The 72,089-nt window shown below is 39.7% G+C and overlaps 5 protein-coding genes across 6 annotated transcripts; 2 read left to right on the plus strand and 3 right to left on the minus strand.

Moving 5' to 3' along the window:
• Nucleotides 1–4,135: 4,135 nt before the first annotated feature.
• Nucleotides 4,136–5,869, plus strand: igfals (insulin-like growth factor binding protein, acid labile subunit; the record flags this gene model as incomplete). The annotated part of the gene is made up of 1 exon (XM_083931608.1): nucleotides 4,136–5,869. The coding sequence occupies one exon, from the start codon at nucleotides 4,136–4,138 to the stop codon at nucleotides 5,867–5,869; it is 1,734 nt and encodes a 577-aa protein (XP_083787734.1).
• A 1,889-nt stretch (nucleotides 5,870–7,758) lies between these two features.
• LOC310959812 (dynein axonemal assembly factor 8) lies at nucleotides 7,759–19,030 on the plus strand (the record flags this gene model as incomplete). The annotated part of the gene is made up of 29 exons (XM_083931270.1): nucleotides 7,759–7,845; nucleotides 7,983–8,087; nucleotides 8,210–8,296; nucleotides 8,379–8,498; nucleotides 8,616–8,718; nucleotides 8,873–8,984; nucleotides 9,058–9,294; nucleotides 9,378–9,522; nucleotides 9,767–9,856; nucleotides 9,929–10,120; nucleotides 10,218–10,358; nucleotides 10,455–10,646; nucleotides 10,741–10,848; nucleotides 10,957–11,101; nucleotides 11,256–11,547; nucleotides 11,661–11,737; nucleotides 11,895–12,049; nucleotides 12,410–12,518; nucleotides 12,623–12,751; nucleotides 12,838–13,002; nucleotides 16,035–16,337; nucleotides 16,968–17,131; nucleotides 17,265–17,373; nucleotides 17,572–17,666; nucleotides 17,802–17,916; nucleotides 18,240–18,448; nucleotides 18,549–18,634; nucleotides 18,735–18,804; nucleotides 18,977–19,030. The coding sequence occupies 29 exons, from the start codon at nucleotides 7,759–7,761 to the stop codon at nucleotides 19,028–19,030; spliced, it is 3,996 nt and encodes a 1,331-aa protein (XP_083787396.1).
• Nucleotides 19,031–19,308: 278 nt separating this feature from the next.
• Nucleotides 19,309–34,181, minus strand: unkl (unk like zinc finger). Of its 2 annotated transcripts, XM_083931621.1 has the most exons (16): nucleotides 34,092–34,181; nucleotides 33,219–33,428; nucleotides 30,906–31,082; nucleotides 30,092–30,225; nucleotides 29,859–29,994; nucleotides 29,653–29,770; nucleotides 29,236–29,320; nucleotides 28,717–28,889; nucleotides 28,141–28,329; nucleotides 27,354–27,404; nucleotides 27,068–27,245; nucleotides 26,879–26,968; nucleotides 26,532–26,768; nucleotides 25,920–26,107; nucleotides 25,555–25,812; nucleotides 19,309–25,381 (listed from the first exon to the last, which is right to left on the minus strand). In XM_083931621.1, exons 1-16 carry the CDS (start codon nucleotides 34,154–34,156, stop codon nucleotides 25,226–25,228), a joined length of 2,445 nt encoding a protein of 814 aa, XP_083787747.1. In that variant the 5' UTR covers nucleotides 34,157–34,181; the 3' UTR covers nucleotides 19,309–25,225. The 2 variants fall into 2 exon arrangements, with proteins under 2 accessions (XP_083787747.1, XP_083787748.1); XM_083931622.1 differs by lacking the exon at nucleotides 28,141–28,329.
• A 6,139-nt stretch (nucleotides 34,182–40,320) lies between these two features.
• Nucleotides 40,321–41,491, minus strand: gper1 (G protein-coupled estrogen receptor 1; the record flags this gene model as incomplete). The annotated part of the gene is given in 2 exon segments (XM_083930780.1): nucleotides 40,321–41,424; nucleotides 41,426–41,491. Coding segments are annotated over 2 exon segments (1,170 nt in total).
• Nucleotides 41,492–50,813: 9,322 nt separating this feature from the next.
• gpr146 (G protein-coupled receptor 146) lies at nucleotides 50,814–59,163 on the minus strand. Its single transcript, XM_083931999.1, has 2 exons — nucleotides 58,976–59,163; nucleotides 50,814–53,499 (listed from the first exon to the last, which is right to left on the minus strand). Exon 2 carries the CDS (start codon nucleotides 53,457–53,459, stop codon nucleotides 52,458–52,460), a length of 1,002 nt encoding a protein of 333 aa, XP_083788125.1. The 5' UTR covers nucleotides 53,460–53,499; nucleotides 58,976–59,163; the 3' UTR covers nucleotides 50,814–52,457.
• Between the last annotated feature and the right edge of the window lie 12,926 nt (nucleotides 59,164–72,089).

Here is a 72,089-nt window from a genome sequence, read left to right on the forward strand (position 1 = left end):
TGAATCTGTGAATATTTTGGCATTGCTTGTGGTGTGTGTCCAGACTGTTCCATAGTTTCACACCTCGTACAGATACACAAAAGCTTTTACGAGTAGGATATAATGAGCCTTTTGAACATTATGATGTTTACAGGTCAGGATAATGTTTACACACAATACTGTATATTTTAGAACAAAGTTTTAACTATAGATGTTCATGTTTTAGTAGAAAACACCAAACGTTTTGTGGCTTACATTTCTAAGTGACATTCAAAAGGCCTAATTGGGTCATCATCTGCAATGATTTGCTCTGGTCACAATGTATCACCGTCAATTAAGAGACAGTGGCTGACTTCTAGCACTTTCCAGTTGTTGAGACAAAGCCGATGGATTTTCCAGCGAGTTGACTGTGAGCTTCAAGTGTTATTAATAGCCACTGCAGGGGTGTTGAGGGTCTCTGGCTGTCAAAGGGCTGAGGTAGCAGCAGGGTTCAAAGCAGCGCTGAACCACCGACACTTCGATGGGTGAAAGGCCACTGAACAATCCAGTATTAAAGCAGTCTTTCTTACCAAAGACATGTTGCTCTTTGTTCATTTTTTTTTTAATTACTGTGAAGGCGAAACAGTCCAGCAATCTGCCAGTGGATGGCAGTGTTGACTGAGCCTGCTGTCATCCAATACAAAGTACAGTTGGTTTATGTGTAACAATCAAATGTTCAGTTTTACCCAGTTTAACTTACCTTACTTCACATGGTTGGGGAAGCTGATAATGTTCCCACTTTAAGCCTATGTAGGGACAAAGGAAACAATTTAGTTCAAGTAAGCCTCTCCACTTGGTTAATAGCAGGGAATAAGAGAAAGAGCTCCATGCTTTCATAGGGCCCACACATATCATTAAGAAAGTGTTATAGTTAAAGCAACAGAGCAGGGAAAATAAAGTAATTCCTTTGGCTGTCCCCTGTGGCTATATGCACCACTATGCATCATGTCATGTGCCACAGATGAGAGCAACATTATGCATATCCAGGGGCCCATTACACCAGCACAGGAAGAGTCATTTGTTGCTTATGTTTTTGTTAATTATTGACCTACAGTAGTTCATCCCAAGGTGGTTCAGTTTACTGTGTTGAGCTGCTGGAAGCTGGAAAAGTTGTATGGTTTCAAAGAAGAACCAGTTCTGACCATTAGTTGTGTACTTGGAAAGCAGCCTCAACAACAACTCAAAACAAACAAAAAAAGGTGATAATGTCTGTAATTCATTCCCACTTTTAATGGGTCAACTGACAAATCTGAGCCTTGTTAATATGATATCTTAAACACTTGTTGCATTATATTTATTATTATTAGTAGTAGTAGTAGTAGTAGTGGTGATTGACAAGGAAATTAATCTTAAGTTACAGCCCAAGTGTGAGACAAATAAAGATGAGGCTGAAGCTAAAGATGGGATGGATGATTGACCCAATCTGTGGAACAAGACTCTATGTAATTTACAATGAAAACAATAAGTGCACCAAAGAATACCAAACTTCCTTGGTTTCTGTGCGGGGGGCTGACAGGCATTATTTAAACATGCCTAAGAAAAGAGATTCGTCCAGTTTAAGCTGTGGACCCATTATGTACAGTTTATGTACATAACAGGTGCTAAAGTTTGCGCTGGTCTTGGGTAAAGTTTGCACTGGGCTTCAATGTCAACAGTTCTTTGACATATATTTGCAGAGCTGTAGTGAAGGAGACATTATGATGGGTTTCTACGCTGATCAGCATGAATCCTTCCAATTTAGATTGACATCATGCCTTTGAGGCCTGTTCTCCGCTGCTGAGGAAGCATAAAATTTATCCAGAATTATTTGAGGAAATAATCCTTCCGGAAGCAAGGCACAGCCGAGTCAAACATTTACAGGCACAGCGGCAGGCTCTGCTGCTCACTATTAAGACTCTCCTCCTCTACTCAGGAAGCCTACAGCAACTGACAAACCTGGAAACCGTTTGTGTCTGATTGAGTGCCGGGAAAGAGCCAATTAGAGGTGTTTGTCAGGGGAGTAACAATCATGAAACAACTCACTATGGCAGCCATTCGGTATGGCAATTGTATGAATGAAACAGCAGTAAAAACGGAAGTCTTTTATTTCCCTGTTTGTAAATGACTTTATATTCATTGTTAAGCAAAAACAGCCGGACTCGCTCTCAATTGTTATTTTGCGGCCTACATTATATGCTTTGTCAAAAGGCATCAAGATATATGACAACAGCTGCTCAAAAATATTGAACTCAGTGTATGATCTTTGTTTAAGATAATCTACATTTCACTTCTGGTCTTCTACTCTATTTATCACTAAAAAAGCAGATTCCTATAGAAGGCTAAGAGAGCACTTTACAGACAAAGGCCTATCAAACTATTGGGCTTAGATGTGACAGCAGACCAGCAGTGCTCTCTACTGGCAAGAGAAATACAAATTAAAATTCATAATCTCCCCTATTTCCTCAGAAATTATCACCATTTTCTACAGGATCAGTTAAATGTAGTTTGATTGGTTGGTAAGACATACGTATATTTTCAGTGAGGACACATTGGTCTTTTCACATGCCATTAAAAATAAATGACATGCATTCCTTTTTTACTTTATACTCACAAATATTACTACTCTGTGCACTGTACCAATTGTGTGACACAAATATTATTCTATATAAATTTGTCACACATTTAAAAATATTGATTTAAAGCACCAATGTAATCCAGTTATACATCCCATATCGTCTGTGTAGGATTAGCCTTAATTAATAAATAAAAAACTTCTCACTTATAAAAATCAAAATAATTAGAAAAAATATTCGTCAGTTACTCTGCTGAGTGTAACCTTAGGTAACTACAGAGGGTAAGGTTGCATCTCATAACTTGCCTACGTGATAATATCTTGCCTACTAATATCTTGCCTATCTAGAAGAACTAGATTTGTGTGACATAACAAAGTAAGAGAATATATTTAACATAATAATTCTTCTTCATAGGGTTATGAATCGAAAAGTTAGCAAGTCAATCAATGAAAGGCATGTGCAGGCACACGGTGTTATCTGGATTTGGTTGTCCTTTAGAGCATGACCCGTTCATGGTTGTCTAAAAGAACCCAGATACCAAGAAAAAGGGTAAATAGAAAGTTAGTCATTACAATCATGGATGTGATTAGGAAATGGACTTCTGGAACTGACTTCATCCTGCACTGTCAAATAAGTGAAGGAAATTGAAATGGCACTGGCATTACGGAGTTTATGGAGTCCATTACATACAGCTGTTGTTATTGTGCACAGGTGCAAACAGTTGATTTTATTGAACTATAACAAGGCGGTAAAGCAAGGGGATGGATAAATCTAAATTTGATATAGGAAATATGCACTTTCAAGTTTGACACAAAAGGTGAATTACAAGTTTTCCTCATAAATCCCTGCCTTTGTGAAAATGTAAAGCATAAGAAAAAATAAAACGTGATAAATTCAGTCAAAGGTCTAGTGCAAGGGGTTCATTTTATCCCTTTGCCATATCTGTATATCAGTTCAAATCTACAGCAAATGCACTCTGTGACAGGGCCGTGGCTTTAGTAAACACTAAAGGCCATTTGGTTCGCAATATAGCAAAAGTGAGATATGTCAAGAATAACTGAGATGCATGCAGATATATTTCTTAGAATCTTAAAGAATAGTTAACACATTGGCAATGAAAAGTGCATGAAAGTATATTCTAATTTTACAGACTTTATAACAGTATTAAGGAGATAATGTTTTTTGCTTTGAATGATGATCAAAGTCAATGCTGGTAGAAAACATAATGACAAAACTCAAAGTGTCTGTACATGAAAAATTCAGCAAAAGTCTAATGGACATCAATGGGTTAATTGTACATATTCAGTGCAGCCAACTTTAAAAAAAAAAAAAAAAAGCTTTGGGGGCTTGGCGAGTTTTCCATTCAGCATACAAACAATTGCACAAAGTCCAGTCATTCAGTGTTTCACAGCCTGTCCACTTTAAATCAGGACGTCTCATATTTAAGGTAAGCCATGTAATGTAGGCGTTACAGAATCAAAACACTAAAAATGTGATCTGAATTCTATATTCTGTACTGAATTTAGTATTAATTTTTTGATGTTTATATTATATCCTCAGCTGGTATGCAAAACATTGTACTCTTGGTGTTGTGGGTACTGGGCATATCACTGGTGTTGCCAGACCCTGACACAGCTGGAGAAAAAGTGGCCGAAGATCCTATTCCATGTTCTAAGGGATGCACCTGTCTGCATGATGACTACAGCTTGGAGCTCAACATGTACTGCAGTGCTCGTAACTTCACCCATGTCCCATCTGACATGCCCCAATCCACTCATTCCCTCTGGCTGGATGACAACTTGTTCACCTCTCTCCCGGCATCGTCCTTTAAAGACCTTTCTAACCTGGACTTTTTGAATCTGCAGAGTGGTGAGTTGGTGACACTTGACCCTCAGGCTTTCAAAGGACTTAGGTCGCTAGCACACATTCACCTTGAGCGAAATCGTCTTCGGGGGTTACCAGGTACGATCTTCCAGAATACACCTAACCTCGCTTCACTTAGTCTGCATAACAACCAACTCAATCGTATTGAAGAAAGACTGTTTGCAGGGCTCTCACACATGTGGCTACTCAACCTAGGATGGAACTCATTAGCAGTTTTACCTGAGACAGCCTTCCATGAACTGCAAGGTCTACGGGAGCTTATTCTCGCAGGGAATAGACTCGCTTACTTGCAGCCACAGCTCTTCCAAAATCTTGCTGAGCTTAAAGAGTTGGATCTGACTGGAAATCACATCAAGGTCATCAAAGCTAATGTGTTTGTTAAACTCACTAAATTGCAAAAGCTTTACCTGGCCCAGAATCAGATTGTGACAGTGGTGCCAAGAGCCTTTGTAGGAATGAAGTCACTTAGATGGATGGATCTCACAAACAACAAACTGACTACTCTCCACGAAGATACTTTCTTGGGCCTGCACAGTCTTCATGTACTGCGTCTTTCCAACAACTCTATCACTGGAATTAGGCCTAGGACTTTCCGTGATCTGCAGTACTTAGAAGAACTACGACTCAGCTACAACAGGATCCGAGCCCTAGGGGAAAGAATCTTTGAAGGGCTTGGGCATCTCGAAGTCCTAGAGTTAGAGCACAACCAAGTGCAGGAGGCACAAGTGGGTAGTTTCACTGGGCTCTCCCATGTGGCTGTCATCAACCTGTCTGGTAGCTGCTTTCTCAGTCTGTCGGACCAAGTGTTCAAAGGTCTGTCAAAGCTTCACAGCCTTCATCTGGACAGAGGTTGCCTGGCAAGGGTCACAACTCAAGCTTTCACTGGACTCTCTGGTTTACGGAGGCTTTTCTTGCAGCACAACAACATCTCTGTGGTGGAACGCCAGAGCTTTGTGGACCTGGTGGGCCTCTCGGGACTGGACTTGAGTTTCAACAAGCTGGAAGTTCTTACAAGCCATACATTCTCTGGCCTAAAGAATTTGGAGTATTTGCTGTTGTCCAACAATGAATGTCGACAATTTTTGCAGAATGGTACAAAGCAGCTACTCCCAAAGCTGCGCTATCTGGACCTGAGAGCTAACACCTTGACAAACATGGTCCCTGATTTTCCAGAGGGTATGGAAAAACTTTTGCTGTCTGGGAACCGGTGGAAATGTGACTGCAGTGCCCTCCCACTCAGAAACTACAGCTTGAGGAATCCATTGGTGATACCTCGGCAAGTGGAGACCCATGCAGAGGGTGAAGAGCCTGACACAACTATCACCATATACAACAACATTACATGCACCAGCCCACCACGTCTAGCTGGTCAGGACCTGCGGGATATTGACAGTGAACTCTTCCAAAGCTGCTAGACAAACATGCACCGATCAGTTTAGGGAATTTGTCTGTTGCATGATTTAGGTTCTTGTTTCAAATGTACTACTTATAGATACATGGTTATCAGCTGTAGCCTTTAGATAAATGGCTTCAAAATGTTTTAGGGGTGAAATAAATGAACAAAAGAAAAACTAACAATGTATTTTGCTTCAACTTTACAGAGTTCTATGTTAGTAGTGAATGTCTAGATGTGGTAAAAAAAAAACTGAATTGTTGAGATCATTCATATTGACATTGGAGAGTAAAATGTGTAGTGTATAGGCTTAGATCTGAGTTCTACCACTTTGGGATCTTTTGGGACTTTTGGATGCATTTTGATGTATTTTTAAGATATTTCAATATATTTCTAATATATCTTGGACCTCTTTTCATGCCATTTAACATATCTTGGTCATGCATATTTCGGAACAATAAAAATGGGTATGACTGCAGGTCAATAACTGTTGAAAAACCATGCCTCTTTAATTTTATGCAAAACTGAGAGCAACACAACTGAAATGGTATTTCAATACATTCTAAGTTTAACACATTAAGCAACAGTATAAATCCCAATTTAGTTGATCGTTTATGTGACTGGAGTGGTTGAACAAACGTTTGGCAATTATTACAGACAGGAATTAAAATCTGTACAGCTTAGACACTAAATGGTCTTCAAGATGTATGTATTACTTGGTGTAGTAAAGGTCCCTGTTTGTCACTGTAAAAATAAACTGTTGGGAAATAGCCTTATTAGTGCAATAAATGTTTTCAAACTTGTGTGACTGCATGTTCTTAGATTTGTTTATGTTTTTTTCATGTACCCACATTAGCTTACCACATCCAGGGGACATAGTAAACCATGTAGGCTACACCAGGGGTCTTCAATGGTTTTTAGGCCAAGGACCCCTTAGCTGAAAGAGAGATGAAGCAGGGACCCCTTACTACAAATATTAAGTTAAATGGAGTTGCATATTAAATTCGGCTAAACAGCTAGGGTGGCCTAAAGCCTATACACACGGATTTTATGGTGCATACAATACTGAGATATTACAGTGGTTATTATTAACATATTCATATTTTTATACATCATATGTTAATTTTAAACATACACACATTGAATCCTTAAGCTCAATTGTATCTGTGCATGGCCACCTTAGTGGCTACCTAGGTAAGCCTCCAATCAAGGTTGTGTACATTTATTTATTTATTAATTTATTTGTGTTGCTATTTATATAAATGTATATTTTCAGACATATTATTGAAAAAAACGTTGTAAAGCTTATCAAAAAATTTGTCCGGACCCCCTGTAGTATCTCTGACGACCCCCTGGGGGTCCCAGACCCCCCTGTTGAAGACCCTCGGGTCTACAGAATAATATATATCAAACACAATGCCCTGAAAATATATACCTGGATAGGAACATAATATGTGCAACGTTACCTTTCAGTTAGATTGCAGCACCTGCAACATTTAGCGCAAAAGTTAGCCAGCTAGCTTGAAGAGTGCACTATTCCTTTTAGCAATACGATAATTCAAGTTGCATTTCAACAACCCATGGGTTATTTGGTCAGACTACTGGGCCTAATCTACATCCACCAACATGTCTCTTTATCTGTCTCATGAACAGTTCCAGCAGAAGTGTACGAAGCATGTACGTTCTTGCGTTGTGCGTCGTGTTGTGTGTTTTTTTTTTTAACGAGGCTGAAGTTAGTTAATTAGTTTCGATATTTCTGACAGCACCTGAAGGCAACATTATTGACGAAGCTCACGTGCACAGAGAAAGCGTTCCGTTGCCAGTGGTAACCGTGGTTGTAACTAAGGAGCTTGAACTGCGGCACATACACAGTAACGTAAACGTGAAAGCTCCTTTATTTTACCGCTAGTCATGGACCTGAATCATTCGTCGTGTTGGGATTCGATTGTGGAGAAGGTGAAACCACAAATACCGACCATCGACTTTGATTCTTCACCAGTATGTTGTTGTTTTTTTTTCTATCTAAAAATGTGCTCACGTCTGCTCGCTGTCAAAAACACAATTTATTTCTTTATTCACAGCTGCAAATAACAACAAAATGGTTCCTATTAACCTCTATGCTCTTAACGTTACAGTCAGACAATGAAGAGCTTGTCACCATATATGAAAGACCAGCTGGTCTTTCCCTGAAGGTCCCTAAAGATTTTGACCTTTTTTCAATGGACGATGATGAGCTGGAGGTTAGTTTTAAACTAACTAGTTTCATGAGTGTTCATGAATGGTTATAATGTCAGGACCCCCAGGCAAACATAACCGGTAACATTGATCACTGATGTTTGTGTGCATGCTATTTCCCAACCAGGAGCTGTTGAAACCTGATGCTCAGACATGTTGGTCAGAGGAGAGTGTGGAGTTGGAGGATGAAATAGTTGCTGATGCTGATGCCGAGGTGGGTTATATTGAACTACACAGACACTGTTCACATTTAGTAGCATACACTAAATATGAAGCGTTTCCTGTTCCCATCAAAGGCAGATGTGTGCGTGAGAGGTATTGTGGAGTTGAACAGAGCCAAGGTGGATGTCCCTGTAAAACCACATGTGGACAACAACACAAAATGTGATGAGGGGTTTCCGGTTCTCTCATTTGCGGTGAGTTTGGGAAAATAAAAAAAGCTTAGGGATAATCTTATGGTTATGGTAAATTCAGTTAAGTATTCCCTTCATGTTAACAAAATAAAAAAATACTGTTTTTGTTTCAACATTCAGAAGCTTGACCAGTGGGATTTAGATGATGTCCTCCAAAATCTGAAAGAGGATGGGCTGCTTCAGCGACAATGTGTGTCAGTTGAACCTTTGAAAGCACACGCAGGTAAGTAATTATCTACTTATTTACATTAACACACACACCTGTAGCTATAGTGAACAATTAAGGGCTAATGGATAATTACGGGGGATTATGTATTTCATTTTCATTATAAATTTACTGTCTTGTGTGAGATCCATTCATCCATGTTTGTTCATAGATGGTGACAAGGACAGGTCCCAGGGGAATGTAATGGAGAGACTAGTTGCTTTTTGTAAGAGCCAGTCATCTAAGTCTGTGTCAGATCTTGTGAAACGTCCAAACCATCTTAGGTAAGTCATATCACTGTTACAGTTTTGTTACCAAATTTGTAAGACAATGATAATAATCACCTGTTTCATGCAGACAGGATAATGTACCCAACGGAACATCACAGAGGATGGAAGCAGAGCTGAACCTGAGCCACAAGGAATGCCCCACTGTTTATATTGACCTGCGTTGCCCCGATCCTTCAATAAAACCACCAAGAACATCCCAAAATCTTTCATCGGAGTCACGGTCCAAACAAAACATTCCCCAGGAAACACCACCTGCAAAGAAACCCAATCTTAAAGCGTGTTCTGGATCACGGAAGGGGGACAGGTAGAATATCTCCTGCATTAGAAACATTTGTCATGCTTCAGTCCAGCACATTGTTTCATTTTGTGTCATTTCTCTGCTTCCAGGGAAATGACTGGCAAGAGTACGTTGCTTCAGAAAATCAGGGAGATGAATCAAAATGGAAATACATATCCCAAAGATTATAAAGATCCTCCATATTCAGTAGCAGGGAATGAAGCAGAAGAACTGAAAGAGAAGCTACTCCAGCAAGTACAGACTACATGTAGCAATGAGTCAGGGCATCTGTGGGAAGATAAACAATCTAAAAACCCTAAAATGGAAAGCCCTCAGCAAAGTACAATCAAAGAACCAAACCATCAGAGGTATGTATTTTTTTCTTTATTCATTTGGCACATCTTCGAGAATAAACATATTTAACCATGACAATGCTTTTCTTAGTGACAAACAGAGACAACAAGTTAAGCTGACATTACAACATGAACAACACCAGCAGATTCTTAAGCAACTGGAAGTACGACGTCCAACCAAATCTGTCAATCACATGCAGCCAGCTGCTGAAAGCACTGGTGTTCTTTATGACGTTGTAAGTGCCACAAAATGTAAAATTTACAGTACTTAAAAAAATGGCCTACATTTATTCTGACCTGTTTTTCAGGAAGCATCTCACCTAGAGCCAATCAGTACACTACCAGCAGATATTGAGAGTAAGGGGCGTATGCTACTGATCGTCGAACTCTCCAGTCCCGGCGTAGTTGGAGTCAGAACTCACAGGAGGAGAAAACATGTGAATCCTGCTGCAACCAAATCAGACATCTACAACACTTTGGTGGCTTGGTTTCTGTCTTTGGTGAGTGGGCAGTGGCTTATCTCTCCTAATGAGTGCCAACGTTTGTTATTTGCAAAGCCGAGTTCATGCTTCAGGATCACTTGCTTATGTGTTTTAGGTTGGCCCAGACCCACGCCATGATGAAGATGAGGTCGGTGCAAAGGTCCCGTTCTGGGTCGCGGGACTTCAGCAGCTGTGGACAGAAGATGGTCTGGCGTTGCATGTTTTAGCTGTGGCTCGTCACTCTTATACACCAAGGGTGAATAGTGAAAAGGCAACAACAAGAACAAAAACTTACTCTTTAGGCTTTTACAATGTCTGTGCTGATGCTTTTCTTCTTCTTTTTTTTTTGTAGAAAAAGGACAAAGACATCCATAGACCTTTCTATGACCATGTCTGCAGATTCCTCTCTGAGACCTCGCTCCCTCTAATCGCCCACTGGCTACCTCAGCTCAAAACCCTGCTGGACCAACAAGCCTACGCCTCACCCATCCATCTGCCCTCTTCCTGTTTAAATTGTTTCATCTCCACCACCTCCAACAAAAAGGTTATTTGCTTCAGAGAGTGTGATTTCATATATTGTCAAACACTGGTTTTGCATTCTGTTGACTGCATTTTGTTCCCATGGCTTTGTATTTTAGGTTATAGACAGCATATTTGGTCTGAGTCCAGAGTTTTACTGGCAGACAGTGGAAACTGAGGAGCGTGTGTGTAAGGGGAGAGAGACCGCAAAAGAGCTGCACACAGAGGTGAGCATGCTGTCCTTCAAAAGTGTGTGTCTTTTGATCCTAAGAAGCACTAAAATCGAGGCGTAGCAGTACTAACCGAATATACTTTTCCTCTCATTTTTGTTGCAGGTATCAGTTGCTCTGGGGTGCAAAGCTTTCCTCCTACATCCCCTCTTAACACACTTCACCCTCCAGCTAGTTCTCAACTCAGGACTTGATGTGTGTGGTCTGCGGCTCCTTTATCCACCACAGGGGTTCCTGAGTGACAGTGCTGGTAGGACATAACTGAAGCCATCTGGTCTTAAAATCACTATCTCTCCTTCTGGCTTATTCATCTGGTGTGCGTGCTGGCTCCAACTGTGGCCTAAGGCCTCTGTTAGTGTCCTCATTCAATAAAAATAGTAGTAAACTCTCCCTCTGATTCACAGGTGCTGTACCAGTTTTCCAGAGAACTGATGAGACCTGCCAGCCTGTTCTTGTCCTTGCTGTTCGGGGTCGTCATGCTCACTCAGTGCTGAAAGATTTAACTAGTTCCTTAGATCATCTGTTGCCCAGAAAGACAGATCCAACTTCTGTCAATTCTTTCCACTACGGAGGTCAAGAACCTCCACTGTTTTACTCCCCCCAACTGGTCAGTCAGGTCCACAGGGAGCTGTGCTTGTGGTTTTCAGGAAGAGTTCAAGGAGGAAGTGCACAGAATCACAACCAGCTTCTGAATAGGTTTGTTGCTAAAATGTCATTCTATAATGTGCAACTCATGAAATTGAGGGCCATTCTATAACTGAACTTACTTATTTGAGTCCCTTATCAGTCCCCCTCACTTTTATTTATAGAGTTGTACCTTCAAGTGACAAAGTTGGAGGCCCCCTGTTAAACAGATCACCCTCCTTTCTGTTTGCTACAACAAAAGGTACCGTAACTCACCAAAGAGCCCAAACTGTCACAGGTGGGGAAACTGACTGCTGTCCACTGTCATCTTTACTTTCCTGAGAGAAATTTAGTTTCCAGCAAGGGTCAAAGATTTTTACATGAGTGGAGCCGCTAATGCTTCTCCCCTCCTTGTATAGCTGACTTACTCCTCGTGGTGTCGCCTGCTGTGCCCCAATGTTGCTACAGCCAAGTGCTGGCTGTCTGTGCGTGCAGAGGCTTCAGTCTGTGGGGGCTGCAAAGGCTGCAGCTTCAGAGCGATGGAGCTGCAGTCCTTGGACTCTCCAACCGGCAGGTACAACTACAAGACACAAGCTCATTATGAGTTTAGAATAGAAGGATAAGATGCTATTGAACCTCGCGAACGGAGTAAATAAATTGATTAATATATTTTATATTGTACAGTATTTGCTTTTTAGGGAATTTCACTATTTACTAGAGATATTTGTAGAGGTGGACCTTGGAGCTGGTGTTGAAATCCAGGAAAGACTCTTATTAAGACATTTCTGTCATAATGGAACATTTAGATGTAATTGTGCAACCTCTAATGGTGGGCCTACTTTCCAGTTGTAGGGTCTAAGAAAATACACATCTCATTGCACTTCTGTATTATTATTATTATCACAGTCTTGAAGCCTGTGTTTGTTTGCTCTAGGCACTTGTGTTCTGTAGTCCACTGGATCACAGAGAGCTGCCCGCTCACTGTCTGGTGTTGTCACTGAGGAAAGAAAATGCAGTGCACCACAGTGTTAGTCTGCCAGCAGGTCAGAATTCCATCTCTAGTTATATCTTAAGCATAATTTGTCTACATAAATTATTCTGCATTTTCTTTGTTAATAAAATAATAGCAATTGCTATATTGTTTCAGCACTAATGCGAGAATTTCAGACACACAACCTTCTGAGTTGCATCCACTCCAGACTTGATGTTCAAACAGTAGAGCCAAGCTTCTGTTTCCACACTGTGCCTTACAACAGTAACCTGTTCCATATCTTTGGTAAGAACTATGTGTTCAGTGTCGGTTGATTAGTAGATGCTCCTCTGCTGTTTCCCTTCATGTTTCTTATGTTTCTTTTCTTTTAGTGAGGTGCATGTGGTCAGTTCCAGATCCTTCCAGTGTCATCCTGTCCCATCAGAAGTGTTCATCCAACTCTGACACAGAGCAGGTGGTGATTTTGACCTTGTGTGGGAAGGACATGAGCCAAGGCCTCAGCCTCCTACACAGAGTGCTGGCAGAAGCGCCAGAAGGTGGGTGAAGTTCAACTGTATTTGTTAGAACACAGTCTGTCCTGGGTTTTGGAACTGGAGGTAGCAGTAAACAATTGAAGTACACTGTCAAATACACGTAGCAGCCTACACATTCACTACACTTAATGAATGGATTGATGAGTAAGTGAGTGAATTATTTCATCATCAAAAGAAGATAATAAAACAGAGGAAGTTAGCTCCGTGGTATAACTCACAAACCCGTGAATTAAAACAAATATCGCGAAAGTTGGAAAGTAAATGGCGCTCCACTAAACTGGAGGAATCTCACTTAGTTTGGCAAGAAAGTCTTAAAACCTATAGGAAGGACCTCCGTAATGCCAGAGCAGCCTATTACTCATCTTTAATAGAGGAGAATAAGAACAATCCTAGATTTCTTTTTAGCACTGTAGCCAGGCTGACAGAGAGCCACAGCTCTATTGAGCCATGTATTCCTATAACCCTCAGTAGTAACGACTTCATGACCTTCTTTAATGACAAAATTATAACTATTAGAGACAAAATCAACTCGCTTGGCACTATTTGTTCATCAAACCCAGGAACCTTACAAACTGTACGACCTGAAATATTCTTGGACTGCTTTTCTACAGTCGACCTTAACAAATTAACATCTACTATTTCAGCATCAAAACCTTCTACTTGTCTTCTAGACTCTATTCCAACTAGGTTACTTAAAGAAGTGTTACCTTTAATTAGCACTCCTGTATTAGATATGATTAACATGTCTTTGTCAGCAGGTTATGTACCACAGTCTTTTAAAGTAGCTGTAATTAAACCTCTTCTTAAAAAGCCCAGTCTTGATCCTGAGGTACTAGCCAACTATAGACCTATATCTAACCTTCCTTTTCTCTCTAAGATCCTCGAGAAATTAGTTGCCAATCAGTTGTGCGACTTTTTACATAATAATGAGTTATTTGAGGATTTCCAGTCAGGATTTAGAGCAAATCATAGCACTGAGACAGCACTGGTGAAAATTACTAACGACCTTCTAATAGCTTCAGACAAAGGACTTGTCTCTGTACTTGTCTTACTAGATCTTAGTGCTGCCTTCGACACTATTGACCATCACATCCTGCTACACAGACTAGAGCATCTGATCGGCATTAAAGGAACCGCACTGAGCTGGTTTAAGTCATATCTATCAGATAGATCTCAGTTTGTACATGTTAATGACAAATCCTCCATGCACACTAAAGTTAGTCACGGAGTCCCACAGGGTTCTGTCCTTGGACCGATTCTTTTCACCTTATATATGCTTCCCTTAGGAATTATTATAAGGAAGCACTCCATACATTTTCATTGTTATGCTGATGATACACAATTATATTTGTCGATCAAACCAGAAGAAACCCATCAGTTAGATAAACTTCAAATGTGCATTAAGGAAATAAAAAGCTGGATGACCTGCAATTTCCTGATGTTAAACTCAGACAAAACTGAAATTATTGTACTTGGCCCCAAAGGCCTCCGAAACTCAATAGCTAAAGACATTGTTACTCTGGATGATGTTGTGTTGTCCTCCAGCACCACAGTAAGGAATCTGGGTGTTATTTTTGATCAGGATATGTCCTTCGATTCTCACATAAAACTAACAACAAGGACTGCATATTTTCACCTGCGTAATATTGCAAAAATTAGGAACATTGTGTCTCAGAAAGATGCAGAGAAACTTGTTCATGCATTTGTTACTTCTAGGCTGGACTATTGCAATTCCTTATTATCAGGCTGCTCCAATAAGTCTGTTAAGAGTCTCCAGTTAGTCCAAAATGCTGCAGCTCGTGTACTAACTAAAACAAATAGAAGAGAACATATTTCTCCTGTATTAGCTTCTCTGCACTGGCTACCTGTAAAATCTAGAATAGAATTTAAAATCCTTCTCCTTACGTACAAAGCTCTTATTGGTCAGGCTCCGTCGTATCTTAAAGAGCTCATAGTACCGTATTACCCGACTAGATCACTGCGCTCTGAGAATGCAGGGCTACTCGTCGTTCCTAGAGTCTCCAAAAGTAGAATGGGAGGCAGAGCCTTCAGCTACCAAGCTCCTCTCCTGTGGAACCAACTCCCAAATGTTATTCGGGAGGCAGACACTGTCCCCTTATTTAAGAGTAAACTTAAAACTTTCCTTTTTGATAAAGCTTACAGCTAGGGCTTACGATGAGACTTTATTCTGCTTAATTATGCTGCTATAGGCCTAGTCTGCCGGGGGATAATACTTTTCCTGATACTCTGAGCTTCTCTCCTCTCTGTCTGAATCATTCATGTCCCATCAATGCATGTTACTGATTCAGCTTCTTCCCCGGAGCTGTTTGTGCTTTGTCGTCTCGCAGGTCTCTGCTGATCGTGGTGGTGCTTGCTGCCGTGGTCCTACATGACGCTTCCTGCTGCTATTGTCACTGTTACTCATATATACTATCACTAGTTTAATAAACTATAAAATTTGTAGCTGTATTGTAGCTGCTATTGCCACTACTCATCATTGATCATGTTTGCCACCATAATTATTATCATTTTCATATTCTGTCACTTTAGCTGTGCTTGTTTCTACTATTCTGTTGTATTAACTGCCTTAACATATACGTCATATTCACATTACTATAAATATTATAGTTACTGTTAGGCTTTGCTTGCATCTCTGGAAGTGTGTCTGTCTGTCTCTCCCTGTCCATCTGTGTGTCTTTTCTCTCTTTCTCTCTCCTTTTCTTCCTCCCCAACCGGTCAAGACAGATGGCCGTCCTCCACAGAGCTGGGTCTGTCTGACGTTCCTGCCTGTTATAGGGAAGGTTTTCGTTGCCACTGTACTCTACAGAGGAATTGTTGGGTCTATGTAAATCATAAATAAGTCATTGAGTGTGGTCTTTACCTACTCTGTAAAGTGTCCTGAGATAACTTTTGTTATGATTTGACACTATAAATAAAATTGAATTGAATTGAATTGAATCATTATACCCTTAATTTGCTTCAATAGTTGCAATGTTTTTATTCATATATATCTATATATATACTGTATATTAAAGGTGATGGACGAGATGCCGGATTCAGGCTGCTTGGCTTGAAGTGGCTACCTGTGTTGACTCGACTTCAGACCCAGGAACTGAGTCCATACGAGGTGGGAGAGAAGCTATGTCAAGACAGTCTTGACAATCTGATGTCCTCGCCTGCCCTAGTGTGTGCTCTTAGTCGAGCGGATGCTGTTGCTTCACTGAGGAAGCTCCTACCACACGATTACCCTGGTGACCTCAGTGTCCTGATGTCACCAACACCCGAAGTGGCTTTAAGACAAGCCTCTCTCTTCTTCTTTAAACATGAATTAATGCCTGGTAAGTTGGTTGAGTGCTATATAAAACATTATAAATAATAAGCAGATAGTCTTGTGTGTATTAACTGGGAAAAGACATATCACCTGTTTTCTATCCTCTACAGACCACAGCTTACACCCAGTTCTAGAGTTTCCTCAAACCTGCAGTGCAAAAGGTTTGTTTAAAAAAGGAAACCGACCCCATATTGAATAATAGTTACAATAACCAAAATTGCATTTTTATATTGTAATTTACCAAGGTGAATTTTTTTCATTGTATAAATCTGAGGAATTAAACTGATAAACTCGCTTTGACTCAGTGTGCACAGTTTTCTCTCTCATAGGCTCAAGTCAGCACACACAGGATTGTAGAAGATCTGTATGTCTTCATATCACAAATCAGATCTCAAATACTCAACATAATGCGAGGGACTACTATATTTCATGCAGCTCAGGCTTGTGTATGATAGTAGCAAACCCATATTGACATGTTACCATGATCTAAGTCAGAGTTTTTGTGCATTCTGCTGCAAGGTTGATGTTATAAACATTTTTTATTATTTAAAAAATTCAATTACAGAGTTGTTATTTATAATATGTAAATATGGCAAGCCATTAATATATTTTTTTGAACATTCAACTTCCTGCTCAGATCCACAGATGCTGCTCACTGTGTGCCTGCTCAAGCCAAGAATCTGGAATCAATCCCTTGCTAAAATAGTCCACAAACTCCAGCTGAGTGGTCTCACATTGGTGGGCCTGCGTGTAGTGACCCTGGACAAAAGCAATGCTACCTCACTACTCTCTGCAGAAAGTGTAACTGATAATGATCGTCTATCTGAAAAATAAGCTTTCCTTTCATGCAAAAATGCAAGTCTTGATAAATCATACAGTATTAACTGTGAACTGTTGTGTGCAGGACCTTTCAGACTTGGAGGCCCATGTGGAGTACCTGTGTTCTGGCTCCTCATTGGCGCTCTGCCTCCAGGGGGAGAATGCTGTGCGGAGGCTGCTGGATGTGCTGGGCCAAGAGGCCCTATCTCAGTGGAACCATTATGGTATGGCTCATTCATGCAATGTCATCTGTGGTCTGTGCCCCGTACTGCATACTGGTACACATTCAAGAACTGGATTGCTATGTATGCTACACTACTAGTGCATTATGTAAAACTATTTCAATTGCTTTGTGAATTAAATGCACACACACACACTTGCCTTTCTGTATTTTTAAAAAACGTCTGTAACCAATGTTATAGGATCAGGATCATATCAGAAGGCAATTCAGGATGTGAAGAGTCTTTTTCCAGTGGGGCTCTGCTGTACTGAGAACAGTACACTGAGACAGGAGCAGGTATGTCTATGTCTCTCTCTCTCTCTCCCACACACACACACACACATACACGCATACACACAGGACCTGGTACTTGGGCTGCACTTTTGATTGATAAAAGACAGACATTTTGTGTTTGTGCTTGGTCTCTTGTAGATACTCAGCATGCACTCAGACCCTTTAGCCTCTTTGGAACGTGAGCAGAGCTTCACACTGGACCCTGTGGACCAGGAAACGCTGTCACCTTTAATAGTATCAGGACCAAATGGAGGTTTGGACTCCTTGTCTGGTTTTATTGAGATAAACATAGTTATTTACATATATAGAGCAATACTGTAAACTCAGGTTGCATTAGTGGTGTACTCAGGTATGCAAGTTTTCCTGACTGTCATTATGCATAATTTACGTTAAGGTCAAAGCATTGAACATTGCATGGTTCAATCATTTATTAAAGCAAAATGGGTCCCTTTAATTCATTTAATCATTTATTGTGACTTTGGCTGGGACTTCTCTGGAATGGATGTTGAAATATGACTCTCAGATAACCTTTGTAAAGAAAACAAATGTCCTGTTTTGCTTGTTTATTGGTACCAGCGATACACTGCACTCTCTGGGAGACAACCTGTCTGCTGATACCCTTGAATGCTCCACCTCTCAGTGATGTGCCATGTCAGCTCGACATGCTGGAGCAGCTGCTGAAGTCAGGCTGCCATCTGGTGGCAGGGAGGATGAGCGTACTGGATAATGAGCAGAGGAGGCACATCACTGAGACACTCAAAGTGTCATCAATTGGAGATGAGAGGGTGAGACGAATTTCTTTGAAACATGTTGCTTCAGAGTTTACTTTCATATTAACGGAGCAATCAGCAGTTGATTTATCCTCATGTCTTGGTTCCTTATAAGATGGCTCTTCTTTGCACGGCACCCTGTCTCATCATGGCACTGCAAGGGAAAGCGATTGTGACTCGCTTTGACTTAATCCTTAAAAGGTAAAGAAAAAGCAAACTCAAACCTACTGTTCATGCATGTGCAATATTTATATATGAATAACCTTTCTCATCGTCCCTGTGCCTTATTTTGTTACACTAGCATTTACAAGGAGAGGTCAGACCTAGAGAAATTGGGGGAAATGATTATCTACCCAGAGAGTCTGACAGAGGTAAATTATTAATACAACTAATCGTTTTATTTGACATAAATTACTGTATGTTACACTGTATTTCACCGCTTTATGTCAAGTGTAATGCTGTAAGAATTTGTTGTATTGTCAAGAAATATTTTGTTTATCATCATGTCTCCTTTTAACTTATTCGTTTTGTTCTCTCCTCCAGGCCAAGCATCTGATATGCTATCTATTTGATGCCTTATCTCACGAGAGCTGTTAAACCATTGTGCCATAAAGTTCAAACGGGTACAGAATGCCAAAGGTAGTGCTACATCAATTGGCATTTGCATATGTCTGTTCTGAAAAAAATAATTTATGTTCCAATTGTTCAGAAAAAACTAGGATTTAGATATTAGTTAATAAAAGGATTTTTTCCAAGTCACTGTAATGTAATAAATGCACCCCTCCCCTTCTCCAAGGTCCACTTCACTCTTAAGGCACAAGCAGTATCAGAATTGTATTCTCCAAGTTGTGTTTGAGACAAAAAGTATTCACACATCAGATGAAAATTATTTTAATTCTCAAGATGATAAAAATAACTGTGAACTCTGTAAACCATTGCATAACTGTAGTGTAACAACTTAACAAGTGTTAACAAACTAGTAACACACTACAGAAAATATGCTGTACACAATCCTCAATGTAGAAAAGAAAAAATCTAGTATTCTAAGACTTGCACCTATATTCTGTGTTCACAACACAAAAAATATCAATATACCAACAGAAACATTTCTACGATTATCAGTAGAGAATTTCCTACATATCCATAAAGCTTGTCACAAAATAAGGGACATATTGTTTGATCTATAAATAATGTCCTAACCCACTGACATTAAGTAAATAAATCCATGAAATGCAGTTTCCTCAGATTTAACATTCTCTATTAAATCACTATATTACCTGAGAAAAATACATTTCTTTACTTATACTTCCTCATTATTCTGATAAATAGAAACTTGAAAACTTGCATTTGTTTTAGTTCTAATAAATTTTATTGAATAGCAGTTCACAACTAGATGCTACATCATAATGAATTAACTGCGCTCCATAATATCCAGTGACCTATTCAATGAATATCTAATTTAGAACGATACATTCAATATTTCAGGGCTTCAATGTTAAAATAACATTTCTACTGAAAGTTTCTTAAGTATATGGAACAACTGGTTCCACATTCAGATCATTTACTTTTGACTTTTGTACAGGTATTTTACTTAATTTGAACAGCTCCATACATCATACTCATATACACGTACAAGATTGCATAAATCTTCAGGCTCCATTTTCATAATATTTAAAACAAAAAGACAACACAACTAACAATAATGCAAAATTAAACTATCCCAATGCAGAGCATAATGAAACATCTAGTACAGTTCACTTACAAGATTCTTCCTATTTGGTGCTTTTCATTCAAGAACTGAGTTTTAGTGCCAAATGATTCATTTGAGATCAAAATTGTGTATTCAATGGTTAAGTATTGCTGTTTTATTTTATTTTTTATAAATTGTATGGCAAATACAGACCGAGACCGATGATTTTCAGTCAGCTATAGACTGCTTCATCCTGTGGAACTGGTGAAGCAAATCTCATTGGATCAGCTGTTTCCCTTTCAGCTCATGTGGCCTGAATCCAGAGGATCATTTAGCAATCCCACTGTGATTGTGTCCACATCAATATTGTAAGGCACTAGAATTTTGATTCTAATTAAGCATTTCATATTTTGTCATCTGAGAGCAAACACTCTCCGAGGCATCTTCTCTCGATACCAATCAATATTATGTAACTATTAAAAGGCACAGATGTAGTTGAAGAGGAATTGGTCCGTTGGAGATAAATTTAACAAATCTAAAGAAATGTAAGCTGTGCTTATCAAGTGAATGTTTGTTTCATTTCTTTTTAGAAAACTTGAATCAGGGAAAATAGACCACTAAAGAGACCCACAACAGATCACCATAACAACAACAATAACAACTACTCATACTCCGCTTATTTATGTCTGTATCTGCCATTAATGTTTCTCACAATCATCATCTGTCCCATCATTTTACAACAACTAATTTGGACCACGGCTTTAAGAAATAGAAAACAAAGTCAGATAGAAAGAAAGCACCTTACAGTCAATGTAGGCCTATCATAACAGCATATAATGCATAACCGTCAATTTCCAAAGTGATTGAGATTATGTAGTTAAGCAAAATCAACAAACAAATGTTTATATGGCCACTTCAGAAGCACAAAGGTCATTCACCTTTGACATTCCTTCATTGAAGACAACACTTAAACTGACACTGGGTCCTCACTTAAGGTCGGCATGTGCTAGCCAGTATTACACAAACCTGCCGTAGAACGTCGATGTATACTTAACACAAAATCAAATATACAAATACACATTTTGTAAGGAACTGACTCATGCATTTTTGATCATTTCTGTATCATCTCACTATAGCCAACTTTAGATAGAAAAAGATGCCATTAATTAACATTAATGAACATTAACTATTTAAGGTACTAGGTGATTACTCTTTAAAATCAATTTAGATGTCTAATTGAAATAAAACCAATGATGAAATGTAGTACAAAAGAAATAACAACAGCTTAGGTCTTTGGTAAAACTGCAAAGAATGGGCTCAAGTCCATTAATGTTGTAAGCAAAAGCCATTGGCATAGTCCTATGGTTAACTCGCTATGAGGATATATGTCCTACTGAATGAAGTATTAAAGCAAAAATCCATCCAAAAACAGAATTCCTGCCACTCACAATGCTTTCTCAGCTTCATCTGGATGCCCCTGGTGCTCTAACCTCCATTTATAACTTTCAGCCAGACCCAGCCCTGTTCACAACAAGCTGATCTGGCCAATGCCTTAGAAATTACTTGAATTCTGTTTAAGGGTAAAATTTCCATTTAGAATACATATTTGGACAGCTACTAGAACACCACTTTGGTTGATTTTTAAGATTTCCACACTAGACCTTATTAATTTAGTTGGCTTCACAGGCAAAACAAAATAGACCTAATGACCCTGTGAAATTAGCTGCACCGTACACTGCTATCCAGTGTATGGGAGGAAAAGAAATCCAACAAATACACATTTAACTTCCATCGATTCAAAAAAAAAAGGGGGACAATCTACAGCAGTACAGGTCTGTGACATCAATCTCAGTGTTATACAAAAGTACTGAAACCTTGACTCAAATGGATTTACAAATCAATAATTCAATCAAATACAATTTAGTCAAATTGCAAATGCAAAAGACAGATTATTTCATAGTTTCTGAAATCTGAGCTGTGGACAACATACAAACACCTAAATGTATAATAATAAAGTACATTAATACATTTTCCAGTAGCAGCAAAGCTTGCAGAAGTTATTAAGCCGTTACTACATTAAAATAAGTCCATACAAATATTCTGGCAGTGTGACAGTGCAAACTTTCTCTCTTTTTTTTTTGTAGCTGGTTAATATACCGCATAACATGCAATACTAGAAATGTTTAGCCTGCCTTTTATGCTGTAGTATAATGTAATCAAGAATCATGAAAATGCTAAAATACCATAACCTTTCTAGATATTTTCCTCTGAGTTGCTTAATTGTCATTTATGTGAATGTAAACAATGCATTTCCCATATTTAGAAGTAGCAAAAGGTGTACCTGGAGATACATGATTTTCTCTTGAATTTAACACAAGAATAAAAAGCTTTTTCTGTTGTCGTTTTTTAAAACACAGTAGAAGGTCATTTTAATTAGAGGAACCCAAGCACAAGTCCTTTTCAACTTACAGGTGAACTATGGAATTCTTCATTCACTGCAGAGTCATTACAATAAAACTAATTTAAGTTACTGACTGTTTAAAAAGCATTTTTATGTGTTGCTATACAAATTCATGTGTCATGTTTGCATACTCCCAAATGTTGAATTGAAAAACCTAATTTCATAAACTTAAGCTGCACCAAAAGAGCACCACGACCGAGGAATGAGCGAGTGGGTAGTTGGGAATTTCATTTCTAAAGGTTGAAGTCAGGTCAAAGGCATCGACAATGTTTGTTTTCAATTATTGTCTGAAGAAATACTTAATGGGATTGGGTCAAATACACTGGCATATATTTATATATACACATATAGTCATAGATCAATGTCAATGATTCTGTAAAGTTAAACAAGACACAGTATGCAGGAACCTGTGCACAAGCTTCAACTACTTGTTTTTCTCTGACAATTCTACACAACCTTTTTAACTAAGGCAAGGCACTTGAGAGTTAGAGGCCGATATGTTCTACACAAGATCAAGAGTCTAGATTCCTTAAAATAAAAAAAATCACCATCTCAGGCTTTAAGCAAATACAATACATGCTTCTCTAATACGCTAGGCTATATACACAACTCTACTTAACAAAACTAACTGATTGAATAACAGCCTAAACATTTAGCATGTGCCTTACTGATATTACAGCTGCTGGTTATGCCTAAAATGCATTTTAAATTTGCACTTATTTGATTGAAATTTGTATAAATCTAACTACGAAAGTAGAAACTATTAAGTACTTTTCTATGAAATCTTAATATGTTGAACCATGCCATGATTTAACAATAGGAAACATGACATATCCTAATTATGTTTCACAGTACACAAAAGCTTCAGACATTAGCTTATATAGAAAAACAACAAATTATAAATCTAAAAAAAGACACAAAAGAATACCTACAAAGCAGCTTAAAGCAAAAGAAAAGAAAAAAAATATATATATCTATATAGCATTTAATAAAGTCCCAGGTCAACAAAGTGCTTTAATAACAAATCAAACTTCTTCAGAATTGGTCAAAATAATGATGCTTGACTGGTTGCATTAAAATGTTAATGGAAATGTGGCTTTACTTAAAGAGGAACACAATGTCATGTTTTGTTGTTTCCTTAGTCTGATTTACTGCAGCTGGTTCAGCATTAATACCTCATTGGACGTGAAACAGACAAAAAAACCTGCAAATTCAGTCTCTATCATTGGACAATACTTTGACCAAAGATTATTAGTGTTGAATGCAATAATGCAAGCGTGTATTAAATCCTCAGAGCATGAAGCTTCTCAATGTTAAAGCACTAACTGGTACAATGAAACTGATCAGCGACGCATTTCACTCATGTCAGTTTTTTAGCAACTTCTACTCTGTAGATGCTATGAGCACACATTCTTTTTTTCCCCTTGAATTTCAGACTAATTAGGATAAATCACAAATAGGATTTCCTAATAAAGTATCAGTCACAATCAGGTTCAGGTTCTTGGATGTCTGGTTTCTTGAGTTACTTCCAAAAGCTCCCAGGTGAATTTGTTGATGCATGTGTATTCCTCTTTAATAAAGAAAAATCTGCTTTAAGTTTTGCCCATTTTATGTTCAACATCCTTAGACCTGACAAGTGTGAATGAACTGAATATTTCCTGGCAGTACATATCAAACATTTACACAGTGATTTCTTTGCATTTGAAAACCTGGAATGCCTATGACACTAAATATAATGGTAGCTGTATAAATATACTGTATTGTGTGGGATTGTTTTCACTTTCAATCCCCATATCAGTGGGCTACAGGGGAACTCCCCTGGACTTTATTACAAAGGATACTTTGTTCATCAAACTTTCTCTACCATCAGAATGACTGAAAAATTACCTAAAGGCATACAGTATGAGGACATAGGAGTTTTTTTAATGTCATTTAAAACTAGAACTTTTCAGATAAGATATTATATTAAAGTTACAGTGAGTATGTTTTCTTTCTTCAAATACAGGAATCTGCGATGTAACAGATTTACTAAAAGCTTGAGACTTTTCACACATTTCAAATTTTTTTTCTGAAAAGTTGCTTTGCGTGGACTTTAAGTGCATTAAGTAAAGAGATCGAAGATTTATCCACAATAATTCCAAAGTGCAGTGACGTATTTCCAATCCATAAACAGCAAAACATTAGGGCAGAAATACAAACTCACACTCATTAATGTCTGTGTGTATACAGCCTTTAACCGAGTGTGTTGGCCCCGTTGGCAATTTTTTTTAAATCTGTAATTTTGTATTTACTGTAAGAACAATGTCATGTTGGCAATGCGTATTGACATTTTTTGGGGAAAGCACGCCTGCATTTTGGGTTTAGTGTATTGCAAAGTCATTTTAAATTTAAGAGTTTGGCTTTTCATACAGAATGCTATCTGGTTGAGCAAGGTAATGTGTACACAAAATGAGCAAAAACTATCATGATTGAATTACCTGTACACAATCTGATTCATAATACTATTTGCTTTGTCAGTCAAACATCATTGTGTTCTAAATGAATTCAATCACTGTATGAAACAGACATTGCTATTTAGAAAATGTAATAGTAGTTTTTCAAAAGGGATAATTCTTTAAATAGTACCTTGAGTAATTGTACATCACCACTTCAGTATTTTTGTTCTACAGTAGGGACATTCTGTTTTACTAGGTGCACAGTTCTCACATAGTACATAATGTTGGCAAGGCTGCAGAACAATGCAACGATCATGCTTTTGGCAAACTATACATTTCTTTGACTGAAGCTGATATATTACCTGTTGGGAAAGAAAAGAATGAATATCAGCGGCAACTTCGGAAATTACAGTTCATGCAGACTTTTCAAATAAGCATGCTTGATGACAAAACGTAGATCTGAATGATAGCCTGATAAAGCGGTTTAAAACTAGTTGCTACAACGAAATTCTGTGTGTGATCTAGTCTTTCTTACCCCGTCTATAAGGTCTAGGTCATTACGCAGCTGACTCTGGAGGGAGTGAAGCTTTGACAAGGGGAGTTTGTCCAGCTCTCCATAGCTACGTAGAAGAGGGGTTCCAGGGGTGCGACAAAGCACGTCAAAGTTCCCTTGGAGCTCTTTCAGCTTGCGCTCTGTTTCCTCCCATTTCTGTTCTGCCAGCTGCCGCTCTGTCTCGGCCGCTTTCGCTTGTTCCTTTGCTTCATGAGCATCTTTCTGGCAAGCTTCACAAGCCTGCAAAAAAAGTTGAATCTTGTGGTTAAAAAAAAATGGCAATCTGTGAAAGATTATTCTGATACTGTAGGACATTATTGCATTGAGAGTTCATTTATAACACTGACCTGTTTGACCTGATGCCAGGCCTCCTCCCATTGTTTGATTTTCCTCTTGGCCTCGTCAAGATCTCTAAAAAGGCGGGCCAGGTCAGCACTGCTGGTTGCGGAGGCTAGGCTGCTGAAAACTGGAGATGGACTTGGTGAAAAGCTGCCACTTACAAAGTCCCAAATGCTGCTAGCCCCTCCATTCAAGCCTAGGTGAGTTGTGTGTTAAAATCACAAGACCAAGCAAAAAAGTCAAAAGTTAGTTGGGACTGGAAAGTTTCAATTCATTTAGAGCTGTCTGATGATTCAAACTATTTTAGTAGTATGTAGTAAGCAGTGATTTTGCTTTGACAAATTAAGAACGGCTTCTTTCTTGTTGCTTCAGTGGGAAAAATATTGTTCTACAAAGACAGCCAGCTTAACTTCCGCACATGGAACTAGAATAAACATTTATGTTAAACTAAAGTTTTTAATACTTACGTGCACTAAAACATGAATATTACTGAACATATGAGTAGAGGTGTAGTACTGTAAGTCTAGAAGAAGCTTAAGCTATTCAGTATCATATAGGACTCTGAGATTAAAATCTGAAGTCAAATGCTTTCCAGCTCACTTCTGATGCAATCAGCTTACCCAAAGAATTCTGGGAAGAGGAGGTGGGTGTTCCCAGGAGGCCATGCTCTTGCTTGGCTAACATGTTTGAAGGTTGATTTTGTTGCGATACCGTCCCAGACAGCAGAGACTGCGACAGAGACTGGGAGAGGGAGCTTAGTGGGGATGTGGAGAGCGATGACGAGGAATTAAAAGAGGACGATCGTGCCAGGGAGCCAGGAATGTTAACTGGAGCAGATCCACCTAGCACCCTTTGACCTGTGGGGACAAAGTAAATACTGTTGTTGCTTTTAAAATAATTTACAAATTATGATAAGAGAAATTGTGATCAACTACTCAAACAACTGAAAGTATGTTAAACTCCTTACATGCCAAGCCTATACTGTTGTCTTGCTCCTCAAACTCCTTATCAAGAGATGCAACATTAATGTCACTGAAGTTGAGGTCCAGAGCGGATCCTGAGAGAAATTATTTTTTTTTTTAAATCTGACATTTGACAATAAAATACAGTGGCAATAGTCAGCTCAATCAGTTTACAGTTGACTTTACACACGTACCTATAACAGACTCCACTGTGTTGCTCCCTGGATAGAAAGGAGTGGCCTTTGCATTCATTGTTGATAAGGTGGTAGGTGAAGAACTATCTGAGCCAATACTAGAGGCCAAGCTGGATGTTATACTGGAGGTAAAGCTTGATGCCAAAGGGTTCACCGCAGAGAATACAGTATTTTGTGTCTAAAAGGCAAGCACAGAACGCATTTGTTTAACTCTCAATGCTGTTAATTAAATTCATATATTAGATCAACTAGTAATCACCACAAAGTGAGCAATTTAAACACAAACCTGTTTTTCTTGGTCCATCAATTTCTGATCCACCTGCCCCTTGTTCTTTATCTAATGACACAGAAACGGCACATTTCAGTAACAAAACGCAAAATTTTACATTCAGAAAGCTAATATCAAATAAAGGCATGCTTAATTAAACAGACTTTTTGCCCTTAACCATTCATTACTCTCCCCAATGGAGCTATCTGTGATTTGATGACATGCTCTGGAGCTGCATTTAGCCGATTCTCAGTATTTCTTTTTTTTTTTTTCATGATTTATGTAGAAACTGTCTACTGTTGAACATCTGATTATAATCCCGGGTGTGTAAACTAAGTGTATCCTGACTCTGTCTGCGACTTGTAGCTCTGGAAATGATTCAGTCATATTGCCTTTAATTACAGTATGTTCCCAACGATAGAAACAGAGACATTTTACTGTGAGTGGGTGACATTATTTCTTTTTCTGTAATTACATCAGAGATCAGTGGAATTTCTTGCGTAGAGTTAAAAATAATCCCTGCTGTGTATGCAGTGTGGAAACATTATCAGGCAGTCTGATTGCAAGTTTGTTGTCAAATCACACAGGTATAAACTAGACAATACTCTCATCAAGTGATAAGATATCAACCAACACATGAAATGATCTAACAACTAAAAGAAATGATAAAGAAAAATGAAACAACTTAAAATGACATGAATGAGAAATAAATCAAAATCAAAATGAATGACTGTGATAAATTAAGTGAAAAGACCTAAGTTGCGTGTTTTATTCTTCCTAAAGCTGAAGAGAGCAGTCTGTATACCTGATCCTCACGTTCAAAGCCCGGAGCTCTAGGATAGTTAGACGTCAGAGATGAGACACTGGATGTGGTGGACTCTGAACATAAACTACTATTAGTTAAGGATTTAGGCCTGCTGATGGATCCCACTGGGGATAACAAACTGTCGTTTCCTGAGCTTGTGGTTACAGGTGAGCTATTAGAACATGAAACCTGAGAAAGAGAAGTGCACATGATCTTAATAAAATGATGATCAAAAGTTGCATAAATAAATAAAACCATTATTCTGAATCGACTATGAAGGTGATGACTGCTGCACATAATCTATCTTAGACTGATAAGGTATCAATAAATGAAGACTAACTCTGTACTGAATTATCGTCTTAAAAAAGACAATCAAGGACAATGTAGTAATGAAATATAAAACAGCAAAGAAAATAGCAATAATGATAAATCAATGTATAATCAAACGAAAAATGAAAAGTAAACAATATCTCAACAAGTAAATGGCTTAGTTGCGACTTGTTTACTTTATAAATCCAACAACCTGGACAAATTTATTCTGATGAATTTCCTATTGAGAAACAGAGAAAAACATACACTTCCTAGTTGTCCGTTGCTACTGGGTAGATTTGCGCTGGTGGTGGAGTTGCCTCCACTGTTCCACTCACTGACTGGACACTCTGAATACTGCTGAGAGCCCAGCTGAGACTGTGAACTTGACTGTATCACTGTTAGCAAAGAGCTCATGGTCTCCTCTGTAGAAGGAATTCCTGAAAGAATTCAAATAAATATGACATTCATATACTATGTAAACATGCAGTTTGCCAACAACCAACATCGAAAAAATGTTTTCATGTGGTTATGTCAGAAGGTTAATGGTGCATATTTTTCAATTTTGGAAAAACAAGACAATGTCCCAACATGTGTGTATATAAAATACTAAAATATTTTATGAATTACATTATCAGAGAGTTACATTGTAACTGATTCCATTGTACAGGACATTTTATATTCAATCCATTTCATCATATATTTTCCTCTCTTCCTCCCAAATGTCATAGATTTATAACTCTCCACCTCACTACTGAGACAGTATTCAGACAAACGTTTACTTACTTTCTACGTGTGCAAATGCACAAAACGGTCCTCTGGGACAGTATCCAGTTTGCCGCATATCATTGCATTTGGTAGATTTGTAGATCTTAAAGAAAGAAAAACAAATCACAAACCAATTAGATACAAAGTTAAGATGTCTGCTCCTAGACAAACTGGTCAGACACAATGTTACATCAGTGAAGCTCTAATGATACTGTATAAACAAAACAATAAAACCTAATAAATACAATATCTTGAACTTGCAGCAGGATTACTCAGTCAAAAACTAGTTTCTCACTCCACATATTATCTTTATTACGGCTGTTTTGGTGACTTGTAAGATTTAGGCTCGAGTATTCTACTTATACTTCACTACAGTGAAGAGGAAGGCTATGACTTATCCACCTATTCATTTTCAGAAAAACAAAATTAACTCACCTCTGGGTGAAACTGCTGTTCAGTGCGAGAGTGACAATACTGGCAACTGTCTCCACTGTCACACTTTGACGGTTCGCCCCATTCATCCCCATGTTTCACATTAGGGCAAGGAGTTGACCTGCATTCATAGTCCGAAAATTTAACCCATTACAATTACACAACCTAATACTACTTGTCGTTCCAACTTAAACTGAGTCATATCTTACCTATACTTGAACTTTCTAGGATTCCGTCTTCGATCTCTACTGTTGTGGTAGTGAGGGCAAGCGTAGCCTTGTCTGCATAGTCTTGGGGGCTTTGTACACTGATCGGTTTTATAATTGGCTAAAACAAAGTTGGTATCTACAAAAAGAAAATAAATAAATTAGCCTTTCATTTTGCAGGAAACTGTTATTTGGCATTACACGAGACAATTATCATCAGAGTGGGGAGTACTCACCTTGCCACCGGGGGTCTTCTGTCAGAGTTTTCTCAATCATAGCTTGGCTGGCTAATACCCCAGGCTGCAGATCAGGAATACCTTCCCCAGATCCCAACTGTCCATTTTGAAGGGCTTCTTGTGCTTGAATCTCTCTGTGCACATAAATACAATTATTAGTTATTTTTATCGTCACCCCAAAAGGGAAAAAATATATTTCGGCTGAACACCCTTAAGCTTGTTTTTTTTTTTTGTTAAACATAGTATAAAGCTAACTGGCCTTGCAAGCAATCACCATCAAAGTTCATCTTTAAACTGAAAATGTTATTACAAATGATATCTGTTGAATCTAAATCTCAAAATGCCGTACAGACACAAAGACAAGTAACACCTTATACTAGACCATCTGAAATATAAGGTGCCTTAACATTAATTATAGGCAGGTGTAACTGCATGATATAATACATAAAATACATCTTAAAACATTCAAAATACCTAATTATTTATACAGAGATTTATCGATTTAATCATTTGCAATTTTCACCACATTTTCATCAGGAAATCATAACCAGTACTGGTTTCAGCTAACCTCCCTCTGACTCTTTCAGCAGAACGTTCAATAAAACATGTTCATTTAGTATCAGGTTTTTGTATTTTTATTTTAGAAACCGAGTTACAATCCAAAATGTAAGTCTCGCAATCCGTTTAACTCTTTCAATACAAGTATTATAACTGATTATGTCTAAATTGGCTGATTTGTCCATTCCATTTTGAGGCTTGTGAGTGAAATGTTTGGCACGGAAAAGAAAGGGCTACTATTTGCTTTGTATGTCACCTGATATCATAGACTGGAGGTCGGAGATCATGTGGCCCGTGAGCAAAAGCACAATGGAGGCCATTCTTCACACAATGCCCTCGAGCGTCCGTCTCATGGATACATGTGCCAGTCTTGTAATAGCGTAGATGGTACTTGCGCTCTGTGTCACCAGTGGTCCGGTGTAAATAAGGACAGCTAAGGAAGCAAAAATACAACATTGAAATATGTCATCAGTTGAAAAAGAAATGAATGAAACGATTGGGCATGGCACATAAGTGCAAAGCAAACCTCATATCCTTCCAAAATAAACATACCACATGATCCTCCTTCAAATACTAGGTATAATTGTAGAGTACAACTCTTAAATGCCCTGCAGGCAGCGTGTTTCATGTGACAACATAGTAGCCAAATGCTGCACTGACATTTAAAACATAGTACAAAAAAGGATTAGAAATTTTAATTAAAAAAGAGGGAATTATTTTAGTTGCACAAAATTTTGATCAGGAATAAGATTCTACTGTGAGTGCAGGGCTGACAGACCAGCAATGCCTCAAGTAAGATATGGCCAATAAGCCCCTTGAATAAACCAATTTTTCCTTTCTTGAGTAGCAACAGTTGCTATGGCAACACATAAGGTCATACAAAAATAGCTGCCATTGGCAGAGGAGGAGTTGTAAGGATCACAGCAGTTCATTTTCCATTAGGTCAATAAACGTATTTCTTTTTTATTTCTGTGGGGATCAATTACATGCTGTGCCATTTTTAATTCTCAGTCCCATAGAGAGGCGGCCACATATCTAGTTTCTGTGCGACTTTACAGTTTAGTCAATAATTATGATGATGCTTTACTTCTCTAATGCCACAAGTCTGTCACAAAATGTTTAGAAAACATTTTTCCTTTGATGACGAATTACGTTACGAGCAAAACAATGAAGACTATCTGGTAATATATAAGAATAACTTTTACACGCACACACACTCCACAATTGGTATCCGTGCGTAAGCATGATTGTCCCACCCCCTCCCTCTTCCCCCGCAGCCAATGCCCACCTTCACTCACATTATTTGAAATGATCCGAGCCTTGGCTCGATTGCTTCTTGCTTACACATCATCACTCCTCTGAGATTTTGTTTTGTCCAGCTGTTTTGAGTATTTTCATCTGACCAAACCTGCAGTAAACACTCTGCATCAAACCACCATGAGCCCCTCTGCGGCATCTTTTTAAATGTCCGTCGCAGGGAACAGTTGTATATAAACAGACATCAGACACCTTGTAGGGACACTATAGGGAACTGACATTTTTGGAAAATATGAAGCAAGGGACAGACATGTTTATATTTAATTGCCATTAGCTGAAAATAAGAATAGTGCCAGTGGATATTTCCCTGGAGGGCACCCAGAGACAACCTGTCAAGTAGCTTTATATCGAAGACAAAGAGGTGTGGTAATGTCACATGATAGGGTGAATTTAATAAAAAATGTTACGTTTGTACACACTCTACATAGAGAATGCATGCAGCAACACAAAGTGCAAATATGTTTCCCTTGCAATATTACATCTATACCATGTTGCAGCAACATCACATCTGTTAGAAAGGGGACAGTAAACTGCAACACATCATATCTTTCATATTGCACTCCTCACCTGTGTAAAGAAGACACACGGTTTTATACCTTAGCACTAGATCACTCTTTACAGCGCTAGAAATGTTTGATTGCAAAAGGACACAGTCCTTTCTTGGTGGTCTTTTTTTTTTTAAACACAGGGCTTCTGCGTTTATAACCAGACTGACAGTTTTTAATCTCAGATCAAGCCCAGCTGAGCTGATGTGCACATATGCCATTAAACAAAGAGCTTTATCCTACACATTTGTGTCAACGTAGCCAGAGTAAACTGGTCAAATAAAGTTAATCATCTGTAGGAATTTCCCTCAAAACGCACAAACATAATAAAAAAGAGCACACCCCCACCCCAATACAAATATCACTTCCACAGTTAGCAAAAAAGCAGTTCCTCCATGGTCTACAGACACCCTTTCAGTCACTGTAAAAGTCACTATATTAAGCAATCAAGTACTACTTTAACGAATATACTTTTATCATCCCAGTGCATACACACCAACGCCCAAAGTCTATTAAGGGACACGTTTCTCAACCAGTGATGAAATGTCCCGATGAACTGTATTCAATGATTCCGCGGTACTAGCTTCATTCAAGTGTGGATTTATATCATAAAGCTGCAACAAAAACATCTGTCATCCGTTTGCAGCTGCATCATGACACTGCGTGAAGCTACGAGGATGGCAACAATGACTGAAGCAGGGACTTACTCATCTCCATCTGGGCAAATCCCTGTGGTCTCGTCGTATTTGGTGCAGTACACGTCGGGACTGTAGTTAAAAGTTCCGTCTCGTCTTCTGATGGGTCGTCTTCGCCGCTGGTTGAGAAAATGCCAATGAAAGCACGTAAAGGGTCTATGTTGCGTACACTTGTGCTGGAGGAACAGCGGGCACTGCTCCGTCCTGAACTCCTTCAAGTATCTGAAACAAGGGAAAACAAAAAAAGGTAGTGTCGGGAACCCACGTTTTAAAAATGACCTTTAACTAAGAAAAGAGTCGAAAGCAAGAAGAGAGTTTGGAGACGGTGAGGTGTCGTGTTATGCTGCTAGTGTTGTAGCATACTATGTAATTTTGGGTCACTAACGTTAGCTCGCTATTCAGAGAGCGAACTACGTCGGTATTTCGACCTAACGCTAGTTGAAAGTCCCTGAGCGTACGTCTATAAATGTGCGTAGCAAAGGGGGAACTCAAAATAAGGCCGAGCTATTTACAAGCATACTGGTTAGCGAGTTCCTGGCTAATCATTTAGCAGAGCAAGTTGACGGTATAACATTCAACGGATTACTCAAAACAATTACCCAACTCGGTGAAACAACTGCAAACGATTCCGTCAACGTGTGGCTCGTCTATTAAGTGATTTAAGAGGCCCCGTGTTTCCTACATTAGGGCTGATGTCGTTAGCGTGCAGTCGCTGTTTGCTATGTGACGTTAGGTTAGTCACAAAGCCTGGAAAAGCACCATGTTTTGAACGCGCACACACAAGAGTTGAGGAATGCAAGAAATGCAAACGCGCATAGGTGCACGTGCAAATAACGTTTTCTACAACGAGCGCTTCTGTTGTTTCTTCGCAGCAGCTTTACTCACGTATAGTGTGTAGGTTTCTCGGTTTGAGGAGACGCATTGGCCGCCGTTTTCGAAACCGACGGCATTTTCAGTCAAAACAATGAATTGCGCATGCGCTCGGATCTGTTGCTCGCGTGCATGCACGTCCGCCTGCACAGCAAACAGTGATGCAGGGGCCGCTGCGAAGATGAGCCACTGTTTATGTCGTCTGGTGTTGTAACCTCTATTAGTACACCTTCTCCTTAAATTCAAGTATAATAATTATACAAATTCAATGAGCCAACAGAACAAAAAAAAGTCTGTTCTTTTGAAGGTCGAATATGGTCTATTAAAAGCTAAACTTTAAAAAGAAGAAGAAGAATTACTTTATTGATCCCGCAACGGGGAAATTGAATTTTTTCACTCTTATTATTAATCATGTTACACACAGGCCCGAAATACACACATGACCAGACAGGACCTATACATGCAATTAAGGAGAGTTGTTAGAGCAAGGGGGCTGCCAGTGACCGGCGTCCCGAGCAGTTGGGGGTTCGGTGCTTTGCTCAACAGCACCTCGGCAGTGCCCAGGAGATGAACTGGCATCTCTCCAGCCACCAGTCCACGCTCCATACATGGTCCACACCGGGACTTGAACCAGTGACCCTACGGTTCCCAGCCAAGTCACCTATGGACAGAGCTATTGCCGCCCCCCAAAATTAAAAAAATAATAATAATAATACACCCACGGGGCGTTTTGGGGGGTACAGAACGAAGTATTGGTTTTCCATAAAAAATATATTTATTCTGAATAAGCCTGTGAATATTCTAATTTGTCCAGGCCATCGTTATCCTCAAAGCAATTTCGGTCAAAAGCAACTTGACCTGGTTATTTGTCTAGGAAGACGTTTCACCTCTCATCCAAGAGGCTTCATCAGTTCATGTACGCATCTGACCAGACTGGGACTGGGACTTTATTCTGAATGAATATTAAAACTTTTTCTAGGGGGTTATGGACTTTCTGTCATGTTCTGTTTACATTGTACCAGCCAATAGCGTTGGTTGACTGTTGTTCAGTGCAGCTAAATGGTAAATGGACTTATATAGAGCCTTTCTAGTCTTCCGACTACTCAAGGCACTTTCCCACTACTTGTCACATTCACACAGATGGCAGTAGACAATTACATACCATCTAATCTAACCATTCACACCACATTTACACACCCATGTGCAGCACAAGGAGCAATTCGGGGTTCAGTGTCTTGCCCAAGGACACTTCGACATGTGGGGGAGCTGGGGATAGAACCACCGATCTCTCGAATGGAGGACGACCCACTCTACTGCTGATCCACAGCTGCCCTCAGCTACTGTACGGAAATGTGTTTTGTCAAGCCTGCAGCTGCATTATTTGTCCCACTAGTGATTGGAGACGAGAAAAACGAGAGTCAATATAGGCCAAGCATTCACTCGATTGACTAAATATAATGTATTCAAATATTGACTGAGATAAAGGAGTTCGACGGCATTAGAACACACACCGAAATGGCTACGTTTCTCCTTGATGTGTAAGCTAACTTTCATGTTTACTTAGCTGTAATGGCTAATGGTAACTGTCAGTTAAACTCCTCTGATACTCGTTTTTATGGCGCGATTTGCAGGAGGGACTGGGTTCAAACAGGCTCAAACAGACTCCAGTCTCCTGTAGGCTACTGGGCCGGTTCTGACCAATCTGGCAATGTGACTGCTTTTAATTATTTCTTGTTGTTGCGACTACGATCTTAAGACACTAGATGGCGGTGTTCTGCTCATTTTCCATATTCCACCTTTAATCTTCTGCAAATGATTGTCTAATTATCTACAGTATACACCTTGAGTATAAAATTCCTAATTATTTCATATTTTTGGTAGTCATATTTAACATTTCAGTAAAATGCTTACAATTATGAAATGCCTTACCTTCTGAATTAAAAAAAAGTTAAAATTTAAAAGTTTTCAATACACAAGACAGTGGCATAAACAACAACAAATATGTGAATACTGAATGAAGAAGAATACATTTCTTCTCTTAAGACTTCCTCAAAACATGAAACAGCTTTCACATGTTGCATTATAATGTAGATACTGAGTCATCATGTGAGAATCTCTGACTTTTAGATTTGAACTCCTCACTTGTGAAGATCACAGCTCTAATAAAGGTGGGTTTGTGTGTAGTGGGATAGATGTGCAAAGCCTCGTGTTTTCTCTATATGAAGCTTTTCTATGTAGCTCAGAAATACTGTGATACAAGCTACTCCTCTTTTTGTTCATTTGTTTTATTTGTTTTCATCTCAGTGATCTAACATTAGACCAAAATTACTACATTTAGCAAATAGGTGTGTATAACTGATGTCACAACAGTTATATTAATTTCACAGTATTTTTACAATGCATGTGTTGTTCATAAAATTCTAAATTATATTCTGCAGAATATCTGATAATGTAAGTTTTCTATTTGGGGAAAATATGAAGCAAGTATTAGGAGTCTTTCTGTTGTTGGAGGACTCAGACACTACAATAAATTTGGTTTATTCTACTCCATAATCTGCCTCCAGTGTGAATTTTCAAATTTCAGTTTTCGTGCTAACAATATTTTTTTGTTTTTTCATTGCTTTAATATACATGTACAATATATTATTGGCAATACGCAATTTAATGGGGTCTGCCTAGAGCATTTCAAACTCCAATCCCTCTCTTCCCTTTTGTATCTGGTAAGCTAATCTTCTCTATGCAGATCTTTTTTTTCTTGCAAAGGATTTTAATTTACAAATGCAATTATACGTCTAATCCATTATTCAGCTGCTAAGGTCCACCGAGTGCGCTGCCTTGTAATTATGCATGAACTCTGGATTGCCCTGTTGTAATTACTTTGACATGCCCCACCCAATGTCCAGTACCTTTCTTATGTAAGAAACTATTTGAAAGGTGCTTACCTTATTGTTGAATTATATTTTGCATTCTTTGTTTTTTTTAAATAGCTCAAAGTGCAGATTGTCATTCATTTCATAAACCAGATTGGACCTGGATTTGTTCAGTTGATAAAGGATTGGAAGCTGAATTTAGGTACAAGTTCTGCAGCCTCTGTACAATAATCCAATGCAGCAGCTCTGCAATGAAATCGTTTTTGAAGATGTTGATTCAACTGAGACTTGCTTTATTGAGAAGATGTTTCTAATGTTTTACACATCCTCATTCGCATGCATGAGTGCGACAAAATATTAGAAGCATGTTTCAAAAATAATGCTAATATTAATTAATATTAATAATAACACCAACCCTACCTACAGCCTCCAAAATCGTCATAGAGTTTAAACAACACCTGAACTTACTTTAACTTTTGTGCATTATAATATCGAATATCACCTAATAAATCGGTCACTCTGTTTATATATGGACTTTGAAGTCTTTGAGCAACAGTAGCTGTGATACAATGAGGAAAATGTGCCCATATGCCTGAAAAAGTATATACCTTTTTTTTATGATTTTACCATCAACTTTTTCATCCAATTTGGTCAGTAAAAAGCTCTCTGGTTTACATTATCATCATCTCATTGACAATCTTCTCAATATTATAAATGAATAGTGTATTGCATTATTTTACCAGATGGCTTTGTTCCTCACAGAATTATTGTTTAATCCAGCATCATCCAGAGGAAGTATTGCATGAAAGCAAGGGGAAAAGTCACACCCTTGTTCCTTTCTGTGACGTCAGTCACTACAAACCTTTAACCTTACTCAGTAGTCTCAGCTGTACACACAGTCCACTGTCAACCTCTTCTCACAGCATCTCGAATGTGTGTGGTTGCATGTGTGTGTATGTGATGTCAAGCTCTTTCAGGTACTGAAAGTCGTGCTCTCATTGGAATATTACTTTCCTGTCTTTGTGCCTTCTGTAGCTCTGATACAACCATGAGCCATTTACAGAAGATTCTACCCTTCACACATTCACATACAAAATACAAATATATAAACTATACCTAACCGGTCCAACCATACCGACTTCTTGCTTGAGCGTTAAGGATATGGGACATCAAATTGTGTAATGGAAACAACATGCGAAAGAATCTTCAGTATCATGTACCACAACAAGTTGTGCATTTTTGCAGACCTCTCATAAACAATCACTAAAACAATCCTCAGTGCTGCTTTCCCAGGCTGCCTGGACTGTTACAGCTGGAATAACAGTTTGTGGTTTGGACTCCTGTTTTTCCCAGTCACGCCATTATCTGTAGCTGCCTCATGCACAAACACAGCTCAGGCCCACCACAGGCTGGCAATACACAGATTTTATATTTTGATGTACAATCCTCAACTTACGCGTGATAGTTTCCTGAACTCTTTTGTTTTAGCATTCCCAATGCACAGAACCTGTTGTGCATGCTGTTTGCTTTTGCACAAATGTAAAAAGGAAATTTCTGTAAACCCTGTATATTTCATACGATGCAGAGAATTGTGAACACTATTGAATTTTGGAATGCAGCGCAATATTACAGAACAAGATTTTATAATGTTTGCTCTGACGGATCAACAAACGGCAGGTTTCATTGGAACCTCCATCATCGAGCCAATGATGGGAAACTATGTAAAATGCGTAAACTGCACCCGTGTAGCCTGGTAATGAGCCTTACATTAACCTGTGGTCAATGTGTTGATGAGCTCCTTTGTTCTGTCAATAGCAGTTTATCAAATTGTAAGTGATGATGTTTAGAGAATCCACACTTACATTAATGGCTTTTGGTATCAAAATATGTTTGATTTAAGTGTTTGCGTTAATTGAATGAAAAAAATGAGTTGAATCAGTTTACAGAGACAAATTCAAGCCACAAACGTGCAGATGAACTATGCTTTACGTGTATTTTTCCCCCTAGGTCTAGTGTTGGCTATTGCTGTTTATCAGTGTTAAATGTGTTAAAGATGGGTAAGAACAAAAGATTGCAGTAGCTTCAGGATGTCAACATTGAATGATGTGTTTACCCCGTCTCATCCGCTCCTGGCAAAACAACACCTGCCTTTTTGCTTTACCATCATGCTAACAGGGGCTGACAAGATGGGTAATAACTCAGCCATCTTTGAAATGAGCATTCACTGACTCCTGCATTAACCACAATATTTACATATGTGTGTGTGTGTGTGTGTGTGTGTGTGTGTGTGTGCTCAGACAGCAGATTTTTTACATCAATCCCAGGAAAAGTATATTTATGTGTTCTTAATTCACCTCACTGTGAAAAAAAACTTCATTATAACAAGTAATAAATGAATGAAAGACGTACTAGCTATATTCCCCTGTATACTGTATATTCCATGTAATACTCTTATACATGTACTGTTCACAACTAGCTAGGTTCATCTTTAATGTTGTTTGGTCTTTTGGAAATCTAAAAAACACAACATCCACTTTATATTCCTGGAAAAGTGGGAGATTTTCTTTATTTTTAAAAATAAGAAAACACTTTGTGAACATTTGTTTGCATTGTCCAATGAATGTTTAACCATACAAAAGGCCATTTTCTTTCAACAGAATGAAAATAATGCAAGCCACGGCTCCTTCCGTTTTTTTTCTGTGTCAAATTGTGATGTCCCGGACAGTTAAGAGCAGTCATTTTGTCAGGCTTTTCTTTTGACATTATGCAGGTGAAAATACAGGTGGGTTTTAACTGAAATTATCCTTCTCTTGCTAATGAAGCGGATAGCCTGATTAGATTTGAGGTGACGTATTATTTCCTCTATGCATGCTGTGATGCAGCCTTTTCTATTCCTGCAGATTAGCCCACAGATTTAGATCATACAGTACAATGTAAAACGTTTCATTATTGACTGGTTTCCTCTGACACTCATCTATCCATTTGTTATCTTAGCCCACTGGCTATAGACTTATGTAAAGGGTGGATGCTGACATTTTGCTAACTTTCTGAAGAAAGAACACACCAAATACACTTCAAAGCAATCCAATGTGCATATACACACAGAAATAGCATTAAGTACTGTATGCGCACTGTTATTTTCTTAAAGTGATGCACTCATCAAGTCATTTCCACCCTTCTTTGAGTGTGCATTCTCTTGTTCAGAAAGTGAGCAGGTTCACTGAGACGCTGGTACAACTATGAGGGAAAGCTAAAAAGCAGATGAAGAAAGCTGAGGTCATATTTCACACTTGGTGACATATCACTTTGATATAAAGAACTTTTAGCATATTCTGTGGAATCAGTTTCATAACAATTGTCTCTCTACCTAACAGTCACACCACTGACACTTCGCTCCTGACAGGGAGGTGTAAATCGAGGCCGTGGTGGCAGAAGCGGTTCACTACTGACCAGCTGGCCTTCTGTTTAACGAAGAGACGCAGCTTGTCCCTGAAGGTTTCTCCTAGAAAGCTGTAGATGATGGGGTTGAGGCAGCTGTTGGAGAAAGCTGCCAGGTTAACAATGTGGCCTGTGAGAGGGTAGTCATGCCACAGAGTGGTAACAGTTCTCTGCGATGGGTCAGCTGTGCCCTGCAGCAGCTGAATGCTGATGAAGACGTTCTCTGGCAGCCAGCAGATGAAGAACACCAGAACCACCACCACAATCATGCGCAGGGCCTTCTGCCGACGTGGCCACAATCCACGGTGCTTCTGGGCCCTCATGAGGATTCGCACAATCAGAGAGTAGCATAGACCAATGATGGAGAAGGGCACCAAAAAGCCAATGGTAACCTCCAGCCACTGAATCTCAAAGACGTTGGCGAAGCAGAAGTGTACCTCACCCCTGTGTTGGGTCTGCACAATAGTGAAGGGTAGAAGAGTAGCCAGGATGGAAGCCATCCAGATGAGGCCACAGCTGAGCTTGGCGTGCTGCATCGTCCTCAGCGGGCGGCTGCTAATGGAGCTAGCAAGGGCAATGTATCGGTCAAAACTCATCCATGTGAGAAAGAAGATGCTGCTGTACATGTTGACCTGCAGGAACAGGGACATGAAAGTGCAGAGGACAGCGTAGTCATAATATTTCTCATTCAGATTGAAGACCTCGATAAGGGAATCTGCCACCAGGATGAGGTCAGCTACAGCCAGGTTAACAAAGTAAAGGTCAGGGATGGTCATCTTCTCTCTGTGGTTCAGGTTCACCACCAGGATTAAGATGTTACCAATAAATCCAATAGGAAAGAGGAGGATGGTGTACAGGCAGGACAGGAAGAGACCAATGATGTAAGATTGGTATTTGTCAGAGTTATCAATCAAATCTGTTGTGTTGTCATATGAAGTGTTCAGTTGCTCTGTACTGTTAACATATATCCAGGCCAGAGAGGTTGTCTGCACTTCCATACTGACTGTGAACGGACTGTCTTGAATCATAGGCCACATGTAAGTCACCTGTAGCTACATCATTAGACCCTGTTAGTTCCCAGTTGTGTCTCTTTAACGGGTGAATCATCTATGCAGGTGAGTGGAACGAAAGGGTTACGGTGTCAAGCGTCTCCATGTCTTAAAATTGTCTTTGGCATTTGTAACCTGATGACTCACATCATCACAAACTGTGGTCCTGAGAGCAGAGAGGGGTCTATCCCCTCTTTTGAGTCATCTGATTTGTCTCTCCAAATGCATGTGCATCTTTATTCAGCGAGCCTCGGCCAGGGACGCTATTGCTGTGACACCCGATCTGTGGAGAGGAGGGTAGGAAAAATAAATCAGAACAGGAAAGACAATAAGGTGCACAGACTAAAAAAAAGCAGCAAGCTTGTGTGCGGTTCAATGAGCATTACTATGAGATAAAGAACGCTTTTACAAAAAAAACACAAAAATCTTAAGATTATTTATGAAAATGACATGCGTCTGCTTTGGAGGGAGAAGTTTAAAGGGGTCTAAAATGGATGGCTGACAACTAAGTAAGCACATTAACATTCAAGCTTCAGACTTAAACAGATGCATTGAAATCCTCCTTAGAAATCCTCAGCCAATCCCAGCTCACTCAGAACGGCTTGTCTAGACTTGACTATTAATTGACAAGATGAAAACATATTTGTCATTAACATTTAACAAACCTCTGTGTGAACATGTTTGGATGGCTCCACTGGACATACATCACCCTCTTTTGAGTTTTGAACTCATTTAACACAAAAATCTATGTTTTAAATTCATTGAAAGCTTGTACGTTACTAACTATACTTTCTTTTTCAGGCTCAAAATCTCTGATCGTCTCCCGTGATAGAAATACTGTATTCGGTTTGGAAAACATGACCTTTAGCAAACACTCACAGCCCTTAGGGTTTTATTTCCTCCAGAGGAAACCTTCTGCAATATTAATGCATTCGTATTAAAAGTAGTCTTCACTGCAGTAGTTCGGCACATGCATGCACATAGGATAGGATAAATGAATGTACTGTATAGGCTGTTAATATTACAAGGAACATTTCTGCTGTAGTTTTTAAATCCTCCAATAAATAAATAATCACTATCACAGCATGAGCAGCATGCCACCATCCATTTTCAGTTCAAAATCCAACTAAAAGCTAGTGCTTTATCATTTAATGTAAAGTCAATTATTCCTGTAACTGAACAAGTTACTTGTCTACAAAATGTAGTTTACTCTGAATCCTAAGTTATCATTTTTTAATACCAGGATAGAATAATTCAAAACAAACTGAAATCATTTTTTAAACATTTTTTCTGTTCTGAGCTCTTTTTGATTTGCATATTTTCCAATTCAAATACGTGCAGTGTAGTTAGTGTATCACCTACTTATTATTTTGTTATTTATTTTACACTTGAAAATGACATGAAACCACATACAACTAATCCATAACCACAAACAGTAGCACAAATCTCAAAAGTAGGACTTACTTTTTAAATTTTGGGATTTGTTGCTCCTCCATGATTGTCCTGTGCAGATGTCTGAGAGCCAGAGATTTGTAAATCCCATGTCTGGGCTTCTCTTCTGCACCACCTGCTGTTTGGCCCAACCCTGTCTGGAGAGGAGAGGAGGGTGGGAGAGACAAAAAGGCAAGAGATGATCTGTCGCCCATGGTTTGTCCCCATGCTTCATCAGATTCCCTTTTTAGTTTTAACCCAGTTGTGATTCCAGGTGTCCGCTGAGCATCTGAGCTGATTTTGACACAATGGAAAGTTTGGGCAGATAAGTACTGCAGAGTGTACCTCGACCAGGTTGTGTTGTTATGGAAACCACTTATATTTTTTGCAGTATTTGTTCACTGGGGTTGTCTAGCTCTTAGCATTAAGGGCCGTGCAAACACACCACACGTGACCTTCCTTTAATCACTGATCTTTATTGATTATTGATTTCCACACACAACAAAATACATTGGCCCCATTGGTTTATTTACTGTTCATTCTCAATACTGCAATTACATTCAGATAAGGTTTGAAAAAACTGTGAACCTTCACTCCCAATAAGGGGGAAAGAGAACAGACTCTTTGCTCCTGGGCAAGGAGTAACGTTAACATCATTTTAACTAATCTGTGTCCAAACTGTGGCTATGGAGACCTATTTGATATGGTGTTTGCTAGTGTGTCTCTTTGACTGGGTGGCATTAACTGCAGATGCGTGCCGTAATTGCAGACATACAATAACCATCTGCTATGACAGAGCTATACATATTGATATTGAGCAGACTGCAACATATCAAAGCATAGTTGTAAAACCAAATCACCTTGGACAATGCTGTTGATTTAATGAACTGATATCATAGATATATTCCCAGATGATCAGCAAGAAGATGCAAACACAGCAGTGGGTAGGAGGAATGACTTTAGAAAAAGAACGAATAAGGATTAAAGAAAACCAGAGGAGAAAAAAGTCCATGACAACAATAATTCTCAGTTTGCCTCCAAAAGACAGAATGTGACTCTGGTGGGAATGTCACTTCATCTAGAGACAGCCAGAGGGGGGAGAGAAGTCAAGGCCAAGGCTGGATCATTGCCCGGATGTTTGGGTTGGTTTAGGTTGTAGCTCCTTTGGCAGTGCTGTGCACCCGCTCCAGGACAACAGAGAGACAGTGGAGTAGAGTTTGAGGGTCACATCCCCCCCGGTGTCCACACCTCCAGCTTGGACATGGTGGACAGAGTTATTGGTGGGTACAATTTATGATTTACAGAGGCAAAGTGATGCCTGCCAGCCAGTTCAAAAGGACAACTCCAATGCACTGCTACATACATGACATCCTCTAATTGATTCTGTATATATCCAATGCACTTTAAGGTGGTATATCTGAGCTGTCTATACCCTGTCTCATCTGTCTTCTCTGCTGCAGCTCTTGTAACATTTTCTGCATGAAAGTCTGCAACAGTCCAATCAAGTTGATTTTTGATGAAGGAAAAAATATGTTTTAAAAATGTGGTTTAATGCAGAGACCCTACTGTAGGTGTCACTGCCTCACTTCAGCATGCTTCAAGCCCATTCAATGCTACCCTGCATACCATGAGCTGATGTCATGGCTCTGTACAGTCCTGTTTGTGGCAGTTTTACTTCCCTTAATGCTATCGGTTTCTCACAGGTAGTCAGGTAACACAAGAATATATACGGTCCTGTGTCTCCAGACCTGCAAGGACAAGAAACATTTGAGGACTGATTGTGCTGTAGATAGGACAAAGTAATGCGAGGAGTGAGAAAAGTCATGCGTGGAGTTATTCAGTGGCATAATAGTCACAGTCCCTGCCTTGAACCCAAAATAGTTGGGGGCTCATAGTTGGAATCAGTATGTTTTAGTGTGGAAAAAATGGAGTCGGCATCTGAGTCAAGCGCTAGCTTCATCTTGGACAAGAAAAGTGCCTTTTGCTAATTTGAGTGCAGATGGTACCGCCTCATGTCTTGGAGAAGATTTTGGTTATCGAGAAATGGCGCAGCAGAGCAGCAGTGATAGTCTGAAGGAGTTGACAGGGTCAATACGGCAGCTGGTAGCCCTGCTGGCACAAACAAGTTTGTTTTTTTTTGGAAAAGAGAGGAAGAGTTTAGAAAGCCGATTCATTGGCTGAGATAAAGAATGAAGAGAGCAGAGGTCATACTGCAAGCCAGCTTTGTGTGATCTTCTCTCATGTACCTGAAATCTCAGTTATTCAGTCCGCATGACTTCACCCAGATAAGGGGAAAGTGGGGATGTGGAGGTCAGTCTAGTGGAAAGCTGCTAGAGACTTTCAAAGAGAGGAGGGAAGGGCAGAAGAAAGGAAGACAAGTGTGCATATTTCCCTGAATAGTGATAACCTGAAATGAGAAAAAAATGAAGTGAGCATTTTAACGCAGCACTCAAGCTGAGCCAGTAACATTGGTAATATTTGGTCTAATTGTTAGTGAAAATGGATCGAAGACAGTCAAACCATTCTTGGCGCAGATGTCGTAACACTAACTAGACACAAACAAGTTGTGACATTGATTCTAGGATTTCTTCAGACAATAAAGCTCTCCCAAATACCTGATCAAGTGAGGTAACACAAGGTTAACTAAACAATGAACCTCATCTGGAAAATGTACTCAGAAAAAGGATATTGCATGTACCAACAATGGCTGAAATGATGTGTGATCGGAAAGGCTGATATAAACCATTTGAAATAATAGCGAGATGTGTTGCAGCAAAACTATTTATAGCGACAGGTTGTTCTGTTTAATGTCTTTTTCTGTCAGTTACATGGTTGTAAAATGTAAGCCTACCGTCTCCTTCCTTCTAGACTGGCCTCCTTTTTGTAATCTCTGAATTTATTGTGCTTCAAGTACTTCCTTTAGGAGACCGTTCTAACCTTTGCTGAGGGTTGTGTGAGAGAGGATGCACTCCCTGTTCATGCCCACTGGGTGGCCCACTGGCATAAACAGTGAATGACTATCACTGCACAAACTCTTTGAATCAGAGAAATGAATGACTGATTATGAGGAAGATGAGGTGAGTGGCTTTAAAAGAGGCTGAGAGCCAAATAATAGAATTATACGGTAAATCCAACATTTGCTTTGGTTCAGTTTTTTATTGTGATAGCCATAAAATCGTATGATGTAAAGACAATATAACAACTTTTGTTTTCTTGTATGAAAAAGACGCTTTTCCTCGAAGGAGTAAAAAGCAGTACATCCCAACGAGTGACATCTAATCAACAAGACAACATTACTCGTTTAATGGGAAGTTGTGGGGTTTAACTGCTTGCGGTTGGGGGAGTGAAAGTGGGAGGTCTAGAGGAGGGAGGGCACCCTCATCTGCCTCCACTTACCAGTGTGATGTGCTTCTGGCTCCATCCAACATCTCCCACAGCCGCAACCACAACCTCTGAATGGAACATCCTGCGCAGTCCAGCTCCTCTGCACTGCTTGAAGGGCCATGCTCGATATTTAGCTGATGCCGAAATTTTATTGTTTAGGTTTTTTTTTTTCAATTCTCTTCTCCCATTTTTCAAGAGGAAAAGCAAAGAACAAGATTGACAGGGGAGGAAGGGTGGGTTGTTTTCAAAGCATCTGCCCCGGTCCACTTGTCCCCCGAGAGCTTAAGTGATGTGGTGGGTCAAATATCCCTGAAGTCTCTGCTCTGTTCCGTAGGATTCATGTGGTGGGAGCATTCAAACATGTCAAGGACAACATCGAAGCCAAGAACTATAGCTGTTTTAATTTGTTCACCAATGGGAAGACAGTAACCAGTTCAAACCTTTTGTACATGTTTTATCTGTGTTATTATTTTATTGGTTAAATCCAATTCGAGGTCAAAACCAGCTTGTTGTCTTTCTAGTGTGTATTCTGAAAATGTCCAACCTTTCCTATTTCATTTCTTTTACATTATCAGTTTTGTTACATGTATTTAGTCCTCAGGGGTCTGACACTTTACTCTCTTCCTGTTTAAAGGTTTAAGGATTTTATTCCACTGCTGCCCTCTTTCTGACAACCTGGATCACAGTGTGAGGTATATTTCTTAAACACTCACTGTAATCTGTCTCGCCTTGTTCTCGCCTTTACATTCTGAGGCTCAGTTTGACCCGCATTAAGAAAAACAACGTTGGTTTGTGGCTGTGTGTGAAATCTGGTTGACAGCCAGATAAAACATTTGAAGCCACAAGCCAAATGTTCTGGCTTCATAGGTGGTCTGATGTTCGATGCCATGTGTAATAGGCCTACCTTTGGTCTGGCTGAACCTCTAAAGGAGAAAAACAACATTAAGACTAATGCTGCACATTAAAAAGTGCTTTGTCAGCTCTACCCCATTCCCACAGATGCTTGTACAGTTCAGAAGTTTTCGTGGTACCCTTTGATTCAGTGAAACCTGAGGAAAACAATGCAAAACATGTCGTTTTACACGCAGTTAATTTAGATAGCATTCCTTTGTGTTTGTTCGTTGTCTAAACCAGATCTCCAGGGGACATATTATGCTCCTTTTCAGGTTCATACTTGTATTTTGGGTTTCTATTAGAACACTTTTAAATGATTTAATGTTCAACCTAAATATTATTTTTAATAATTTAATTATATACCTGAATTCATTCTCTTTCTGAAACGCTCCGTTTTAGCGCCTGTCTCTTTAAGTCCCCCTCTGTTTTGATTGGTCAGCTTTTCCTGGTCTTCTGCATCTGCACTGTCTTGGTGCACCATCAGTGCAGCCGGGAAACAACTGTAACTGCACTGTAGTGGCACTTTCTACTTAAATAATTAAGTATAGTTGTGACATCACAACTGTAGAAGTCCTGACAGCTCGTTGAAGGGCACAGTTTCTGAATACAGGCTGTGTGCATTTCTCGTTGGATTGAGCATTTTGATACTTTCTCAGTATTTATATAGTACCTCGACCTGTTTTTCTCTAAAAAATAAAAAAAGACACGGAAATCTCACAAAGACTGGAACGGGGGGAAACAGCTAGCATGTCTCCGGAATCTCCGTTAGTTACCTGGAAACTGCTCCCAGACAAGAAACAGCCTGGCAGCCATAGCTACACAGTAAAGACAAGAAAGTAGCTTTTGAAATGAGTTAGTGGCTTACTCTATTGGTTGACTGCCCTTTCGCTAGCTAGGAGACCTACTGCTTGTGACCAGTGCATTTTCAGACAATGATAATGAGACAAATAATGAATGATTAAAGGTACTTTTTTAACTGCATTAGTCCTACATCTTAGAAAAATGAAACCCATATGCTTCATTGGCTTCCTACTCTTTAACAATAAAAAATGGATCATGTGATTAGAGATGATACACTGACTGAGTGATGTTTTGTGTCTTTTGTGTTGTTTGCTTGAGCTAACAAACTCAAGCAAAAGCCCCTTGAAACTCCAGTCCTCAGAGGGGGGAAACGGCAACCATGACAACCATGTTCAATTCACTCCATTATCATATCATTTCCAGATGTAGTACATAATATTCAAGACCTCCCCCTCCTCGTGGACCTCATATGTTTGCTCTGTCTTTTGGCTCGAAAGATGTTGAATATATATATCTATATATTTAGATATATACACACAAACACACACGATTGTGCAATCACATGTCTCTATAGTGACAACAGCTGATACACTCCTCTCTGCATGATGGCACCTTACCTCACTCAGCCTGTTGAGCTTCAGTTGTAAGCCATCTAATTATAAAGCCAGGATTTCACATATTGCTTTATCACTTAATCATCTCAACCCTGCCAGCTTTATCTTGCAGGCAGGTACATAGCTCTCAGTGTGCAGCATTGTGGTTGAAGGGTCTCTGTGTCATCCTCCTCACTACTGTCACAGCAGGTCAGAGGACGGAGAAACCTCAGCAACCTGCCCATCGCCCTTACCTGATCACAGGGTTGAAGAGCTAGCAGTGTTTTGTTTTCATACCTGAGTTGTAGATAAAAGCAAAAATGTAGTCAGGAGCCAGTCTTTTTCAAATGAAAACGAAAAGTGACGATAGTATTTTTCCATTTCAAGGACATTTCTGGGAACAAAGCGCCAATTCCAAGTCCTCTCTCCCTGAAACTTGTCAAATTTGGTTGACTTTTTGCAAGAACAAAGAGATTAAGCCTTAGGGCTGCTTAGGACCAAGCAGCCTTTCAACAACAGACCACATTGCAGATGTTTTGGCATATTTTCACCAAATGCTGTCACATTTCATTGAGATAAGGAGTGGTAATATCCATGTTAGTTTATTGTTTAATCAGTCTTTGACTCAGTTGACAATAGAGTGGATTACTTACAGAATCTAAATATATCTCTCAGAAAATAATACTGTATTTTTGAAAGAGCAAGGTATCTTCCTGTAAATCTCTCACATACAATATATACACATTATTTTGTATTATACACATACGCTTGCATACACAGTCACAAAAGCATCACATCTGAAAGTGGATTCATCTGGACTTTTGAGGTTTTGCTGTTCAAATAGCTAAAATTCATCTGCCTACATTCGACACGCAAGCACTTTGAGAGTGTTTTTACACTTGGTCTGTTTCAGCAATTTAACTGAACTCTGTGATTATTGCTCAAATATCATCACACTGATGTGAGCTTATGGCCCCTCTGAAATAATAAACCGAACTCAGACCGGAGCAGTAATCTGAGTTGGGTGTGATTTTGAGCTCACTTTGATGAAGCTTTATTTTCAAGTTGTGTGCATCGTGTAGTGAGTCCAATTGTGGTGATCATTACTAATCATTACCTCTGCCAAGGAATACGTTTTTGGTTCTGTTTCTTAGTTATATAGATATTTAAAAAACCAAAAAACACTGGATTTCTGTGCAATTTAGTGTAATGGTAAAAAAAAACAACCTAATTGGATATTGGTGTTAAGAATGAGACCTTTGTGTATTTGCAGCCAATTTTAGATGGCATATGCACATTTCAACTCAAAATAATCATGCAAAACTTGATGGCATTTTTGCAGATAGAAAATAGAGATTAACTGCATAAAATACAGATGGGAACATGCTCAATTGTCACATAATCTGAAAACTTGGAGACATTCAAACTTTTTACCATAATTCAAGTGAAATTGTAGGATTATGATAGAATTTTGGTGAACTGCAATCTTTAGTGCACCAATTTGGCTCTGGACACCATCTTGTGGACTACCACAGGCTTTGATTCAAACAACTCATCATTTAACCATGCACTACAGTTTGCCTTCCAATCCTAATTGAACAGTAATCATTAGGACTTTGAACTGAGTTCAAATAATGATTAACTCTGTCACGATAAGTACGTTTTTCGATGGGGCAGCACATACTGTAGCACATAGTGTAAACACACAGCCTCAGTTGAAAATAAACAGTACTTTTCTCTGATTGATTGTAGAAACACATAATGAGGGTGGGGCTATGCAGCGAAAATTAAAATGTTGGACACTGTTTATTTCATACCTCAAATGTAGATAAAACTATACCTAGTCACGAGATGTGTAAAAACAATACAGTATGTGTATGTGTGATATTATAATCCTAATCAGAATTTAATGTATGTATAAAAAGTATCAAATCTATGTTAGTACAGCTGGCAATCCTTAACAATTAACACTGAAAGCCAAGCACACTTGTGGAAATAGCCCAAAAAGGTAGTAACTATGATTTATTGTTGTGTGGGAGTTGAATATAACAGTGTGCCCACCTTCCATTTCTCTTCAAGTGAATGCCCCACCCCGCTGGTGTATCTGTTCACAGGATGATTAAACTGGCCCTCTCAATCAGAGAGCAGATAAAAAACTAAACGTATGAAGTGATGCAACAGACCTCATTCAAAAACATTTTTCTATATATATATATATATATATATATATATATATATATATATATATATATATACTGTAATTTTATAGCTGGGAATCATCACTATTGGTCTGTTCACTTTTCATTAAGTGGTAGGCAAGAAATCAAAGCAGCTTTATCAATAATGTGCAGATTACCTCAATGGATCTGAGCAGCATAACAAAATCTGCATCAAACATGCTGTTTGCGAGTGCTTGACAGGCGAGTCATTTATAATTTGTGGAGGTTTTGATAGTGCCTCTTGAGTGACCCGGTCAGGCTTCATATTCCCACTGGACAAAACCTTCCAAGCACTCATACAATTCAGGGAATGCACATGCCACCTCCTCAGTGGGCCCTCTCTGTGACCCTGTGGGGACTTCACTAACCCTATGTGAGGCTCTCCATGCATAATTCCTTAATAAATCACATACTGGACTGAGGCTCTCTGCTCAAATTAATGAGCTGATTTTTAATGAGTTTTTCTGAACTGCTTATTGTTAAAGGGTGATGTGATTTCAGCAGAGCTCACAAGAGGTATACCGGTTATGTCTGAACCCTGAATACAAGCTTTATATGCTTGCATGTAGTTATGTGTGACTTCAAAGTGGTTTGGATGTATATTAATTAATTCTATGATATTTGTTATGGAGCTTGACATATGCAAGATTAATCTCTTTATGCCTGCGAGCCTGTCAAACCTCAGAATTCAATTTATAAAAGTGAAATGCGAGCATCTCTTCATGCCAGGTTCTACAGTACATCTAGCTACAGGGTAGGACTGGTGTGGAGAAGGAAAATCACTTTTTGAAATGAAGAGACCAATAACATTGTACTCTACCTTTAAAACGTGAAGATTATCTACTCTGACAATGAGGAATCATGTTCAACACACTGAAGTTAAAGGAGAATTCAGCTCTGGAAAGGTAGAACTGTCTTCTCATTCAAGTGAGCAAGGCCTCTATTTTGAGGGCAGTAAACATTGATGTTCACCGGCAGCGCAAAATGTGAACGCAAAGTTCATTAGCTGTGGTGGGTTGTTGATATACCAGCCACCATCCATCCAATGCGGGGTTGTGTTTTATTTTTTCTCAAGACACAAAATAACTTGGCTAAACTTGATAATTAAAGTTTATAGCACACTGGTTCTGCGTGTGTGTTTGGAGAAAGCATCACGCTTCATTTATTATGTGTGGTATTCTTATTAGGACTTTTTGTGTGTAGTAGCATATTGTGACTACAGTGAAATTTAGGCAGTCATGCATTGGTGAAACCTGCACACTGTCAGCAGAATATTCATAATGCACCTGTATCAAGGAAGCTGCACCCACTGCAATTGTATAGTGCTTGGGAGTCCCTTGTTAACAGGACTTTATTAGCGTCTGCGTGAAACAGCACTGCGTAGTTATCAGCTGATTGTGCCAATTTACGGCCCTCAAACTAGAAGCTCAAGTGTCTTAGGGGGAGAGCTTCACTCAGTGACAAAAAATAACAGCACTTAGTGGTTTCTGTTTGGTTTGTCCTCTCGCTGCAGAACTGGATAGATCAGATCAAGTTCTGGAAGGTGACAGGAAATTCCACAGTTAGCTACGTCGCTCTTAACACAATCCAGAGCAGCAAGAAAGCCCAGTCAGATACAGGCTCTGTGGGGGGTGGGAGGTTGGGGGGTGTTAAGTGCCGGTTATGCCAAGAGGTTGAAAGGGGGGAGTGGGAGGGGGTAATCTCACGTCACCACTTGCTGCACTGTTGAGCGTTCATGAGGGCAGGACTGGTCCCTGCAGTGCAGCCTCCTGAGCAGCCGCTGAAGCTTGTTTGAGAAGTTTTTGTTCATCTGCCTGTACATGAGAGGCATCGCAAAGCTGCTAGAGAAAGCCAGCATTTTAGACACACATCTCAAGAAATAATATGTAGGTAAGTACTGTACGTTGGTAATGTACCCTGGTGCACCGGCTACAGTGTGTACCAACAAGGTCATGTAGTATGGGGTCCACAGTACAAACTGTACACAGACTGAGGCTAGCAGCAGTCTGTGGATAGAAGGGTCCAAGCGAGCCGAGTCCTGGTCCAGAGGTGTAGACTCCTTCCTAATGCGCAAAATGAGCACAAAGGCATAAAGAACAGCCACAGCTGGAACCACATAGCCGATGAACATCATGATGGCGTCGGCGGCCTCCTTGTTCTGCATTTTGGAGCACTCAACCATCTTAGTGGAGATGTGGTTGCACACATAGAAGAGCAGCGAAGAGAAGCTAGTGAGCACTGCGCCGCCCCAGATGAACCCACACACGTGTTTGGTGTTATACACACTGGACATGTATGTACGAGGCAGTGCCCGCTCTATATAGTAGTCCAGACTGAGCAGTGTGGTGGAATACATGATGACCAGAGAGGAGATGTTGAAGAGGATGATCAGGGTGATGTAGATCTCGTTGTTGTACTCCCACGCATGCCAGCGGGTGAAGGTGGAGCTCAGCAGCTCCACGGGCGCCACGAGGTTGAGCACAATTCCTGCGATGGCCATGTTGACGAAATAAACATCTGGCATGGTCATGGACACCTTGTTGGAGAGGTTGACCACGACCAGCAGCACATTGTAGCACAGCCCCAACGGGAAGCACACCAGGAGGTAGATGATGGAGAAGACTGACAGGATGAGGCCAAAGTCCTGGCAGAGCCTGAAGTCCACGCTGGTGTCCGTCGCATTGTAAACCATGCAGAGCCACATCGCTGGGCTCTGACACAGGCCAAGTCGCTCAACAAGTCGACTGTAGGAGAGTAAGGGAGACAAAAGTTAGTTACACAACAGATAATACGGTTAAGGTATCAATTACCAGTAATAGTTAGATCTAGGTAATCATGATTAACTCATTTGAAGTTGAAAAATCCTTTATGTAAAATAAGATCAGAACATTGAACTGTGTATATCATTGTTATCATTATAAGAAAGAGATATTTTGCGGATTGTCATGGCAATATGGGCAGTGTACGCAGATGAATGTTGATCAATGTTTGGCCTCCCTCTGTGGCCACAGCGCGTGGAACCCTGAGCATCGAAGGTCAACCGAGATCCACTTGTTTCTTTGCGATCTGCCAAAAACCCCAAAGAAGGAAGCCAAACACTGTTCTTCTGCACACTCCAACCACATTGCCATGATACAGAGCTGGTTTACATAAAAGTATCCCTTTAAAACCATGTAAAAAAACAGAAATTGAGGTAAAACCACAATCATAAAGTAACCAAAATCACATTGTAATTTTTTGTGATCGTATAAGGACACAAGTTTCATGTACTACGTATGTGTTTCATGTGCCATTCCGTCAGTGTTTTCTGCCTGGCTCGATTACAAATTTAATAAGTTCAAGCTGAGAGTTTAAAATCCCAGATGCCATTAAGTCCCTTATTATTTTGAATTATGTTGAAGTAGTGATCATGCATCACAGTAGAGCTAAGTATTCCTTTCTATTGCTGGTAATGGATATTAAGTGTAAGTGTAGTCCAAAACCACATTCAGTGTTTTTTTCCTCCAGTTTCTTTGCTTGCTAGGGGAGCAAACAAGACCTTGACACAAAAACACACAATCCACGGCACAGCTATTATGCTCTAGGTAACGCTGTTAATTTCACTTCACTGCATCTGACTGGCTGAATACAAACGCCTCACAATATGTTTCGTTTGCTAGCTCAGCCTCAAAACCCACTATTTCTGCCCTTTGAGAGCCACACTCGGCAAAGCAAGTGTTTGACGCCTCGGCAAGCTTTTTCTGTCTAGCTCTGCCTCTCTTTCTTTCTCAATCACCGTCACATGCAGGGGCATTGCTAGCAGTGGAGTGCTGCCCTTGTGCTTTTCACATGGTCAAGCAGCCAGATAAAGAAAAACACTTTTCTTCCCTGACACTTTACAGACTGAGTAAAGCACATGCACCTTCTGTTCAGGTTGACTTGGAGGTTGGGCACGTGGTGATGGGTAGATTTATAAAGAGTGAAATGTGAAGCAGGCTCTGGGGAAAGGTCAGTGAGGATCGAGTCACGACTGTCGCGGGGGTTGGAGTTCAGGGCAAGGTCGAAGAAAATGACCATGCACATGTTGGGAGCTATTGGGATCAAGCTTGACGGGGCTGCAAGTTTTGAAAGAGCTTATGTAAAGATGCACTGCATAATTAACTCAGGTCATTTTCAATAAATTATTCAAACAGCTTTGGTCAAGGAAACGGAAGATCATAAAGCTATCGCCGAAAGTTCACTCTATTTTATTACTCCAGTTAATTTGGTTATGGTTCCAAATGCTTCGCTTCAATCCTAAAAAAAAAATGCTTTAAAGGGGAATAATCACATAAGAGTAAACTCAAAAATAAAAAATATATACATGTGTGTTTATCTTAAAGAAACTTCTCCCTTGGAAATACTGTGGAACAAAGTGCAGGGAGGCAGTTTTGTTTTCAGGATGAGTAACCATGCCAGTAAAGGCAAAACATTCTTCCGTTCACTTACGTAACGCCACTACAGAGAAACCTGGCCTTAAGCCTCAGACACAGACCCATACACACACACACAGGCTCAGTCCCTCCTCTAATACTACTCCAATTGGCTGTAATGAGACTATAGTGGAGGCAGGAGCTCAGAGCTGGACTGGACCAGGATCAGGAGCAAGAAAGTGTAGAGTTACTCTTTTCAAAACAACCTGTCTTCACCAAGACAGAAGCACTGGTCAGACCTCTTGTAAACACTGCTCTCTAACATAAGCAGCGAGGTGACTCATTTACTAAAACAGGCCTTGACAAGTACATAATTAGCTATGGTCTTCTCTCAAAGATTATGTGCTTTTCTCTGAATGTGCTGAAGATTGGAGAAAGTTTGTTTTCCCTTCACTTTTTCAACAACCTCTGATCACTTAAGGAGAGAGAAGTATTATTAAAGAGACCACACAGCATTATGGCTGACTGTCCAGCAGTTGTACCCATCCTTTCATTACACATTGTCTCACACTTCTGCTTCCCGGGTTCTGAAAATTCTGGCTAAATGGGGCTGTGACGTACTGGTGGTGTTTGATTACTTATACGGTTTGTTTCCAAATACTTTGTTTCCTGTTAGTCTCATAATTGATGCAAGATCTTGACAACGACAACACTTCTATGTAGTAGAAATGAAAACTAACACCATGGCATTTATAATGCGTACTGGACTGTGGGAACTGAAACCTTGGAAATTCCCATTTTACCTGCTGGATGTGACAAAAAGTTGATGGTATGTAAACACATTTTTGTTTCATACTGACCCATTAGGCACTACTTTTTAAAAGTTACAAACCCGGGACTTCACTCTTTAAAAAATGGGCCAATCAAGGCATAGTTTCCACACAATACATCTATTATGACGCATGAATAGAGAGAAAAATGGCAGTTGCTACAGTATTAGGAAACAATTAGTCTCCTCTGCATTTCCCCCTAAGTCACGGCAAAGAAGGAAAACACATTCAGTTGCTATTGCCCCATATTAAACAATATTTTAAATCATGGTTTTCATATTAAACTTGTGAACAACCACTGCTAGTCTTTCATCAATTCACTCTGGGCAACTTCTACTTTGACGCTGTCATTGCACTTTAGCGCTGCACATTTTGCCAGCAGCAGCCCATGATAATGAAATCGCTAGTTTTCCACTCCGCTGAGGGGACAAACAGGCGAGGTGAAAGAAAAAATGTCTACTCCTAATCATAATGTATGAGCTTTGTCTGTTTGAATCCACAGTAATGAGGACCATTTCAATTTAAAGCCCCTGTCAGATTCTTCCAAAACTACAGATGGAAGCGATATTGTTGGGGTTGAGCTAAGGTCAGAGATACGCTCTTCACATGAGCATATGGCATATGAATTTGCAGTAGTTGTCTCTCTTTTTAAGCCAATTGTATGCAATGATTTAAGTATGTCATTGAAGTATGCATGAGAGTATGTGAGAATTAAACCAGGGGTAGATGGTGTCTTGCTACCTGCTTCCCGTAAAAGCGCAGTATACAATTACATGGCTACATAAGAATAGCCTAAGCTATTGTCGGAGTTCTTCCTGCAAGCCTTTGACTGCAGTCGTAGACTTGGTTAAGCCCCGTCTGAACTTTTTGCCCTACTCCACGTCAAAAGTAGTTAAGTTAAATATTCCCAGAGGAGGACGCCGTGCTCTAGCATGCTTCAGCCCCACCAAACATGATCTCGAGTGACGCCCACGTGCTTGACGTCTCAGCGTTTTGAAGCCAGATCTCGCGGGCTGATGGGAGTAGTGTGACATACTGGGCCCACACCCCTCATATATCCTTACTGGAATTTACAGGCTCTTCTCAGAAAGTACTGAGTGATGTCACATGATTGGCTACTTGCGTCTGCACCAGCGTGCAGTGGAGAAACAACAGAAATACTACAGAAAGAAAATAACTTACTATGTGAGATACATGACTCACATTTCTCAGCACACACATGCTGTGACTGTGCAATAACGTCAGAGGTGCAGTATACCACAATGACAGCTGATGCAAAACATTTTCTAGCAATTAATAGTGTATAATTTTAAGTACCTACCCACAGAACCAAACTACTTACTCTAGATGACATTAAGATTGAAATGGTTAATTTAAGAAAGAAATATTTTCTGGTTCTAGTGCATTTCTCACCTATTATTCTTGGAAAACAGTCCATTAACTGATATTATTAATGAGGGCTTAGCATGCTAATGCTGCATAACGTTTTGGAAATTGAAATTACTAAGCTCTCAGAGGTGATTTAAACACTTGCCATTAACTCCATTTCTGTGGGTGGTTTTTATATTATTCAGAACATTTTCCCCAAACTATTACCAGTCCTCACAGAATTGAGTCACAGCTCTTGAATTCGTTAGTAAGAAAGCTGACTTGTTTTTTAATTAATTTCTAACAAACTTCAGATATTTTGGGGCAAAACTGTCCAGGTCAATTATCTACCTGCCAACCATCCTTGTTGTTAATCTGTAATCTCTTTTACAGAAAAACTAAAAGGTCCAAAATGTTGACTTGCTCGCTGCTGCTCAGGCTCTAGTGTAAGAGGCTCCGGTCAAGCACGGGTCAAAGCCAGTCAAGTCAGCGTCCTCGTCGTCTTTTTGGCAACACGTTGAACTGTGACAGGCATCAACAGAGTCAGAGTTCAATGGTCAGCCCAAAGCAGGCTTACTGCCATTAAGCCATGGCACACATGCCCAAGTCCCCTTCAGTCACATGGATGAAGTTGACAACAACAAGTGCAAAGCCTAAATCTCAAGAAGCATTTAATTTGGTGAGTGGTGAGACTTATCTGAGCAGAACTACTTCGTCAGAAACGTAGCATTCGCTCAGCCTCCTATAGTTGCCGGCCATAATAAGTGGTACACAATTAGTAACCAAGGGAAACATACAGTATAGTGACATCTCTTATAATAAGCCTGAACAGTGGCTTCAAAAGCTGATCAAAAGTCTTTATTAATCAAAAACACAGATGTCAAATCCTGTTGAAACCACTGAATGAAAAGATAACTACAAACTAGGACACCATACAGTAGCTTATTAATGTGTAGTATAGTATAATAATCTAGCATTGGTATTATTTGAGCAGTTTGTTATTTTATATGAATGATGAAACTTCACAAGACTAAATACCAAAAGTCTGCTAGTTATAAACATTGCACATGATTACATTATAACGTCCAATTAGCCCTAACGTTAGGTCTCAATGGCAGATGTCATGTCAGCAATATACAGGTTATTATTCCTGCAAAGAGCAGTCTACCACAACTTAAAAAGAAGAGTTTTCATTGCCAGTGAAGGAGCTTTAAACTTAAGAGACCTCTGATTAAACTTTTCTTCAGAATTGGAGAGAGCCGATCTCATGGGGAACATCTTCAGACGTTGTTTTCCAAATATACAGAGGCGTCGTTAAAACTGCACAGCCTCTACAGCCACACAGGCAAGAAGAAAACAAACCAGCATATGGTGTTCTCTGTTGGATATTGCGGACATGGTGTCTCTCCATCACACTTGACTGCAAAGATCAAAGCGTGGATAGCTGTCACCGCCTTTCCACTATTCTACCATTTCTGTTCTGCTATTGTTGGCGCAGCCGCTCAATCTCGCATCTAGCCGTCTTCTTCGCCGGGGGCAACATTCACTTTTCTAACACTTTGAGGTGCAAATGCAAAAGCGATCCCATTCCAGCTGGTGGAAATCATAAAACAACAGAAATTAAAACTTACCAGAATCGTATAGATTTGGCTCGGTGACAAACCTACGGAGGCATTGGGTTTGGATGTTGCATTTCCACTGGCATTTCTCAGTCTTTTCATTTCACACACGCGTCCCAAAACACCGCGCTCTTAAAGCCGAAAATCAACAGCAAAAAGAGCCGTTTTACTGCGTTACGTTACGGCGGAGAGGCGCTACATCTACCAACTTTTCGGCCGAGGCTTGTTCTGAAAAGGGGGCCGTCCGTTGCAGACTTTACTACTGCTGGAGTGCTGCTGAGCCCTACAGTGTGTACACACGTGACCCTCCCCCACTGTCTCCTCGCGAGTGAGCCCATGGTCGCGAGGCCTGAATGGCCGTTCTCAGCTCTGATTGGACGAAGGGGTTGGGAGGTGGGGCGCGAGGGAGACCGAAGGGAACACACACACACACACGCACACAAAACACACATGTAGACCATAGACAAAAACCCACGAGTTGGTCGATATTGACTAATTTATTAGAACAATGGTAAGTGAACACAAGTAGCCTAAGGTGTTTTATCCTAAGTGGTTGGTGCAGTGACATTTAACATCCTGTTTGTTTGAATGTTTCTCCATTAGGCCCATATTGTGTTTCCCCCTATGGTAACCTGAACCCAGCCTTTTCCTAACCCTTCCTAACCTTAAAGGATGGGTTCACAATTTTGCAAGTTTGTCTGAAAAGTCATATTTTTTCTTTTTCTCATATTCTGCCCACTGCGCCGTAGATTATTACATGTTTATATTTGCACTACAATTAGTACGCTTATTTATACATTCTATTTCTAAGGTAACTTTTATGTTGTATTTTTATATTACTGCTTTGATGTGTCTGTGTGTAATGCTGCTGTTATACTGCAATTTCCCAGCTTGGGATAAATAAGGTATTTCTATTCTATTCTATATGAACATTGGCACAACAGGTTTGGCTTGCTGTAATTCCTCCCTCCCCCTGTTCCTGAAGAACTGAAGAGAGCCTTCACACTGAATGTGATGGGGCAATTAAGTACACTCCTCGTTTTGTGTAAAAAAAAAAATGTTTATCTGAAGCTAATATGGGGCTTCAGCAGACTGACCTAGACAAATTTAATCTGATTTATGTTCAGTCTTTTTAGTCCTCTTCTTAGCAAGGAAAGCCCACTGAAGCCTAATTTAAGCCCCTTTTGGACTGCAGGAACTTTCCCCAGGGACTAGGAAACTCACTGCCTTTTGACCGCAGAGACCAGGATCTTTTATTTTACCCCCCTCCCCACAGAAAAAAAGTTCCAGATCGGGGGGGTAAGTACATTCATAACAACCAGGGGGATAGAAAAAGGAGAAGTCAGTGTGCCATATTGCGTCATATCATTGGGGTACAACACGTGCTGTAAAATCTGGTCTGCAATTGCCGAAAGGCTCAATATCTGGCGCACTACTTAGGTCGGAATATATTGTATACGATAAATAAAAATATGTATCCGCCATCCATTTGAGCGTTCCCAAAAAGATGTTAGACTATATGCAACCACATGAGCACCTGAGTGGAAACCATCCCTTTATTACCAGCGCCATCTGCTCTAAGCCTCCAACAGTGCATAAAACAAGGAAGTAGGCCCTAGAATCGATTTATGACCATTTTGTGACTTCCTTGACTTGCAAAATTATCTTTTAAATTGATAAACATCCTCTAACCTAATTCATAGCACAATTCAAACTTGATCGGGAAATGTTTTGTCTCTTCCTGTTCTAGCGTACACTCCTACATGAAATAAGGTCCCATGTTGGTCCACCAAAACTGTAGAATGTGTTTTTGTACAGGAGGACTGTGGATTAGGTCCCCACCAATTACACTGAAAGTACATGGATGAGTATGAACAACAGGATGAATGGTTAAAGCACGCAAGTTGTTGCAGTGTTCTTATGGACACCTGACTATTTCAGACAGATTTAAAAAACGATTAACCGCTCCTTTAGTCCTAACCTAACCAGTTATCTCTGGGATGCTTTACCATTATTGAGTTTAGACTGAAAACAGCTGACAAATTGTGTTGTCTCAAGTTCCAGTGAGCTATGAAATATTATCCAGGATGTCTAGTTCGAGTAAAAGATTCATGAGGGGTTTGTAGGTTTAGCAGCAGAAAGCTTCATCCCGTAGAGAACATGCCTTGCTTCAGACAAATCCCTGTCGATGTCCCAAATGTTATGTGGTGTCCTGTCTCTAAAGATGAAATAAAATTAAAATCAGGTTTGAGAGGAAGAATAATGATGTCTACTTTGATGAACATATGAGTAATTCTTTAAAAATGAAGCAAAGTGGAATTACCCTCTAGGTAAGTATTAAATACAATATGTTAGAATGAATGAATGGAGTCTTTAATTAAGAAACTGAAGTGTGCTAAAAAGATTAAGGATTATCATGTACATTCTCCACGGTTTATAGCACACATCATAATCCTGACATGGAGAACAATGTTACACAGCATATGACTGAAGGAAGTATTAAATGTGTCTTGTTTGAAAAGTAGCTAATTTCACCACGATTTAGCCGAGTTAGTTAATAACCCAGTTATTTTATTACAATGCCTAAAGGCTGCAGTGTTTCATGACCACATACAAATAGTCATTTCCTGGCTTCTTGCTTTGCTCATTACACATTCTTCATGTTGCATTTTGCAAAGTTGAAGACCATATTGTACTCTAACAACCTAAATTAATCAAAATGATTGCATGGTACCATATACAGCCATATATACCATAACAGTACATTATTGCCACAACTTTTAGTAAGTGCTGATGAGTCATAGATAGCAAGTAAATGTCAAGTTTAGTTTTATTGTCACTGGAAACCTATTAAACCTTATTTGATCGTTGCTTAACTTGATCAGTGGGTCAGAGATAACATGGCCATGTAGCATGTTAACATCATGTCTTATATTAGTGCTTCAGTGTGTACAGGTCTATCCCTATCCCTGCACCTGAGGGGAAGGAGGAATATGGCAACAAAACCAAAAGTGGAACCGTGAAGGTCCACGGTGTTAAAAGAACCTGGAAGCAGATATTTCATTGAACTATAAATATGCCTGTGCCCCTTCAGCTCTCCTTCCAAGCAACAGATTAGTGGTAGGCCAGGCCCAGCACTAAAAATGAAAAACAGTACTGAAAGATTTTTGGAATGCACAGTTTCTAAACAAAATGCCTTGCCACAGCTCAGTGAGCGCACTCAGCTTTATAGAGTGTGTAGGAGTGCTGAGCATAAGTCTCTTTTGTCACTTTGAAAGAACTGAAGGAGAAATACTGCAATGGAATAATTCAAGAGTAGCATATTTCACTAATGTTATATTTAAGGATTAGTGGAATCCAGTTTTACCTAATAATTGATTCAGTTGTTAGCCTCGTCCTCAGTGGAGGCACAAGACACAAGAGGAGAGTGATTTTCACAATAAAACAGGAAACAAACCAAACAAAAATATAAGACCATGAAAAATGTAGTGTATTAGGAACCTGTAACAGTTCCCTGGTTGTAGTTATTTAATCTAATTATATATGTGAGAGCAGAGAAGTCCCTTCTCTATTTAGAACTGGAAAAGACACTTCACCTTGTCACAATTCAAAAAGTATGTAAATTTCGCATAAAACACTTATAATATCAGTTGTCACAAGGCAGAAATGGGAGATTATTGCAGTGGAAACATACAGTCTTTCCTTTTGCATGTGCTATAGCTATCACTTATGCAAGAGTTCTACATCACAGGAGTGAGTCTTAAATGTCAAGCGCTACACTTTCCACAGCTGCAGCGATGATGGAGCCAATTCAGAAGCAACCACGGTCAAAGAAGAGTATTTCCATGCAGAGGAGCGTGGAGATATTCACCAGTTCACTGAAGTATGTTAATGATGGAGAGGTTCTGGGGGATATGATATGATATACACAAACAAGGCGTTTCACAGGCCAGAATGACTTCTTTCTATGTAGCCATGTTAGCATCAGATCCATAAATCTGAAAGTCTCGACTGTGCAGAAAGAAATGTACAGTAAGGGCTTCAAGACAATAGCCAGAATGCAGTAGAGGCAAGTCACACAAAACATCAACCATAGCACTAAAGCTTTACTACCAAATGACGTGTCATTTTAAATCTACATAAAAAAGGAAGACCCTTCTTGTTCCTGGCTGGCTAGTTTTGAGGATTTTCCAGAGATTCTCTATGGGGTTTATATCTGTACTTGGGCTGGCCATTTCATTGTTTCAATAATCTTAGCATAATGGAACTGCGTAACCCATTTTGCAGTGTGATGGGGCATTGTCTTGCATGAAAATTGCAGGCTGATTTGGACACAATTGCATAAATATAAAAAGGAAGACCCTTCTTGTTCCTGGTCGGCTAGCTTTGATTTCTCTGGTCTCTATCTCTGCTTCTCGTCTAGCACAGCTATGGAACACAGGTTTCTCATCACCCTGGAAATAACAATTATATGGTTGACTGTGTTGACTTATCAGATAAGAAATTTTAAGTCCATCGCCATATAAATTGTATTACGCCAATGTAAAACTCAATGCACAGTGTCTCAAATCTTGTTTTTTTTTGTCATGGAATTACATGGTAGATATCATAAATATAATGTTTTCAGTTGACAGAAGAGAAAGAAATTTTAGCTTTATTTGATTTCAGAAAACATTTAAGATAAACTGATATAAATGCCAAAGCAATAGCACCCTCTGTCACTTATTGTATAGTCTCAGTCCAAGGCACTTGTGTGTGACGGTTGGGTGTTAATGCAATAATCCCTGACATATATCTTCAGAGTTCCACAACATTAGTCAGATTAACTCTACTGTATATGCTAATGCACAGCTTAAGTTTGCTTCAGCTGGCATGTACTAAAAGCTGGTGAGGTGTTTTTCTCACAGAGCTAATACAACGCTCAATTTCACGCTTTTTTCTGAATTCTGTCCATGCAGATAGCTCTTAGCTTCAGTGTAAATCTTGAAAATAACAATGCCATGAATCTTACTTATCTTAAATTGGAAGGTTCAACTTAAGTAAACCCTCATATTAGCGTGTCATACTTTTTATTAATACTTTTAGTGCTTTAGTGGAATATTTTCTGAATGCTTTAGTCTGTTTTATTTTAAATGAATTGGATATTTGTGCGCCATCTGAACAACACACGTTTGTTCTAATTCCTGATCACATGTTCAAATAAGGAACAAATGTTGATTAATGCTGGTTCGCGTGGCAGTGCCTGTGATGTGGTCATTAACTGTAGCAGGAGAGAAAATGAGTGTTAGTGTTAGGGGCAGAGTGGACCGTGGGTCTGAGGACTAAATCACAGTTTATCCCCAATCAAGCTCTGAAATCTGTTCCTATTCTTGGAAGCCTCAGCACCACTGCAAGGCTCTGGTCTGCATTTACTTTTCCCCAAAGACTTTAGGCTGCATGACGACATATGGCTTGTTTACAAATGAAAGTCTAGCCTCGGCCTCAGTCAGCCCCATATGCATGTCAGCTGTTTGCACAGTCACTTTGGCACCAGATGGTCACAGACACGTAATGTGAGTCTAATGATAATGATTAAACCACAGTGTCTGTGGGCACACTGAAATATTCCATAGGGTTATGACTTTGAGTCTTTCTCACAGACAATTGTTATAATTCTAGAGCTGTTACTGTGCTGAAATATTATGATGTCAGAAAGGTATGACCTATCAAAGCAGCAGACACACCTCAGTGAGATTTGTTTTAAGTTGAGAATGCATACAAACAGAGACAAGCCGTGTAACACAGCAGTACAGTGCATGTAGTGCACATGCCTTCAAGCTCAGAGGCCTGAGAGTGCACATTAAGCTCATTAAGTCTGGGGGATTATGGTGTATTGCAGACTAGGCACCAGCGTCCAGTGGCTGGGACGCCTCCTCATTTTCAGATGTCAGGGAGGAAGTGGATAATTGTGGGTGGAAGTGCTCCTCCTACTCGTGAACTCAAAATTTACACTTCACAGTGATAATACAGGATGATGCATGCATGATTTATATAAAAAATTAGGTCGCATGAAGACTTCTGCCTCTTAATAGAAATAACAAATCTAATTTAGATTTAGACACGTTTTAACGATGAAAAACCAGACGAAATTACAATGCGTAATGTGCCTTTACACACCCACACTTGAAAAAAACAAACAAGTGTAATGCTCCGTAAAATGTAAATGTGTACAGCAGGAGTGCAGAGCTTGGCTACAGCAAGCTCCCGTGATAATCCAAAACAAGTTCATAATATAAACATTGGTATGAAGTCAGCAGCTTGTTTTTGTTTTTCCATCAGGACGGAATCGGCACCACACTGGGATCCTGTCATCCTGTCAGACGGCTTCCTGGAAAAGGCTTCCCATGTAGCAAGATGTGTTTGTGTCACCAGGACTGCTTGTGGGAGTGGTGCATGTGTGTGTGTTATTCAGTTTTTTGCTAATGTAAATGTGAACATGAATAAAAGTATTAAATGTCTGGATGGTAGGCGAATATATATAGATACAAATGATGGTATTGGAAGAGCAGTTGAGCCTAGATTAATATGTAAGCCTGTCTCCTAAGCTTGTGTCTGTTTGTGTTTCCCCACTGGTACAAATAATGCTTTGGAAATATTTCTGATGATGACTTTGGATATTCCTCTCCCATCTGTCTGTCTCCTACCGCTCGTCCCAAAGATTAATTAACCTTTGGGCTTTGCAAGCCAAATAATATCATTTCGAGTAGAGATTTTTGCTTTTGTGCTGGCCTTGTTTTTGCTCAAGTGAGCCTCTTGGATGGAAAAAAGCACATCTGCTAAACTTCAAGTCAGTTTGTGCAACAAAGGATTATTTTGGGAAACTTCCACAACTCAACCACTATAATTCATAAAGAACCCGTTAAGTGGTCAGACATGCTATAATTTGAAAAACAAAACAAAAATTTCCCTTGAGCGAGACCATGCATGTTAGTTCTGTGTGCATGTAAATCAATAAACTGCAGAGGAAACCTAATACTGCTTCCCTTCCCTGTGGTGGGCCTCAGGGTTTCATTTTGGGCCCCATTCAGTTTACCCTATTCCTCTTACCCATGGGCAGATAAGTAAAACTTTTAAAAGGTACTTTATCTATAATCACTGCTATGCAGATTATACCAATACAATATAACAAACAATTTCAATACACTTGCAATTCTTATGCGTGCCGCTGAGACTGTTTTAATTAGAATGGAACAACGTATTGGGTCCCTTTCTTCATTGATAAGGTCAAGTCCTAAATAATGTAGATGTCACTTTTGACTAGGCCTTGATCAGCATGTGAAATGAGTAGTATTTGACTTATTCTACTGTATATGCCTTGTCAGTAAATGGATTGCATTTATATAGCAATACGTGAACAACCCATCAATCTATCTCCTAAGCAACAGCAGGCTCACGTAGACCATGAAGATCGTCTGTCACTATATGCTGTGGTTCTCATATCTGTAGTATTTATTAAATTATTTATATTATTGTGAAGCAGTTAATGATGTTTGCTCACAAAGTGCTATGTGAATACACTTAATTTACCTCTGTTACTTACAAACTCAATGTGCTTTCTTTGGTGGGTTATCCCACAACCATAATGTGACCCAAGTCTTATAATGGTGTAAATCATGAGCGGTCCTGGCCCTGCACACATCAACATGTAGATATTATCTCCTGCTGTGCATAGCTGCAGAGAGGCTTGCATAGCTTTGTAACATTCCTGGAGTAAGTGAAGAGGACTGTTCATGTTTTGGTAATAGGCGTGTTTAAAAAGAGGATGCAGGGTAACTGAGGTGGTGCTCAAGTGCAGGGAGAGAAAACATGCAGACAGCTGTTTCCACCCATTGCTCTGCCGTTAGCTTGTCCCCAGTGAAGGAATGAGCACTGACCTCAGGTCAACTTGTAATGTATACTTTTCAATAACATCCACTTCAGCTGTATGCTTAAACAGTAGTTTTATGGCACGTTCCTTGGATTTTCTCTGCCTCTCAAGGGAAATTTATTTGTTGCTTTTTGTCACAGAATAGGAGTCTAAATCAGGTAATCTCGCATGAAGCTTTTAGTGAAAATACAATCCTGAAGATTGGGCTGACCTCCATTAGGAATGTGAGTGATTAAATAGCCTCCTGAACATGTGCTCTGTCTCTCGCTGGCAAATTGATTATCACAGTGATTTTTGGATGCACTCATCATCATTATTATTTGGAGTGTTGTTCACTCCACAGCCGTGCTTTAGGTTGCTTATGAGTTATTCGTCAGTGGTAACAAAACATCTCTCTAGCCCATAGTTGAACTGCAAACCTGAAATTATCCAAACATTACTAAGTACTGGGCTGTATGTGAGAACACAAATGTCCGATTCAGTCAGACTGGGCATCAAACGGAATTTACCTGCCCATGTGCCCACTTATTCTCTAGTGTATAAGGCATATTGATGACGTTTCTAAAACGCTGCAGCCAACACGGAAGAAGAAAAACCTCCAATTGTAAAGAAGCAGGGCAATTGGCACAAAGACTGGAATGAAAACGTCTAACTAGAGAGACAACGAGATTTGGGAACTTTTTGTCAGAAAAGGTCGACATTGAAATACTCAAATTCAATAAATGGTACGACCAAATTAAGAACTGGTTTCGTCAGTGCAGTTTAATCCGAGTCATGTTCTCCCCCCTGCACACTCTGCCCGGGGGCCCTCCTTGGCTAAACCAAACGGATTTGGCTATATCCAGTAAGTGAGAACACGTCTGAGATGGAGACGGTTGTAAGCTGCATGTGTGAAAGAAAAACTCTGCAAGGGCACGGCTTCTGTTGGTGCTTTTTGATGTAGAAAGGCACATTTAAGGAACTGCTGAAACATATTTGTTTTATTTGCAGGAATGTCCTATAGAGAAAAGAAAACCAAACAAAAAAGAGTGAATAAAAATACGTTAATAGCACTGTTCTACCGGTCATATATTATTAGAGCGTCAGAGGTTATTAGTCAAAAATAACGCACATACCTTGAACATGTGATTTCAAGATTTATTGTGTGCAGGTAAACACAATCCCACTGCCCAGTGTGGGTTGAGTTGTATTAAACTTTTCAGCTATTTGCTTTAATTAGAGCTGCTGAGGGACGGCCATCAAATCCTCTTGCATCTAATCTTGTTAAGAATTTATTGGTTGTATTGTGTAAGAGTCTGGTTGGTTTTTGTTGCCCTTTATTGTTTATTTTTTTTTTATATATAGTGGGATAATATATTTAAGGTGAACACAGGGATATTTAAGCCTCAGTTGACCTAGGTTGATATTTCTAACTTGAATATAAAAAATAGCAGCTCACACATATGCTTAAGGTCCATATGTCCTCATAACATCTTTTCTTCTTTCATGTTTTTTGCTCAGAGACAGAGACGAGTGGTAGGGTAGCAGGGGATCCAGCGAGGGCCCCCAGGACTCCCACTTCATGGGCCCCCTGATCCATTCTTGCTGCGGCTGTAAGCCAAGATTATTCCGCTGTTTGGTTCCACCAGATGCGGCAGCGCCACTGGATGGGCACTGTCTGGCCCTGATGAGCAGATCTGAGAGGGATTAGTGGGTTGTTGTGGTGGATCGGCAAGAACAGTGGGACGCTGTCCACACACAGCTGTGTGTTTGTGTTTTTCATAATACTCTTGGCTCTGGCCTATCTCTGGCTTTGGCTCCAACCCTGAACCACCTTTCCCTCCCACTGACCTCACAGTTCAGGGAGCTCTCGGACTGCAGACAGCAGGATTGCTAGACTTTCTGGAACAGCATGAAAGCTTTTAGAGAAACATGATTCTCCCTCAAGGATTGTGGGAGAGAAGTGCTCAGACAGACACACTGTATCATCTGAAAGTGTTATTTTTAAATGGCTTCACAAACATGTCAAGCATTCATCAACAAATTGTTTCAAAGGGTATAACTTAATACACCCCCTTAATACTATATTAAGGGGGTGTTTGCTGAACAATGAGACTGTGTATTTCTTGGCTAGGATGAAATAATCCTCTCATGTAGAAAGAAATCCTTGTGTTGGGCCTGAGAAACTGCTCCTAGATGCGTGTGGTACCCCTGGTTGGCACAGATAATTGCTTCTGTGCAGGTGAAGCTGCCAAGTTGTGTTTTTGTCCTTTCAGCCACTGTGGTCATATTTCAAGTCTCCACAACAGCCACTGTTAGCTGGTGACAGTTTCTATTTACAGGAAACAAAGATATGGTGGAAAATGTCAGATGATAAATGTGTCATGGAAAGAATTGTCTCAACATACCAGCATAAAAAAGGAGAAAGAGAACTAAATCAAACAGTTGTTTATCATAACTCATGTCATCACAGAAAGGGTGTTTTAAAAAATACAGTGTTCTCACATTTATGGTATGCAAAATTGGAAATATTTTTGTGGATTTTATGAAGGTTTTGTAAGACTCAACATGACCTAATAAGGCCTATTCGGCTTTTAAACATGACTAAACAACGTAACTTGAAAACAATGTGAGTATTAATTAAGGTCAAGTCTTGCCTTGCCTTGCCTACTTGTTATCAAGAGACACACACTAACAAATACAAAATCCAGCAGCATCGGTTCAAAGCTGTCTGATCTCATTTCTTTGTTGACCAGGAGTTTTGTTTTTGGCTTGGGGTGCATTGTTTTCTCCAATCTTTTTCTCAAAACACTTTTCCTCAAAGACTTTCCCAATGGCTCGGAAAGTTGAGCGGTCAGGAGAAATTGCTGTCCTTCCAAACTTTTCTTCTTGAAGGCCTTATAGTTCGCACACAACATCGCTAACAACTGTTTGGATTCAGTGTCTATTTCCTCTCACTATCCGTGTGTGTCTGTGTGTTTGATGTCGTGGTTTGGCTGTCCTCTAAAGCATTCATTTCAGAGTGGTTACTTTGGGCCTCATTTTGACTCACTGGCTGTCTGCCTACACCCTGTGGTCTACCATCCACTGCCTGTGGATGTGTGTGTGTGTACTGTATTTCTTTTTATGCACAAGTACTATACATTCCACAATAAACTGTCTCTGCTATACACTTTGTTGTTCTCTCTGCAATATAGGCTTGTTTAGTCTGCAAACGGAGGTGAACCATAAAGAAGAGCCCCCGGCTGTCAGCCAGTTTAACAACCATCCTCAAGTCAGCTGATGTTTTTCAGCTCCACTCATCATGTAGAAGCATACAGTATATTGCTGTCAACTCATAAGCCTATAAATGGAAGGATGAGGAGGCTACACAGAACACATTCATTACTTTTTAATGAAACCTATCACTTTTAATCACAGTCAGAGCTGCACTCTATGCTGACTGCTCATATAAGTGCAGAGCTTATCTCATTAAAAGTGTTCTCCATTCACTTTGTCAGATAAAGTAACTTCCGCTTCACTTCCCCTGGTGCCTTCCAGAAGCCTCTCAGGAAGACGTTGTGGTATGAGAACCGATGACTAGAGTGACCGGCTGTATGTTCTGGACAGCCTCTTGATTGCTTTGCAATTGCTTGATTGCTTTGCTGTGGGGTTAAAGCAATTCTTACCTTTCTTGCATGTCTCACAGCGCTTTCCTCGAAAGTCCCACCCTCTTCCACCCCCGCCTGACCTCTGACTCTCCCTACACACATGCGCTGAGGAAATGCTGCGATCCGGCAATGGGAAGTCAGAAGTTTCGGACCTACAAGGCCTGTCAAAGTGGAACCTCATATTGAATTCGAGGGTGGCATTCAAGTGCACTAGTTAGAGGTCTGAAACTTCGGAATTCCCATGTTACTGGAATGCAGCATGAGCAGCGCAAGTTAAACATAACTGCCTGGATGACAGACAGGAAGCTCGGCAAATAATTTGATTTGGGCCGAATAAAATGATTGGTCAGACTTTTATCAGAAATATATGAGAATTTAATATTTTTGAGTTTCAACACCTGGTGGATTTCTTTTACATGTTAGTGTGCCATACGCTTATTAGGAGCATTTTAAGATTACAAAAGAAAAGTGCAAAAATGCCAGAAAGGATAGAATTGCTTTAACTGTGGAGAAGTTATAATACTAATTGTTTGTGCAGCAAACCCCTACATCACCTGTACATAATAATCTCCCACATATAGATGAATCCTTTTTGTAGGCGGAAACAGACACACAGTCCATTATTATTAAATCCTCATGTTTAGAGCAGCATTCTCCAGCTGGCAGACAAAGGGCTGACCAGTGACAACTAAAAGTCTGAGCAATCTACCTACACAGGGTTGATGTTGAGCTGCTACCCCGCATATCTTTTGCTAGCTGGATACTACATTTTTTTTGGCTGAAATTCCACTTTCACTGTATATGTGTTAAATCAAGTTATTCCCATTGGGTTAGCTGCTCCACACAAGCTCTTTTATATCCATCTTTCACTGTCAGTGATCAGTTCCGCTCTCTTACTGCGGTAATGGCACGTAAATCAACAGCCGGATTTGTCTATATTTTATGCCATATCCCAAATAGTATTCCATCATACCTTTCCAAAGACTTCCAAAGGGGTGATGTATGAACATGCAACAACACAGTTTGGGTTACAAATGTTGTGGTTATTTAAAAATGCATACTTTGACTCCTTATTTTTCCGACTAGAATCCTGTTTGAGACACAGATTAAAAAAAACAAAAACAAAACAATGGTGTCTTTTTGTTTGATGCCTAAAGGAAGTTCAGACCTACTGCCTGAAAACATCTTTAGAATATCTAAACCAGAGACCAACAGGAACTGTGCAGGGACAGACTGGACAAGAAAAAGGAAGTCACAGGAACTCTTTGAATCAAGAGAACAAAGAGCCCATGGACCTCGGCGTTTATGACTCTCTATCTGCGCATGGAATTTGTCTTTGGTGCATGGTTGTTTGGGTTTCTCTCTGTGAATCAGGCCAGGCTCTCTGACTGTGGAGAATTGAATTGGTGTGGATGTTTGTACAACGGAACGGAAGACAGCAGGCGAGGAAATGCTAATGATCTTTATGGGCAATAAACAGGACATATATCTTCAGGTTGATAGATGCACATGACCTTTGGAGTGATTTAGTTACACTTAGGAATCTGAGTAAGTGTCTGGGGAAGCCTGATGTCAAAAGGTCTTTTTGAGT

The sequence above is a fragment of the Echiichthys vipera genome (assembly GCF_963691815.1).
Source record: "Echiichthys vipera genome assembly, chromosome: 17".
Taxonomy (NCBI): domain Eukaryota; kingdom Metazoa; phylum Chordata; class Actinopteri; order Perciformes; family Trachinidae; genus Echiichthys; species Echiichthys vipera.

Coding starts and splice junctions, on each gene's coding strand:
- unkl (XM_083931621.1), bottom strand. CDS start 34,156: ATGCCGTCGGTTTCGAAAACGGCGGCCAATGCGTCTCCTCAAACCGAG. Junction 33,429..34,091: donor GAGAAACCTACACACTATAC/GTGAGTAAAGCT, acceptor CCCTTGTTTCAG/ATACTTGAAGGAGTTCAGGA. Junction 26,108..26,531: donor CTCTTCCCAGAATTCTTTGG/GTAAGCTGATTG, acceptor CAACTCACCTAG/GCTTGAATGGAGGGGCTAGC.
- gpr146 (XM_083931999.1), bottom strand. CDS start 53,459: ATGTGGCTCTGCATGGTTTACAATGCGACGGACACCAGCGTGGACTTC.